The sequence below is a fragment of the Camellia sinensis genome, chromosome 6, assembly GCF_055761805.1.
Source record: "Camellia sinensis isolate YWXY chromosome 6, ASM5576180v1, whole genome shotgun sequence".
Lineage (NCBI taxonomy): Eukaryota > Viridiplantae > Streptophyta > Magnoliopsida > Ericales > Theaceae > Camellia > Camellia sinensis.
In genome coordinates this window covers 163,732,647-163,802,500 of record NC_138966.1, presented here as the reverse complement: position 1 = coordinate 163,802,500, position 69,854 = coordinate 163,732,647, and the positions used below count along the sequence as shown (strand labels likewise).

Genomic DNA, 69,854 nt, shown 5'->3' with positions numbered 1-69,854 from the left:
TGTTTTTTTTTTTTTGGTGTTTGTGGTTGTGGTTGGGGGTGGCTTACTTTCACACAAAGCATTAAAGAATTCAACGCTCTTTTATTCTTTTGTATTGCTGTAGAAGTAATAAATAGTAATGATTTTCTAATGTTGTCATTCTTCTGTTTTCAAGCCCAGTTTGCCATACATATGTTTCATGTAAAATTTCGCTTCCCCTATCTCTCCTAGTTCTTTGTAATTACCATCAGAATTTTTATGGAAGTGTGAGTTGTTCAGGGTGTGTTGGGGAACAATTTAGCCAAGTCTAGCTCTGTAGTAGTTATTCTATCTTTTTGCCTGGTGATTTGTAGTTTACGTTATTCATTGAAAAAAGAGGCAGATAGATAATATAGGTTATTGTTGTTTGCCCAATTTTCTTCTTCTAATGTCCACATGTTTGATTGTTCTGATTTTTTTATGCAGATTCTGCCTTGCTCACTGCTAATGCAGGAAGTAATCAGCATCAATCAACAGCAACGGAGGACATGAATTTTGAAGTAACCGAAGCAAAAGTGGACTGTAAACAAGGTACACTTTGTGAGCATTCTACAGTTGCTCTTCATAATAGCACTGCAGGAAGTAGTTTAAATGGTAATGACGAAACAACTATTACGAGATATGGTAAAGATGAGCCTGTGATTTCTCATAGAAGAGGCAGCAAGTATTCTAGATATCCTTACCCAGAGAGTGATGATGATGATGTGGGTGGGTTCTTGTACTTGGAAGGTGTGGAATATATCATGTGGTGTACATATGATGTGCACTTCTATGCATCTTATGCCCTTCTTATGCTGTTTCCCAAAATCGAACTCAGTATTCAGCGAGACTTTGCAAAAGCTGTTTTATGCGAGGATGGAAGGAAAGTGAAGTTTCTGGCGGAGGGGAATTGCGGAATTCGCAAGGTCAGAGGAGCTATTCCTCATGATTTGGGAACTCACGATCCATGGCATGAAATGAATGCATATAATATACATGATACGAGTAAATGGAAGGATCTGAACCCAAAGTTTGTGCTTCAAGTGTACAGGGATTTTGCTGCAACTGGGGACTTCACTTTTGGAGCTGAAGTGTGGCCTTCTGTCTGTGCCGCGATGGAGTACATGGATCAATTTGATAGGGACAATGACTGTCTTATTGAGAACGATGGATTTCCAGATCAAACATATGATACCTGGACAGTTCATGGTATAAGTGCGTACTGTGGTGGTTTGTGGCTTGCTGCACTTCAAGCTGCAGCTGCAATGGCCATTCAACTCGGTGACAGAGCCTTCGCTGAACGATGCAAAAGCAAATTTGTGAAGGCTAAATCGGTATTCGAAGCCAAACTATGGAATGGTTCATATTTTAACTATGACAGTGGGTCAAGCAGTAACAGTACATCCATCCAAGCTGATCAATTAGCAGGGCAGTGGTATACAGCTTCCTCGGGCTTGCCTGATCTGTTCAATGATTACAAGATCCAAAGCACTCTCCATAAAATCTACGATTTCAATGTTATGAAAATAAGAGGAGGAAGGATGGGTGCTGTAAATGGCATGCATTCCAATGGGAAGGTGGATGAAACTTGCATGCAGTCCCGTGAAATATGGACTGGAGTCACATATTCTGTGGCAGCCACCATGATACTTGCTGGGATGGAGGAACAGGCGTTTACCACAGCTGAGGGTATATTCATCGCAGGCTGGTCAGAGGAAGGATATGGGTAAGCATGCTAATCAATATGCACGTCATTTCCTTGAATTATTTTGAGTTGTCCTTGATGCAAATGTGCTGACAGATGCACACAGAAAATTACATATTTCTTGCAAATTATGCAATTCATGATCTTAGATCAATTGTCTCATTTATATATATATACAAACATATGCTGATATTATTTACTTTGTTTGCATTTCTGCCTTGCTGTAGGGCTGCAAACGAGTTGAGTTGCATATACATATTTATTATCGTTTGTTTATTGAGCTCAAGAATTACATGTTGCATAGTTTGATTATGAGTGCTCTCTCTCTCTGGAGTTCATGTCTTTGCTTTTTGACTGCTACTTTCAGGTACTCATTTCAGACTCCGGAGGCATGGTCTATTGATGGGCATTTCCGATCTCTAATATATATGAGGCCACTTGCAATTTGGGGGATGCAATGGGCACTTTCATTGCCCCAGGCTATTCTCGAGGCCCCTAAGATCAACATAATGGACAGAATCCCTCTCACTTCTCAGAGTCTAAGATCTTCCCACAGTGAGACCGGTGTCCGAAAGATTGCAAAGAAAGCGAAGTGCTTGGGCGATTCTGTCTTTAACTGTGCATGCTAACAACAATCACATGTAGGCTTTAATCTTTTTGTAAATTTTTTCTCATTGAACTCTTCTTTTTTTTTTTTTTTTCTTAGACCCTCTTAAAGAAGGAAAATGTTGAGGGAGGTCTGAGGATATCTTTCTTTTTAGAAATAGAAAATAAAAGTTCAGACTGTACTTAGTGGTTCTAATTTAGATTCATGACATCGATAGGCTTTTGTGTCATTTTGATGAAATATTGCACTATTCTTTCATTCTTTTGCTTGTACTGGGAAAAAAAAAAAACTGCGCTATGCACGAGATGTTGTCATGAATTTATTTGTTGTTTATCACTATAACAAAGAGTAGTACAATGCCGCAGTTTAATTTGTTACATCTTTATGCATTGTTTTATTACCGCCATGTTAGCTTTTAAAAAAAAACCCTCAAAATTGGAAATAAAAAAATTAATTCAAAATTTTATAATTTGAAGAATTTTGAAGCTGTATGGTAATAATACAAGTCAAAATTATTCAATTCTAATTCAATTGCTTTTACACCTTGTAACAGATTGTTGTGTTACAATCAACTGAAACATCAACTTTTCAAATGGCAAAAAGAGAATACTAACTCAAATCCACTGTTCCACCATAACAATATTCCAATCAAGCATTATATATATAATAAGGTGATGTTAAGAGGTACTGGATTAGATTAATTAGTCTGTCTAGGACTATTAGAACTAAGTAATTTATTTAAATTGTATATCTTATCTCATATTTGAATCGACTTAGGATTACGAGACATAATTGAAAATTCTATCAATTTTACAATTTAACTGATTAGTCCGAACTTCTTAATTTTCTATTTTGTATCCTAACCCCTTCCTGAGATTCAATAGTCTCCAATACAAGAGATACTATAGACTAATCCATTCATTACTTTATACTTGAGGGGTCATCTCGTAATGAATTAAAATTAAAAAAAATAAAATATTTCATTAGTTGTGTTATCTCTATGAATTGGAGTATCTTGATGATAATAGCAAAGTCCTATAAAGAGTGTTTCTTTTCTGAACACATTAAATTTAGAGATTATCTGTTTGGTAACTTAATGTGAGCATTCCTTTTATTTTCTTGTCTATTCAGCTTTAATGTCGACTACTTCAATCTCTGCCAACATGAACAATGTTCCAATGCAAACTTTAAGGACTGGAAAGAGAACATATTGATTGTTCTCGGCTGCATGGACATAGACTTGGCATTAAGAATGCCAAAACCGAATGCTCTCACTGCACAAAGTACTCCTGAGGAAACTGTGTACTTTGAAAAGTGGGATCGTTCTAACAGGTTAAGTCTTATGATCATGAAGCGTGGGATTCCAGAAGTTTTTCGAGGTGCAATAACAGAGGATGTTACCGTTGCCGGTGAATTTCTTTCAGAAATTCAAAAGCGTTTTGCTAAAAACGATAAGGCTGAAACAAGCACGCTTTTAGCAAGCTTGATTTCAATAAAGTATAAAGGCAAGGGTAATGTTCGCGAGTACATCATGGAAATGTCTCATCTGGCTTCAAAACTTAAGGCACTAAAGCTCGACTTATCTGATGATTTGCTCGTGCATTTAGTTCTCATCTCTCTTCCTGCACAATTTAACCAATTTAAGGTCAGTTATAACTGCCAGAAGGAGAAATGGACTCTCAATGAGCTCATTTCATTTTGTGTGCAAGAGGAAGAGAGATTGAAGCAAGAAAGGACTGAAAGTGCTCATCTGGCAAGCACCTCCAAGCATACGGGCAAAAGAACGCATAAGGGAAAGGAAGTTGCTATTCCTCAGGGTCCGGAACCAAAGAAACAGAAAGTGCAGGATGGTTGTTTCTTTTGTGGCAAGCCCGGACACAGAAAGAAGGATTGTGCCAAATATGTCGACTGGCGTGTAAAGAAAGGTACATTTCATGTTTTGGTCTGTTCTGAAATAAATTTAGCTTCAGTACCAAGAAACACTTGGTGGGTAGATTCTGGTGCTACTACTCACATATGTGTTTCTATGCAGGGTTGCCTGAACTACCGAAAGCCAACTGATGCTGAAAGATACATCTTTGTGGGTGATGGCAAGTCGATAGAAGTGCAGGCAATAGCGCACTTTAGATTATTACTGAAAACTGGTTATTATTTGGATTTATTAGACACTTTTGTTGTACCGTCCTTTAGACGGAATTTAATTCTGTTTCTGTATTGGACAAATTGGGATATTATTGTTCTTTTGGAAATATGAAGTTTAGTATGTCTATTAATTCCAATGTTGTTGGTACTGGTTTACTTAATGTGTTTGATAATCTATATTTGCTCGAAACTATTGCATCTTATAATGCAACCTTGCACGTGGAATCACGAGGTACAAAGCGTAAATTAACTAAGGAAAATTTCAGCCTCATTATGGCACAAACGCCTAGGTCACATCTCTAAATCTAGAGTTGAGCGCCTTGTGTCTGATGGAATTTCGGACTCTCTTGATTTTTCAGATTTTGATGTCTGTGTTGAGTGTATCAAGGGAAAACAGACCAAAATAAAGAAATATGGTGCCCATAGGACTACAGATGTCTTAGAATTAATTCATACGGACATTTGTGGCCCATTCCCTATGGCGTCTTGGAATGGTCAACATTATTTTATCACATTCATAGACGACTATTCCAGATATGGGTATCTATTTCTTATCCATGAGAAATCACAGTCTTTGGACGTATTCAAAAAATTTAAGGCCGAAGTTGAGTTACAACTCAACAAACGGATTAAAAGTGTCAGGTCTGACCGTGGTGGTGAATACTATGGCAGATATGATGGATCAGGTGAACAACGTCCAGGACCGTTTGCAAAATACCTGGAGGAATGTGGAATCGTCCCACAATACATCATGCCAGGATCACCTAGCATGAATGGTGTATCTGAGAGACGAAACCGGACTCTTAAGGATATGGTAAGAAGTATGATCAGTCATTCTACTTTACCAGAGTCCCTCTGGGGTGAGGCTCTAAAGACAGCAACTTATATCTTAAATCGGGTGCCAACTAAAGCAGCTGCAAAAACACCTTATGAGCTTTTGGTTGGGCGAAAGCCTAGTCTAAAACATTTGCATGTGTGGGGGTGTCCTGCTGAGGCGAGGCCTTATAAACCTCATGAACGAAAATTGGACTCTAAAACCATTAGCAGCTACTTTATTGGCTATGCCGAACGATCACGTGGTTACAAGTTTTATGATCCCACAAATAGGTCAATATTTGAGACGGGAATTGCAACATTTTTTTAGGATGTTGAGTTTGGGGGGAGAAATCCAGTTAGAGATATTGTCTTTGAGGAGGAAGCAGGAGTAATCCCACTTCCTACTACTACTTTTGACCAATCACAGGTTCCTATACCTGTCATTGCTCGAGAAGTAATTTCGGATCCTCGACCAAACAATGTTGTTCAAGATAATATAGTTCAAACCCCCATTCAAGATGAGGTAATTGTTCCTGAGGAACAAACTCTACAACCTCAACCTCAAGAATCTGTGCCATTAAGGCGATCCACCAGAGAAAGGAGATTTGCATTTTCAGATGATTATATAGTTGTATAATTTCTATTTCTATGAGGGGCAGAAATAGAAATTAAAACATATTGGTTAAAGTTGGTTTTCATTACCTTTCAGTTTTAAAACCAATAATAATAATGGTTAATTTATTAGTTTTTATTACCTTTCAGTTATGAAACTAATAATGGTTAATTTATTGGTTTTTATTACGTTTCAGTTATGAAACCAATAATGGTTAATTTATTGGTTTTCATTACCTTTCAGTTATGAAAACCAATTACAACCTTTAAAAGGTTATGGTCCCTATTCCTTCCCAAGGTGAAAGATAAGAACACTGTTTTGTTTTTCTAAATCCTCTCAAGGAGAAACATAAGGCACCAAAGGGGAAAGGATTAGAAGGCAATAACATAGTCAATATCAAGGTTTTATTGATAATCAGACGCTTCCGTTTAACCGTTCATCGATGGATTCAGGTATGTCATTTTAGTCTTGTTTTCTTGATGATATACATGGTAAATGATCCGAAACATGAAGTTATGAAATTTATGTTAACGAACCTCCTTCCTCTATCACTAAAACCATTCATCAAGTTTCTCTTCTTCCTCTCCCTCAACTGTTAAAAAGTATATTCAGTCATTATGTTTTGATCAATATTTGACCCCATCATCTTAAAGGTGAATGGTGACTTAGCATCCCTAAAGAACTTTCACCACTTTGACAAATGAAAGAGTATACTCATCTACCCATATAAAGACATAGCTTAAGTGTCACTTGCCTCTATACATTGTCAATGTTCCATCATATACTACAATCTTCCAATTGTTTATGTCAATCTCTTCACTAAACTTGTCACTAAATAGAGTAATCTTGCATTCAAAGAAAGGTCAAATAATATTCCTTGTTTTCTCTCAAATCCAATTTCACACCATCTTTCAAATTAATATGCTTGCCTAGATGACTCATAGCACATGCTCACTAGTCATTCCTCATCCTCATTCAAAGTAATGCAAATTCAAAATTATGCTTACATGAATAGTTAAATGGGATAGTTTTAAATTGAAATTTCATAATAATTATTGGAGTGTTAATAAGTACAAAAAGAATATTTTAATAAATTAGGTACTTAATCTAATACAAGTCATAATTAATTTTGGCTTCATTTTTTATTTTTATTTTTATTTTTATTATAGGCAAAGAGACAAATATTGGCTGGGACCAATGAGCTATGGTCCAAACAGTCCTCTAGGGATTGTTATGGTGTGGTTTGGAAATTGTATATTTCAGTTGTTCATTTGTAACATCCCAATTTGTTATTGCATGTGAAATCCTTCTGTTTTCATTTACATTCATTTTTCATTTTTCAGCAATTTCCATAATTGTCTAGATGAAATAAATAAATAAAAAGCACAGTTATCATTTTTTCTGTTGTTGATACATTAGAGGTTGTGTCTTGGGAGAGGGTAATAAAGTCATATTTTCCTATGTGCTTGACCAGTCAACTAACGTGTGAGGGCAAGTGAGGCAAGTGCAATGCTAATTTAAATTTCAAGAAAGCACTATCTAACTGTATTCAAATTGTAAATTTTTCTTTGCATCTTTTAAAAGTTTAAGAAAAATTAGTATATTTTTTTTCTTCAATGAGTGGTATATTTTTCTAAGCAAAAGACATAATCACTACAACATATAAGAGGTTTAGAGACCAAATATTTTAGTATCTAAAAGTGAAAATTTTGTTGCAAATGATATTTAGGGATCAATTTCTATCATCGTGAAGATAGTCGTTAAAAGGTCGTCCCAAAAAGTAAAAAATAAAGCTTTTAGCGACAAAATTTTAAAAATGTCACTAATAAATAGACTTTTAGGGATAAAATGATTTAGTCTCTAAAATGATTTATTTTTTAAGATAAAAAATTTGGACCCAAATAGATAATAATTCATCACTAATGTATAAATTTCGTTGCTAAAAATATAATAACGATATTTTTTGCAACAAAAATATTTGTTCCCTAAAAAATAATTTTGTCTCTAAATTTTAGTCTCCAAAACCTAATTTTTTATAGTGAATCCTGATTCAATATTTATTTAAAATCGACCAGATTGATTACATTGTTACTCCCTTTTAAATATTGTTAAAATATTATTTTATTTTTCTTAGATTTTAACTTATACTTTTAAATCTTTGACTTATAAAATTATAACAATTTCATCTTTTTAAAATAAATATTTATAAAAAAAATTATAATAAAAGAATCTAAATATGAGATAAAAAAAGTGCAAAAGTGAAAAAAACAAAGAGAATAAAAATAAAAGAGTAGGACAAATTTTACTTTTCTCTTATGGTTTGGGCCACGTGATTTCTGGATTGAAATACACTGTTAAATATTCTGTCAATCAAGGCAGCCATTTCATTCTATTCAGAAATTCAGAAGCATTCTTACAATTCTCTCTCTCACTCTCTCTTGATTTTAAGTTTTTAATCAAGAGTTTCTTAAAAAAATTTACGCTTTTCTTACTGGTAATCAAGTTCTGCACATTTGATTATCAGTGTCTTGGTTTTTTAGATTATATCAAAAGTATTCTAATCTACTATCGTCATTGCAGACGCCGGTAGACTTGATCTTTAGATCAGGCTTCATTGCATCCTGAAGGCGAATTTGCTATAACCCCCTGCACACTTTTTGGTAGGTGTAAATATTATCTTTAGGAAAGTGACTAAGAAATGCGCCTGAGGCATTATATATATCTATTCTACATAGACAAGTTCATTGCCAAGTTTTGAAGACCTGAAGACCACCAATTGACGAATGCAAGACGAATTGTTCCAACATAAATCGCATATGAAATAAAGTATAGGGGTTAAAGTGCACTTTGTTTTTTGAACAAATGACTACAATATTCGTAGTTCATACATTTAAGTTACTTATATACAAGAGTATTTTAGTCTTTTTTTATTAAATTATTAACGGTTTTAATGGTGCATTTCAATCCACAATCACAAGGAAGTTATGTGATCATTTCCAAATGTTAGGAGAGTAAACTGCATATGACCTAAACTAAGACCTAAACTAAGAGATAAAGTGAAGTCTGCCTATAAAATATTAGATAAACTTCACTTTATCCCATGTGATTTGGATCGTGTGCGGATTACCCCCTAACATTTAGAAATTTGAATTATGTGTAGTTTATCTCTTAACATCTGAAAATGACTGCATAATCTCCTATAGTTTATAGACTGAAACACACCATTAAATCCATTAACAATTTAATAAAAAAAAAACTAAAATGCACTTATATTTTCTGTCATTTATTTAAAAACCAAAATACACTTTAATTCTTATACTTTATTCCATATACCATATATCTCTTAAACTTTAAAAATAGACATATCTCCCGTCTCACACTAGTTATTAAATTAAATAAAATTTTTAACGGTGCAATTCATTTCATAAATTACGTGAAGTTATGTATCATTTACAAACGGGAGGTAGACCGGGGTAAAGTAAAGTTTGCCCAAAAATATTTACGGAGTGATTCTCTGAAACCTTGATTGTGCTGTCACATACCTTCCAAAACCCAATCTTCTTCTTCGTCTTCCCTAGCTTCCTTTCAAAACCCAGCCTCTGAAGATTCATTACTCCCCAAAAATAAAGGTAAAAACAATTACACAACCATCACTCTGTCACTATCTTATTTAATATATAGTTGCCCCACACTGTTCACATTCTGTCCTGTCTGTTTCTCTCATCAACCAATCTGTTATACTTACTCTTTTTCTCTTTCAAAACACAGAGAGGACTAAGAAAAAGAGGTTCTTTGGAGATCAACACAGACTAACACTTGGTACCCATTTCCATTTTACTTGATTCTTTTCTTTGTTTGGTTGCTGAGAATCTGTGGGAAATTAAAAATTGAAAGAAAATAACAACTGGGTTGTCTTTCTGAGTGACAATGAATTAACATTGCTCTGTTGTTAAGGTGAATGAGCATTGGAGGTTTGAATATCCAAACTTCTTCTGGGTTTTATGGGTTGCGGTTTTTCAAAATCATCGGATCTCAATTTTCTTTTCTTTTGTATTTTCCTCTGCTTTCTCGCCAGCCAAACCAAAATTTGTTATGTGGGTAATAATCTGTTTTGTGCTAATACTCTGTGGTTTTTGTGGGTTTAGTTTATTAATCATGGCGAGGAAGATGCTGATTGATGGGGAGCTGAGCAAGCCCAATGAAGAGGAGGCGCACTATGACTTTGATTTGTTTGTGATTGGAGCTGGAAGTGGTGGTGTTCGTGCATCTAGATTTGCAGCTCAGCTGTATGGAGCTAAGGTACCTTATCTATATATTGGAAAAATTGTAGGGGAAAAAACATGTATAGATGCAAACATTTTTTTCTCACATCAGTGACCTCATAGAAATTTTCTGTGTTTGTAGCACTGCCGAAATTGTAGAGGTCCTATTGGAATCCAATTTCCAGCCTAAGTTTGTAATTTTTCTTTTGAATCTGTGAGCAAGATTAGGCGGCCTATATGGCTTCATATCTAATCCAATTTAGTGTATCATTTGAAGTTTTATGTGAACAGCAACTGTTGATATGTTATTAATTTGAATTATTTCCCCCTGAACTGTAACTATAGACTAGTTTATTTATCCTTTTGTGTCTGCATTGAAGAGTTTCATCATAGTGATGAGAAAAGAAAAGAAAGATAAATGCAATAAATTTGTGCCTCCCTTATTGTGTTTTTGGGTGTAGTTGTGATGTCTCTGTTGAGTTACAAAATCTTTGTCAAAAGAAAAGGCTAATTTTAATGCACCCAGTGTATATGTATTGATCTTTGATGGAGTTTGAAAGAGGATTCAGTGTGGGGGAAAAATGTTTAAAGCTTCTTTCTGGGTAAACTTTTTTCAATTTGCTATGCAGTGGTGTTTAGCTGTTGTGTTGAACAAAATAGACAAACCTTGGTTTAACTATCACTCTTTTCAAATGGACCAGATCTCTTCTTTTGGTATTATTATTTGTTTTATACTTTCTAAGCCATGGAAAATCAAAATGGAGAGCATAATGGGTTGTATTAGGAAAGAAAAATAAAAACCTAGTACACTTAGCTTCATATGATGTTCCATTTGCTAATGCTTGATCCATAGATTTATTTCATCTTCTTTTAAATGAGAGAAAATTGTATGTGTGCCAAAGAAACAATAGATATCGATCTATTAAACTGTTTTCTCCTAATGTGAAATATAATATTGCTGATTGTGGTTTTAGTTTAATATGAATGATACCATTTCTTCGTTATTGCGAACTCTTTTGTTGGTTGGATTGTGTTGGTGTTTAACCGATATTTTTATTCATTGATTTGGAAGAAATTTTCATTTAATACTTACAAAATTTCAAAATTTTGTCGGAAGGTTGGGATTTGCGAGCTTCCATTTCATCCAATCAGCTCAGAAGTTATTGGAGGAGTTGGAGGAACGTAAGTTTGTCAAGGCTAGTCTATTTACTGGTGGCCTTTGGTATTTTAGTGTATCAGTCTTAACATTTGCATTATGGTTGCCAACTTAATCTGTTAAGATCTAGTTGTCTTAAAAGTTGTTGTTTAAAGCATTAAATATATTATCAGTTATTTTAATCAACAATACAAGTTTATTAAGTTATTTTTTGGGCTAGTAACAACACAAAGTTATTTTGAAATGCATAAAGTGACATTCAGTGATAGTTGAGGAGGTGTCCATGTAATTAACCCAATTATTTTTTATGAGGAAATTTATAAATTGAAAGGAACCAAGGTGGTGCCACTCTTATGGAAAGGAAAAATAAATAAATAAATAAAAATAAAACATACATCACATCTCCTCAAAAGATTCAACAAAATCCCAAAAAAGATTTTCACCCGAGAGCCAACTATACAAAATAGCCAAAATCTGCTTTTCAATTTTATTTATTTATTTATTTATATTTTAAAAGGAGTTTCAATCCATCCCACGCTCAAGTTTGTAAAATATTGAAATTGAAATCACACGTAATCTTGATGTTTCTCATGTGTTGTAGGTGCGTCATTCGTGGTTGTGTTCCTAAGAAGATTTTGGTTTATGGAGCAGCTTTTGGGCCAGAAATTGAGGTGAGATCATAGTTTATATCAGAATGATGTGACATACATCAGTGGATTGTTCAGCAAATATAGTTGCGATTATTTGCCTTTTGGTCCACGTTTCCTGTTTGAAATGGAAAAGTTAATTTTTTTGGATGAAGTGAAAGGGTTGGGAACTAAAAATAAACAAGACCCTTCTCTTTCGTAAGCTTCTGCAAGTTCCCCACTATCCCGTCAATATGGTCATATATATGAATATAATGTAAAAATAATTATGCATGTACAGTTTCTGATGTAGCACCTTGAAATTATCTAAATACTTATATATAGTACATTAGTGACTTAACAAAATCAATCTAACTTGTAAATTAACTGCATTCTATCATGTTGAGATTTCGTATTAACCCCAAATGTAACATCGAACAATATTTTTTTTTGGACATGTGAGGTTATTTATTTATTATTTATTTGCAAAGTAGTTATCATGGGTTTAATAATTACCAAGGATAGACATTTCATGCAAATGGTGCCCGAAGAGAAGATTAGGGTTTTGAGATTCATCTATTGCCAGTACATATTCAAGCAGCCCAAGATAGGATGCAGTGGATTTTCATTATAATCCATTGTATCTTCATTTTAAGAACATCTTTTCATGCTACCTCCATTAGTCCATTAAGGATGGCTGAAATGATTTTTATAACCTGTTAAGTTAGGTGGGTTATATGGGTTATGCTACCCCAACTGGTGTTTAGGGGGGACGTCAATGTGGTTAGGAAGGTTTCAGAGAAGCTTAATGGGAGTAGAATCAATAGGAGTATGAGAGATTTTGATGGGTTTATTAGAGGATGCGAGTTGGTGGATCTTTCTTTATTTAATGCAAGATTCATATGGTCTAATCTTAGGGAAAGTCGGGTATGTTGTAGACTGGATAGATTTTTATTTTCTTTGGGTTGGGAGGAGATTTTCCCCAATGTGAGACAGGAGGCACTTCCAAGATTGGTGTTCGATCATTGCCCCATCATGATTGAGAGTTGTCCTTTTAAGTGGGGTCCGGCCCCATTTAGGTTTGAGAATATGTGGTTGGAACATCATTTGTTCAAGGAGAACTTTGCGGAATGGTGGAATAGTGCTTGATGTCATGGGTGGGAGGGTTTTAGATACATGAGAAAGCTGAAGGTCATTAAAGAGCACGTGAAGCTTTGGAATAGGGAGGTGTTTGGGAATTTGGAATCATCAAAATTTCAAGTTATGAGTAGAATTGCGAAGATAGATACTTTGGAAATGCAGGGGAATGAGGTCGAGGAATTGAGGAGTGAGAGAAGGGAGCTAGGTGTGAAGTTAGAAGAGTTGACTCTTAGAGAGCAGATTTTTTGGGCACAAAAAGCAAAGGTGAGGTGGCTGAAGGAGGGGGATGTCAGTTCAAAGTTCTTTCATAGGATTGCAGATGAAAAAAGGAAGAAAAAGTTCATTAAGAGGTTGGAAGTAAGGCCAGGGGTAGTGGTGGACTCAGAGGAGCAAATAGTCCAAGGAATTTTTGATTTTTATTCAAAATTATTTTCGAAGGATGGGATAGTCAGGCCTGGGATAGAGGGACTTGAGTGGAAGCCTAGAGATCAGGAAAGTGCGACTTGGTTAGAAAGACCTTTTGAGGAATTGGAGATTAGGGATGCAGTTTGAGTGTGAGAGGGACAAGGCTTTAGGCCTGGATGGGTTTTCCATGGCTGTTTTTCAAGATTGTTGGGAGGTGGTGAAGGGGGATTTGGTGAGAATTTTTATGGAATTTTATGAGATAAGGGTGGTTAATTTATGTGCAAATGCCACATTTATCTGTTTGATTCCTAAGATGGATGGAGCCATCAGAATTGGAGATTTTAGACTAATTAGCTTGGTGACATTACTCTACAAGATTTTGGGGAAGGTTTTGTCAAAAAGGTTGAGGGCCTCTTTAGGGGATACAATTTCTCCGACTCAGGGGGCTTTTGTGAAAGGTAGACAGATTCTAAATGTGGTTTTGGTGGCAAATAAGGTGGTCGAGGAGTGTAAGAAGTCAGGAAAGAGAAGTCTTGTGTTTAAGGCAAATTTTGAGAAAGCGCACGATCATATAGACTGAAATTTTTTGGATTTTGTGATGGATAGAAAAGGGTATGGAGAGAGATGGAGGTCCTGGATTAGGGGATGTTTGGTGTCTTGCAATATGTCGATGATAGTCAATGGTAAACCTGGGCAGAGTTTTAAGGCATCTCGAGGGTTGAGACAGGGCGATCCTTTATCTCCTTTTCTCTTCATCATGGTAGCGGATGTGTTAGGAAGGATGGTGGATAGGGCTAAAGAGGTAGGTCTATTTGAAGGTGTAAAGGTCGGCAGAGACAAGGTTAGTGTGACACATTTGCAATTTGCAGACGACACTATTTTCTTCTCTGAGGGGGACGATAGCCAAATGGTTAATCTCTATTCGGTGGTAAGGCTTTTCGGGGTGCTTTCTGGTCTCAGGGTAAATTTAGAAAAGAGTAGGATAGCGGGTATTAATGCTGATTCAAGTTTGATTCAGAGAGTGGCTGAGTTACTTGGGTGTGGTATAGAGACATTTCCAATGAAGTATTTGGGGCTCTCGCTGGGAGGTAATCCAAGGGGTGAGGTGTTTTGGAATCCGGTTGTGGAAAAGATAAAAAAGAGGTTAGAAGGGTGGAGTAGGGCTTTACTATCCCGTGGAGATAGGTACACTTTGGTTAAGACAGTGCTAAGTGGAATTCCAATTTGTTTCATTTCTGTGTTCAAGATTCCAGTCAAGGTAGCAAAATTTATAGAAAAGTTAATGAGGGATTTTCTTTGGGAAGGGAAGGATGAAAGATGGAAGGATCATTTGGTGAAGTGGGAAACGTTGTCCTTATCTAAGGAGAAGGGTGGTTTGGCCATTGTTAATATAGTGGCTAGAAACACGGCTCTACTGTGCAAATGGTTATGGAGATTCCTCGCTGAGTGTGATTCATTATGGCATGCGGTTATTAAAAGTAAATATGGGACTTAGGTTAATGGTAGCGACTCTCAAGTGGCCACGAGAGGCAACGGGCGTGCTCCTTGGAAGTCCATTTCTCAGATTTATCCCATTTGGTCTAGATTCATTTCTGTGAGGGTGGGTAATGGGGATAAGGTCAAATTTTGGGAGGATGTTTGGGTCGGTTCTTCATCCTTGGTGGAAGCCTATCCACTCTTGTATAGCGTTTCTCAGTCTCCTTACGTTTTTGTTGCGTCTGTGGCGGGTTCTTTGGTGGCTCCTTTTTCTTGGAATTTTAACTTCCGCCGGAATTTTCATGATAGAGAAGTTTCGGAATTGGTATCTCTTTTGTCAAGACTCGAAAATGTTTCTTTGTCTCCAATCTTGGAGGATAGGTTGGTTTGGAATATTCATTTGTCGGGTTCTTTTACTTGTAAATCCTTTCTTGATAAAATCATTGATTCTTCTCATATACCTTAATTTCTATTTCATAAAAAGATTTGGAAGGCATGTGCTCCTCTTAAGGTGAAAGTGTTCATGTGGATCTTGGTTCATGGGGGCACTTTGACAAATGATTCATTGCAAAAGAGGAGACCCTTGCGGTATCTTAATCCTCAATGGTGCATTATGTGTTGTAAAAGTGGAGAATCTCTGGATCATCTCTTTTTGCATTGCTCGGTGGCTAGGCGGTTGTGGCATATGGTGTTTGGATTGGGTAGTGTGATGTGGGTGGCCCCAAAAGGATGTGCTCAAATGCTATTATTTGATTTTCATATTTTTGGAAGGTCAAAGAGGGCTAAGGTGCTTTGGAGTGGTGTTGTCTTTGCAATTTTCTGGGTCATTTGGTTGGAAGGAAATGCGCGTGTTTTCGAAGGAGTTACTTGGGATATAGACTATTTATGGGATAGAGTGAGATACTTAGCGTCTTTTTGGGCCTCAGCGAGCTCAGTATTCTGAGGGATTCCGCTTTTTTTAATTGCTACCGATTGGTTGTCAGTTTGTACTGTGCAGTAGTAGTTGTTTGTCTTTTTGTATTTTCTTGTCTCTTTTCGGTTTTTTTTTCCATCTTTCTTGTAGAGGATGCCTTATCCTCTTTTTTCTTGGCCTCGAGTCTTAATATATCTTTGTTTGTTGCTGATAAAAAAAAAACTGTTGTTTTGGTTCACAGAATAATGCTATTTTTGTACAAGAATGTTTTAAATTATAGATTTATGTGAATTGGTTTGATGTAACTATTGTTTTGGTTTTGTAGGATGCCAGAAATTATGGGTGGGAATTGAATGAGAAAGTTGATTTCAATTGGAAAAAGCTTTTGCGTAAGAAGGTCAGTGTTAAATTTTGTGTTTTGCGGCATTTGCAGTCATGCATATTGTAGATTTTCATTCATATTTCGTGTAGTTTGCTTGGTAGCACTAGCACCATTCTGTATTCATCAATCTTTCACAATACTAAGAGGAAATATAATAGATACCACGACAGAAAACTCGATCTGATTCTTATACTGTAAACATGTAGGTACTGTTAGCAAATAGTGGTTTGTTGGACTAGTAATCAGTGATTTATAGGTTATTCTTGTGATGAAAAGTATTAAATCCTGCAGAACTTATCCGTAAACTTGCTTTGAGAAACAAGATGGAGAAATCAATGCTAGACAAGGCCCCTCATCAAATGTAGCTTTAAGCCTAATTGTTATCTGGCCACAAAAACTGAGGAGAAAACTGGACTAACATTGTCTACCCGGCCTTTTTAGCTTGATTGCTTAATAGTTGAAATTTTGACATTAGCTTTTAATTTCACATGAAGGTTTTCTTTGTTTGAACACATTATTGGTTACTTTATTTGTTGAGGGTTAGTAAGATAATTTTTTGTTTTCTCCATTTCATTAGCATTTTAGGTTTTAATTTCACATGAAGGGTTTCTTTGTTTGAACACATTATTGGTTACTTTATTTGTTGAGGGTTAGTAAGATAATATTTTGTTTTCTTCATTTTTATTTTTGTGAATATTGCAGACAGAAGAAATAATCAGATTAAATGGAATCTACAAGCGGTTACTTTCAAATGCTGGGGTTAAATTATATGAAGGAGAGGGAAAGATAGTTGGTCCAAATGAAGTTGAGGTGACGCAACTAGATGGTACTAAAATATGCTATTCAGCTAAACACATACTCATTGCAACTGGCAGCAGGGCTCATCGACCAGCTATTCCAGGGCAGGTAAACCTTCTGATTTTTATTATGACATTAATGGAAAGTGACATAACATGATAATCGTATTCTGGATATAGGTGGTTCATCTTTCTAGCTTGGCTGTTCTTTAATGTGCACTTTTTGCCGGGAACACCACTACAAACATTTTTAACTGATAAATTACTTGAAAAGAGTGAAACCATCCACTATAACTTCCATGGTGTTATATAATTATCTTGTATATTTTTTCTCCGATCTTTATCTAACTACTTATTTTGTTTTGTTATTTTTTGATTGGCATTATAGGAGTTAGCTATAACCTCTGATGAAGCATTGAGCTTGGAAGAGTTACCTAAGCGTGCTGTCATACTTGGGGGAGGGTTTGTCTATATTATCTGTTTGCTGTGTTGATTTTTCTTGGCATGCTTATGAATTTTAAATGACATATTTTTCTCTTGTTTTTAGGTACATTGCTGTTGAATTTGCTTCAATATGGAAGGGTATGGGTTCTACAGTGGATCTATGTTTCAGAAGGGAACTTCCATTAAGGTTATACATGAGTTCTAATTCCAATTCAATTTTTACCTTGGTATTCCATTTAAGTGTTCTAAAATTATTGTCCACTGTGAAAAGCCTAAGAGTAATGAATTTTCCAACATATCCATGCATATGGTACAAGTTGTGAATTAAAGACGAGATAGAAGCCCACAGGCCCACAAGGTCCACAACTGAGGGGAAAAAGGAATATTAAATTAGTCAATGGGTGTCAATGTGCTATGCTTGAAAATCGTGTATTTGGAAACTGGAGTGTACTTTTGGGATAAGTTCCGTTACTGATGGGAATCGAGAGGGGTGGTGGGGAGGTGGTGACTGGTGGGGATGGTGGAGGTGGGGAGGTGGTGGCAAGTGGGTGCACATATATATATATATATTTTGTAGTTTTGTCCTTAAGAGTAATTGTGCTCAAGGGTAAAATTGTAACAAAAAAGTTTTAAATTTGGTGGTTGTACTTGGAAGAATTGCTTGTGCAAATGGCAACTCCCCTAGTATTTTGGATTTTGTTCAGACCAAAAATTGTTGTAAACACCCGATAGTTACCATGGCAAGATTTTATTGACAATTTGACATGGTAAAGAATGGGGTGAATTTTGCTCTAGTAATTATGCTACTGATGGTGGACTGCCTCAAGAGTATGACCTGTAGGATATATGTTATTGAGTAGAATACTCACGTCTATGTCTATTAATTGTTAAGAAAAAGGTAGCCCATCTGTTGTTTAGCTTGCAAGTATAATAGAATGTAAGTTACAGATCAGTTTGCTATGATATAGATAACTTTGCTTCCCAATTAATATCATGATAATCCATTTTACTACTTTTGAAAACTGCTATAGCCAGGACTTTCTTGGTCAATACCAATTTTTATTTTTGTTGATTAATGCATTTGTGTTCTTGAGACTGCTTCCTTTGCAATCGTTTAATGTAGAGGTTTTGATGATGAAATGAGAGCAGTAGTTGCAAGAAATCTGGAAGGCAGGCAAATTAATTTGCATCCCAGGACAAATCTGACAGAGGTATTATAATCTATGTTAGGATTGTTTTATTCTCAAGTTGGTGATTATTGATATCCCATGACATTTCTTTCTGGTTTTCCCTCTTATTTTTTATTTATTTATTTATTTATTTTTGTGTGTGTGTGTATGTTTTCTCTTATATTGTGTTTGATTTACAACCTAGTTCTAATGATAACTTTGGTTATTTAGTTGGTTAAAACAGAAGAGGGGATAAAAGTTCTCACAGACCATGGCGAAGAAATAATGGCTGATGTTGTACTCTTTGCAACTGGTAATTCTGAACTCTATTCTATTTACATGCATATAGAAATAATGAACTTACGTACTATTCATTTACATTTTAAGCTTGCATGATGGATGAAAGGTGCATTGATTGCTTTTTATTTGAATATTCTGTCAAATTGGTTTTTATATCAGAGTATGGTTGTGCTGGCAGCTGGTGGCACACATTTCTTTTCTTTTTCTAATGCAATAACCTTAGACTATTTATAAAACCAACCACATTGTTACACATAAAATCATAATTAGAGGTTGTGTATGCATTCATGATTCTCTATTTTGAGGTCAAATTGTGAGAAGATATCCAGTCCTGGGGCTCAATAAATTTCCCATCAGAAGCCCACAGTTAGTTATAATTCCTTACAGAGCCGAATAACCCTTGAGCACACATCTTCTTTTATACTCAGATCCATCCATAGAACTTATTTAACATTAATGTTCCATTTTTTTATATATCAACCAATCAAACATAATTGGTTTTGGACTGGACCAGTCCAAAAACGAAGATTACCAAACAGGCCCTCAATGAAACTATCAACTCTTTAACAGTTTCATTGAGGGCCTGTTTGGTAATCTTCGTTTTTGGACTGTTAAAATTTTCACTTCACCTACCACCACTACCACCTCACCTACTCCACTAAACCTAACCCACTACACCACTACCACCTCCACTTCACATACTCCACCTACTCCCAAACACACTCCTATATAATAGGAATCCTTGTAATTGTAATACACACAATAAACATATCAATCAATAATACATATATTTTTTCATGGTATCAGAGCAGGGTTAAAGAACCTGATCATTCTGCTTCACCGGCGGGCGGCAGCCTCGCCTTGGCCGCCCGCCGGACCTCTACACATACCTTCACTCCTCTGCCAGAAAGTCATAGCTGAACTCTTCTCTGACCTCCTCACCACCACATCTGTCGCTGCCTCATCTGCATCTCTCAGATCTACCATCTCCTTCATCTCCGGAACCAAAACCACTAATCCGCTGCTGTCTTCTCCTCCTCTCTCCTGTTTGTTGAGTTTGGTTTTGATTTTTTGGTACTTCTGTGCAGATTCTTAGATCTGTTCACTGTGTCAATATGAGAATGAAAATAAAAATTTATTGTTTTGGTTTAAAATCGGCCTCGGTTTGGGTTTCACACCACCGGCCAAGGCAACTTTCATCACCACCACCGTCTCTCTTCCTTTACCCTCAGTCCGCCGCCCTCGCAGCTTCGCCGCCACTTAACAGTGGCAATGGATGTTGCTGCTTGAGGGAATCATCAACATGGTGGTCAAGGTTTTGATGGATTTGTTGAATACTACGTTCGTTGTAGAGAATTGAACAGACTATAAAGACGAAGAAGATCAGTGCTGCTAAGAGAGGGAAATGGGTTCTCTTCTTGTGCCATCTCTGCATCATTCTACAGAGACACAGGGGGATTGAGGAGAGTTGTGACTTTTTCTTTTTTCGGCAAATGGGTTTTTGACAACACTTCACACCCACTCTCTCTCCTCACTTTGCATCCACCGCCCAAAATTGTTTTTTTATTATAAAGCTTCTTGGTGCACTCATTGTTCCCACTTTTGTTATTTTATATATATATATATATATATCTTTTTATTATCTTATATTAAAAAAAAAAATAAAATAAAAAAAAAAAAAAAAAACATCATCTCTCCTCCGATTGCTTTCAAACTCCATTATTTTTATTTATTTTCTCCAAACCACTTTCCTTATTTTCCCCATCTTTCATTTTTTGATTTCAATTATATTTTTATTATTTCTTTCTTTCTTTTTATTTCACATTATTTTTCATCTTTTTCCAATTCCATTCATACCATATAGCTTTGCACACCAAACCATATTTTATTCATCTCAGGGATCAACCCCGATCACAATTTTACACACACAAAAAAAAAAAAAAAAAAAAAAAAAAAAAAAAAAACACACACACACAACAACGGCTTTGTTTTCTTTTCTGCAGACGGCCACACCCCGCCATCCCTTCTCTACTCTGCCGCCGGTCTCTTCTTTTTGCCTCCGTCCTGGGCGGTCCTTGACGGTGTTGCCTCCGTGTTTCCCACTCCACTGGGCACGATCACTCCCCTCTGCTCCTCCACTGCAGCATATGGCGGACCTCCAAATCGGAACATCACGGTGGCCTTCCGCTTCAGCTCCTTATTTTCCGCCTTCAGCACACTTATCTCTGCTCGCGCATCCTTATACATGCGCTGGAGCAGAGCCAGTTGGCCGTTTAAATGCTGCATCTCATTTGTCCTACTCTGCAGCTGGTGCGACAAGTTTGTGACTGCCGTCATCGTCTCCACACAGGACTTCAAAGTATACTGATTGGCTTCAATGTCAGTTTGCACTGCCATTTTTTGCTCCACAGACCGCATAGGAAAGTTCAACGGAGCAAACCCTGGGGCGCTTGGTTGAGGTTCACTGGCCCCCGCACCAGTTATCTCTCTTGTTGACTCGTTAAGGTCTGGAAAGAGAGTGAGCAGACCACGGGAAGACGAAGCCATTTTCTGGACAACAGAGTGTTACAGAGTGTCTCTCTCAGAAATCTCTCTCAGAAAACAGAGTGTTACCGAGTATCTCTCTCAGAAATCTCTCTCAGAAAACGAAGAGTTTTTTCAGAGTTTTTCTAGCAGTTTTTTGTCTCCGGCTCACCTTTTGATGGCTCGACGCTTTCTGTCAGGCACGCTTTTTGATGAAGTGGGCGCGCCTTTTGAGGGCGCGACTTTTGAGGGCTCACTATATATATCCATATATATATATATTTGGGCAGCCTATATACACCATCATACAGTGTATTTTTTAAGGGTCCGACAAGACTCTGTAAACTGTCCCGACATTGATTCCGGTTAGCTCCTTCAAGGGTCCGACAAGACTCTGTAAACTGTCCCGACATTGATTCCGGTTAGCTCCTTCATGGGTCCGACAAGACTCTGTAAACTGTCCCGACATTGATTCCGGTTAGTTTCTACAAGGGTCCGACAAGACTCTGTAAACTGTCCCGACATTGATTCCGGTTAGTTTCTACAAGGGTCCAGCAAGACTCCGTAAACTGTCACAACAACTGTCACAACATTGTCTGCTACAACGGTCCGACATGACCCCATAAACTGTCCTCTACACCGTTATGACACTACCATACAGTGTCCTCTACAACGTTATGACACCCCCATACAGTGTCCTCTACAACGTTATGACACCACCATCCAGTGTCTTCACCAATGGTCTGACACGACCATACAGTGTCACCTATCCTCTTTTATTTTTATGTATTTTCTTGTTTTGTAACTCTCTCCAAACTCAAGTTGGTTAGTTCCTATCCCCCTTGAGTTTGCGGGGGGCTGTTAAAATTTTCACTTCACCTACCACCACTACCACCTCACCTACTCCACTAAACCTAACCCACTACACCACTACCACCTCCACTTCACCTACTCCACCTACTCCCAAACACACTCCTATATAATAGGAATCCTTGTAATTGTAATACACACAATAAACATATCAATCAATAATACATATATTTTTTCATGGACTGGTCCAGTCCAAAACCAATTATGTTTGATTGGTTGATATATAAAAAAATGGAACATTAATGTTAAATAAGTTCTATGGATGGATCTGAGTATAAAAGAAGATGTGTGCTCAAGGGTTATTCGGCTCTGTAAGGAATTATAACTAACTGTGGGCTTCTGATGGGAAATTTATTGAGCCCCAGGACTGGATATCTTCTCACAATTTGACCTCAAAATAGAGAATCATGAATGCATACACAACCTCTAATTATGATTTTATGTGTAACAATGTGGTTGGTTTTATAAATAGTCTAAGGTTATTGCATTAGAAAAAGAAAAGAAATGTGTGCCACCAGCTGCCAGCACAACCATAATCTGATATAAAAACCAATTTGACGGAATATTCAAATAAAAAGCAATCAATGCACCTTTCATCCATCATGCAAGCTTAAAATGTAAATGAATAGTACGTAAGTTCATTATTTCTATATGCATGTAAATAGAACAGAGGCCCTCAATGAAACTATCAACTCTTTAACATATGTCTTGTGCGTTGATCTTCATTGCATTTTCATTTTAGTTTTTGGTTTTTCTTAATCATTGGTTCAATGGTTAAGACTTAGCCTAATAACCTTAAGGTTATGAGTTCAAGTCTTGGGGCCACCATTTTGTGCATTATGTCAAAGGTTAGATGTATACACAATCTTTCTCCTTCCAAACACACATTAATGTGTACTAATTGGGCGTTGTTTTTTTATATTCAACTTTAAGTAGGTATTACATTCCATATATGTTCATTGAGCCTCACTTAATCTGATTTGATTCTAAAGTTTCTCTTTGATCTTCTACGTTAGTTTTTTTCTGTACTTTAGTTTCATCAATTAGACTCATTGATGAATAACACACACATGGAACCACATCTTGAAAATGTCTAGTCAATTCATTCATTACCAAGGCAGAATGATGGAAATTTTATGTTGACCCCTAATGTTAGCTCATAGCTTCTGGAATCTGTTTTTTTTTTTTTTTTTTTTTTTTTTTTTTGCAGTCATTGCCTTTGATTGAGCAGGAAATTTCAACAGTTTGTATGAATTGCTTGGTACCTGTGGTCGAATTTTCTTTATGGAGTCTGACTAGAATTTATTTGCAGTTGGTTTATTAATATTATGTTATATTCATCTCCTAGAAAACAGCATACTGATATTTTTATTATCTTAGTTTTTAACCGCACATCATGTTTGGTTTCTTCCATATAGGTGTGTGTGTACATTAGTACTAACATTCTATAAATTTAGTGAGCAAGCATTTTAGTTGTTGAGGTTTTTATTGTAATCTTTGGGATAATAAAGTATTTTCATTGATTATAGGTCGGCTTCCTAACACAAAGAGGTTGAATTTGGAAGCTGTAGGTGTTGAGCTTGACGAGATGGGAGCCGTAAAGGTTAATATATTTTTCTTGGTCTTTTCTTGCATTTGTTGTTCTTTGATGTGATGATATGTGTATGACAGTGTTTAAAAAATTATGAACAAGAGTGATATTGTATTTATGAGGGTTTTTTTTTTGGTTAGTTTTTAAGTGCTACATGTATCAGAGATGGTTGAGTTTATTTTGGGGTTTTTTCACAGCATTTGCTCACTACTAGTTCTCCCTTGTTTGGTTAACAATGTTTTCACCTCAATCTATTATTTCGTGGTATATTTGATGTTGGTGATTCAAAATTGTTTTGCTTGTGAAAAAAATGTTTGTACCATGAGAAGTTAAGGTTCCCCACCCCTTTCATCCTGTCTTTCAGGTGGATGAGTTCTCTCGCACAAACGTTCCTAGCATATGGGCTGTTGGTGATGTCACAAATAGATTGAATCTTACTCCCGTGGCCTTAATGGAAGGCACCTGCTTTTCAGTATGTGCTCAATCTGTACCCTGATTAGTTATCATCATTGAATTCTCATTTTTTTTTGTTATTAATTCATCATTCAATTCTTTGCTTTGCCTGCAGAAAACTGTTTTTGGTGGGCAGCCTACCAAACCTGACTACAGCAATGTACCTTGTGCCGTATTCTGGTAAAGTTTCTTCTGTTCTAGCAAATGCTTCATTTTTCTTCCCTTATATAATTCACCTGAGAGTATCCGTCAGTATAATGGAAGTGCTAAAATTGTTCTTGGTGCAGTTTTAAAGTTTTTATTTGTGAGAGGGTGATTTATGATCTGGAGTTGGGCCGAGGTAGCGACCGAGCAGGTTGAGAGCCCAGCAGTGCATTGGGCCGAGATGATCGACTGTTCACCCAGAGAAGGGCTGCCAGAACTTGGGCCGAGTGCGTCCCGCCCCAGACCGTAAAGAAGCAGCTCAGTAAGGCAGTGCTCGGTCGGACCAGGATGCTCGGTCCGAGGTTAGCCGAAGCCAGACAAGCCGAGTGACCGGCGCCCGGAAAGGCGCGGTCGGCTGAGGTTACCGTTTGACCGGCATGAAAGCTGACCACGGGGTGCTTCGGGCTAGGCTTTGCCGAGATGCCGCCTAGCCCGGTCCCCCCTTGGACTTTGCCAGGGAAGTGCTTGGATATGAAGCACGGCACGGCGCAGCAACGCATAGGGCAGCTCGGCTGCCGAGCTCCAGCTGTGATGACAGGCAGTTGAGATTAGGTAATGATTGGCATGGTTTATGCTGACAGATGGGATAGCGGAGCCACGTGTCAGGAGCTGACTGAGAGTGGATATGGGGCGCAGAGGGTATATACGCATGTCTGCGCCCCCCATACGGGACACACGAAAATCTCTGTAAGGAATTCTTACACTCAAACACTCTCTCCCTTCTCTCTATCCATCCTAAGGTGTGTGCTAACTTGACCGTCGGAGGGTTTTTCCGGCCACACACCGCCGGGTAGCTCACCGTTGCTTGCTCGCAGGTGATCGGACATAAACGGAGCACGGAAGAAAGGAGTACGGGCTTGCCGGAATATTTGCTCCCCGTACAATTGGCGCCGTCTGTGGGAAGCTTGACAGACAAAACCTTGTCTTCCAGGTTCATCTGATCGCCGTCCATGGCGAACAACGACGAGTTTCTGTTGTCCGCCATCGACGGAGCCACCCCGGAGTATACCCGAAGGAGAGAGGGACCTCCTGCTGTCCACCCAATGGCTGACTTGGGAACACCCACTGGCGGACAGTCAGGAGATGCGCGGGACAAGCGCGGACGAAGTCATGGACATTCACGGAGTCCAGACGGTCACCGGCGGAGAAGAGACTCGCACGCCAGGCGACGGGAAAGCAAGTTGAGGGATCAAGATGCTGTCATCCGGCGAATGGCGGCGGAGATGGAAGATCTCAAGCGGCATGTCAAAGGGAAGGGTGTAGTTGGAGTGGGAGACCACAATGAGCGCACCCCATCCCGCCGTTCAGGCGGTCAGAGTCAGCGACGTACTCAGTCAATATCCATTACCAGAAGTTACCAGGTTGGTGATTCCGACGTGGGTGCAGGGAAGTCTAGCGCGCAAGACAGCACCTACAAACCCTCACGTCCGGAGACGACGTCGAGGTACTCTTACTCCGCTCAGTCAGAGGATTTACGGGCGGTCTTAAAGGAGCGGGCCCGCCGGCGTGAAGCCCAGAGAATACCAGCTTTCCAGCGACTATCTTACGGGGTTCACGCCAGCGAGGAGGTCGGAATGCCTCCGCCCCGCCAAGCAGTGCCACTCCTTGAAGATATGGACTTGGCCAGGCTGAGTGCCACTCCTTTTTCCCTGGAAATTGAAACAACACCACTTCCGGCAGGCTTCCACCAGCCTAAGTTCACACTTTATGACGGAAAAACCGATCCATACATGCATGTGAGCCACTTCCGACAGGTTATGGCCGGACATAGGCGCAATGACGGACTTATGTGCCTAATCTTCCCGTCAAGTTTGGGCGAGCTAGGCTTAAAGTGGTTCGAGCGGTTGCCTGAAGGGAGCATACAAAGGTGGCATCAGTTGGCCGAGGCGTTTGTTACACGCTTCAAAACCAACACAAAAACACCAAAGGAAGTCGATCACTTGCTAAGTGTCAAGATGGAACCGAGCGACACATTGAAGGTATACAACTCGAGGTACTGGGAAACCTTCAACGAGATCTTGGACTGCCCGGTCAACCTTGCAATCACGCAATACAAGCGTGGTCTCCCGGTCGGACATAGACTGCGGGACTCGCTTACCATGCACCAGCCGACCTCCATGGGCCAGTTCATGCAGCGCATCAATGAGCACATCTGAGTAGAGGATGACGCATCGGCTTCTACCATGAAGGCCACTCCGGTAGCAGCAGACAAGAAGACAGCAGGCAAAGTGCACGCAGTTGGGCAAGAGCCCAGCCGTTCAAGTGACCGAGCAGAAGAATCGGACCGTGGTTCGAACCGTAAAAACCGGGGCAGAGGACGTCGGAATGACCGGGATGACTACCCCCGAGATGACGTAGCAGACGCAAACAGAAGGATGAAGGCAAGGACCGGCATCACCACAGTCTTCAAGATTCCAATTTATCGCATACTTAGTGAAATCCGAGACGAGGAGTATGCCCGGTTTCCTGCTAAGTTGGCGATGGACAGAAGGGCTATAATCCTCGGTATCGCTGCACATTCCACCGGGAGAGGGGTCACCGAACAGAGGATTGTTTTCCATTGCGCCAGCACTTAGAAGAGCTGGTCGCGGCCGGGCATCTAGACCTTTACATTGATGGCGGCGTGAAGCCGAATCAGGCTCCGGTCGATCCCAGGGGACAGGATGACCGAGACGCACCACCACAGGGAGTTATTAATGTCATCCACGGCATTGTGGAACTGGAGCGTGTTTGCGAACTCCGGGGCATGATCAAGAAGGCAGAACATATGAGGGAAGTTTTGTCGGTACAGCCCGCCATCAAAAGGGGGAAGACTGAAGAAAAAGACGTGATTAGTTTCACCTCAAGGGATCTTGAGCGCATCCAGACGCCGCACAACGATGCCCTAGTGGTAACACTACGCGTCAAGGACTTTGATGTTAAGCGGATCTTGATCGATCAGGGAAGCTCGGTCGAGATCATGTACTATGATGCGTTCAAGCAGCTCAAACTCCGTGAGACAGACTTGGCTCCGGCTACTTCGCCACTGGTTGGATTCAACTCGCAACCGGAGTGGCTTTTGGGAAAGATAATCCTGCCGGTCAAAGCGGGATCCGTGGTCAAGCAAGTTGAGTTTTGGGTGCTGCAAGTGCCTTCGACGTACAACCTTACCCTTGGAAGGGGATGGCTACACGCCATGCAAGCTGTAGCATCGACTTATCACCAGGTGATGAGATTCCCCTCGGCCATGGGGGCAATCGAGGAGATTTGGGGCGATCAGGTCATGTCCAAGCAGTGCTTCGTGGCGGTCAACGGAAGCCGGGCTGCCAAAGGATTCGTTCAAATGATCGAGGGACCGGAGGACCAGGGTGTCTTGGATGATGTGGGCACCAAGGCCGAGGATAAGGCTGTTGAAGAATTGGTTGAAGTGCGGATTGATACCGAGCAGCCGGACAAGTTCTTCTTGCTCGGTTCAAGTCTCACGGCCATAGAGAGGACCGAGATGATTGAGTTTTTGATGGCGAATATCGAAGTCTTTGCATGGTCGCCTTACGACATGCCTGGCCTCGACCCAAGTTTTATCTGCCATCACCTCAATGTCTTCCCTGGAGCAAAGCCAGTCATCCAGCGAACAAGGAGATCGGCGCTGCATCACGCCGAGGTAGTTGCAGAGGAGGTAAAGAACCTGCTTGAGGCACGAGCAATTCAAGAAGTGCACTCTCCTCGGTGGATTTCCAACACAGTAGTGGTGCCTAAGAAGAACGGAAAGTGGCGAGTTTGTGTTGACTATAAGACAGTCAACCGAGCTTGTCCCAAAGACAGCTTCCCTTTGCCGCGCATTGACCAGCTAGTGGATTTGACGGCTGGACACAATCGGCTCAGTTTCCTGGATGCGTACTGCGGCTATCACCAGATTGCCATGCATGGGCCTGACCGAGAGATCACCTCTTTCACGACCCCAAGGGGACTCTTCTGCTATCGAGTTATGCCCTTTGGTTTGAAAAACGCCGGGGCAACATTTCAGAGGATGGTGACCAAAATGTTTGCTCCTTTGCTTGGTCGGACAATGGAAGCTTATATCGATGATATGGTGGTAAAAAGCCGACATGAGGCAAACCATTTGTCCGACTTAGCCGAGATGTTTGCCATTCTAAAGAAGCACAAGCTGCGCTTGAACGCCTCAAAGTGTGCCTTTGGCGTGGGATCCGGAAAATTTTTAGTATTCCTAGTCACGAACCGAGGCATTGAAGCAGACCCTACTCAGATCAGAGCCGTGCAAGCGTTGAAGCAGCCCAGCTCGGCTAAGGACGTGCAGCATCTGGCCGGTATGGCCGCCGCGCTTAATCGATTTATAAGCCGGTCATCAGATCGCTGCCGCCCTTTCTTTCAAGCATTGAAGTCAAAGTTCTCATGGGACGACGAATGTGACCGAGCTTTGGCCGAGCTCAAGGAATAGCTATCTTCTCCGCCACTGTTGGTTACACCAGAGCAGGGTGAGGAACTCTACCTTTACCTTGCCGTCTCCCAGCACGCAGTCAGTGCGGTGCTGGTCCGGGCTGAAGGAATCAAGCACCTCCCAATTTTTTATGTCAGCAAAACTTTGTTACCGGCAGAGTCGAGATACTTGCCGTTGGAGAAGCTTGCTTTAGCCTTGATGATGGCTTCAAGAAAATTGGCGCACTATTTCCACGCCCATACCATTGTCGTATTGACTGAGTTTCCCCTCAAGGCCTTGTTTGAACGGGCGGACTTTTCAGGCCGAATTCTTAAGTGGGCGGTCGAGTTGGGACAGTTTGATGTCAAGTTCCAGCCGCGCACTGCTATAAAAGCCCAGACCTTGGCAGATTTTGTCGCCGAGTTCTCACCTGGCATTCATCCGGTATGCCCGGTCGACATTACCGAGGCAGATGATGAGATGCACGCAATGCCAACCGAGGTACAATCAGTTGAAGGAGGTAGCACCACGGAGTTAGCGCGCACCATCGAAGTTCCCTCAGTTTGCACGGTCATACCACCCGGTGATGCGATGACGGAGTTGTGTATCACCAACCCATCCACTCTGTCCGGTCCCGCATCACCAAGGGGGGAAGAAATTGAACCACACCGCTCAGAACCTGATGATTCGCCTACGGACTTGGGCATTCCGAACCAACTTGCTAAGTCCGGTGCCGAATCATCAAGGGGGGAAGGAATGGATCCACACAGCTCAGAATCTGCGGCCGGCTTCACACCGCAACCTAATGATTCGCCCACGGACTTGAGCATTACAGAACAACTTGCTGAGTCCGGTGTCGAATCACCAAGGGGCACTGAATTTCAACCGGTCAACACCGAACTAGACACCGCACAGCCGAGCAATTGTGATCCCATTGCCCTTCGCAACTCTCAGGACCCATCCGACTGCTGGAAGCTTTTTGTGGGGGACATGTGGAAGCTTTTTGTTGATGGAGCGTCCAACCGCCATGGTGCCGGCCTAGGTATTGTTCTTATATCCCCGGATGGCCTAACCATTGAACATTCTATCACGCTTGGCTTCCCGGCATCTAACAACGAGGCTGAGTACGAGGCACTTCTCGCCGGGCTCAAGAGCGCAATTCAAATGAAGGCTGCCGAGCTCCTGGTGTACAGTGATTCCCAGCTTATGGTTAACCAAGTTTCTGGGATTTACGAAGCAAAGGACGAAAGGATGGCGAAGTACCAGGCTCTGGTCAGGGCACATATCAAGCAGTTTGAGGCAATTAGAGTCCAACAGATTGGCCGGGAAGAAAACAGCCGAGCTGATGAACTGGCCGGTCTCGCGTCTATGGTGGATAATACTTTTCCAAACCCTCTTTTGATTGACTTTCTTCCGCGGCCAAGCATTGAACACGCCGGGCAGACAGATGTACTCTGCGCCGTGCTCGGTCCCTCTTGGATGGACCCCTTGATCTTGTTCCTCAGAGACCGGACTCTTCCAACTGACAAGAAAGAAGCTCACAAAATCCGGGTGAAGTCAGAGCGGTTTTGGCTCTCTTCATCCGGCGCGTTATATAAGAAGTCCTTCACTGGTCCTTATTTAAAGTGCGTGCACCCGAATAGTGTGGAGGCCCTCTTGTACGAAATTCATGAGGGCATTTGTGGCAGCCACATAGGATGCAGGTCCTTGGCCTACCGTGCTATTTCGCAGGGTTACTGGTGGCCGTGCATGCAGGCCGATGCACAAAAATATGTCCGCAAGTGCGAAAAATGCCAGAAATTCGCCCATCAGATCCACCAGCCTGCCAGGGAACTTCTTCCCTTTACCAGTCCTTGGCCCTTCGCCATGTGGGGGCTAGATATAGTGGGACCATTGCCAACCGCACCGGGCAACCGGAAATTCTTCATCGCGGCCACAGATTACTTCACAAAGTGGGTTGAAGCTGAGCCCTAGGCAACCATCAAAGAGAAAGACGTGAAGCGGTTTGTCTGGCAGAACGTGGTTACGCGGTTTGGCGTCCCCAAGATTTTGATCTCTGACAATGGCACCCAGTTTGACGGTCGCCTATTCAGAGGATTTTGTGAAGATTTGAAGATAGAATTCTACAACTCCACCCCGGCTTACCCGCAGTCCAATGGTCAAGCCGAAGCATCGAACAAGACTATACTGGATGGGTTGAAGAAACGGCTGGAAAAGGCCAAGGGCAAATGGGCTGAGGAATTACCTAGCGTCCTTTGGGCATACAGAACAACCCCGCGACGTTCCACCGGGGAAACTCCATTTGCTTTGGCTTACGGCATGGAGGCGGTCATACCCTTGGAAGTTGAAATGCCCACCCTCAGAAGCGAGAGTTTTGAGCCCGAGCTGAACACCGAGGCTATTGCCTTGGAGCTGGACCTAGTGGACGAGCGTCGGGAGAAGGCCCTCATCCATGTGGCCGCCTACCAACAGGAGCTCTCAAAGAAGTATAACAAGACGGTGCACCCCAGACCGTTCAAAGTTGGTGATTGGGTTTTGAGGAAGATTATGGGCAACACCCTGGTGCCAGGAGAAGGCAAACTAGGGGCAAATTGGGAAGGACCCTATAAGATCACTGGTCTGGCGGGCAAGGGGGCTTACCACTTGGAGGATTTAGAGGGAAGAGCAATACCCCGGCCATGGAATGCGGCCAACTTGAAATTGTATTATTTTTAAGCTTCTGCTTTCTTTTCTTGTGCAAAGAAATTTTTTGGCTTGCACCACAGCATGTAATTCTTTTTGTCAATTTATAGAAGTAATTTTGCTTTAGCACTTGGACTGTTGTTTTAATGTTACGAACCGAGATGATGTACTCCGGTTGGAAGAGTTGGTGTCTTGTTCAACTTAGGATTCCCAACCGAGATGATGTACTCCGGTTGGAAGAGTTGGTGTCTTGTCCAACTTCGCATTCCCAACCGAGATGATGTACTCCGGTTGGAAGAGTTGGTGTCTTGTCCAACTTCGCATTCCCAACCGAGATGATGTACTCCGGTTGGAAGAGTTGATGTCTTGTTCAACTTAGGATTCCCAACCGAGATGATGTACTCCGGTTGGAAGAGTTGGTGTCTTGTCCAACTTCGCATTCCCAACCGAGATGATGTACTCCGGTTGGAAGAGTTGTTGTCTTGTCCAACTTAGGATTCCCAACCGAGAGGATGTACTCCGGTTGGAAGTGTTGATTTGTTCAACTTTGTTACAACCGAGATGGGTATTTCGGTTCATGAATTTGTTTTGTTATGCTGAAGTGCTTCGACCGTGTTATGGATTCCGGTCGACAAAGTGTTGTTCAAACGATGAGTTATACCGAGATATTTTGCTAAAGATGGAATTGATTACTACCGTGCAAACACTTAGAAAAATTTGAGTTTCTCATTTAAAAGAAAATCATTACAAAAGGTGGGGACAGAGCCCGGTTACATCAAAAGAGTTGGAAGCAAAAACACAAAAACAAGGAAAAAGAGAACTAAACTAGGGGGGAGAGATTGGTGAACTCGTCCTCGCCAGCATCAAGGTTGATGGTAGGACTGACGTCTTGGGCACCGGGCTCAGCATTGCCGGGCTGCTCTTGCACCTCGGCCTCCTCTGCCTCAGAATCTGTGTCATCCTCTCCATCTTCAAGTCCTTCCTCGGCCTCCGCTTGCAGAGCGCTGAATACGTCGTTTGCGTAAGGCACAAGGTAGACCGGTAGCGAAGCTGGAGGAGGGTTGGCAAATACGTCGGTGTCGGAGCCTTGGCCGAGGTGTTCGTAGGCAGACTTCCAGCCTGCTTTGAAGTAGATGTCTTGCGTTGCAAAGACTTGCTTCTTGTAGCTCTCCTCGGCCTCATTAAAGCCGGCGGTGTTTGCAGCCCGGCAAGCTTTCTTCTTTGACTTCTTCAGGGTATCCACCTCGGTCTGGAGCTCATTTTGTTTTTTCTCGGCTGCATCCAGCTGGCCGAGCAGTCTGTTATTGTCGGAGTTGGCCATCTCAAGAGAAGACTTAGCCCGGCCGAGCTCGGCTTGAAGGCTTTCAACTCGGCTGGCTGTGTCGTTGGCTTTCTGCCTAAGTCTGTGGATACGCTCCAAGACCAGGTGTTGTTTTTGAATGGCCTGCAAAAACAAAAGCAACGTTGATTAGATAGGAGACCGAGCAAAAACGGAACCGAGCAAACACTTGGAAATTTTCAAAGGAACATCGACTTACCCTGGCCATAGACTTCACTGACGATTTGACCAACCGAGTGTCGGGGACGTGGTCAGTGCCGACCACGTCGCTCGGTAGTAGCAGCGCTTTGGACAGATCGAAGGCGAGCAGATGTTCTTTGTCAGCCTTGATCGAAGCCGTCGCCGGGATATCTTGACCCCGGTGCTTCAAATGTGGGCGCCAGGCCGGCACTGGGTCGGGGGCGTCTGTTGGGTGCTCGGTGGTAAGCTCGGTGACTAGCTCGGCGGACGGGTCTGCCCGAGCTCTTTTGCCGGCACGTCGAGCAGAGGGTTCTCGGCTGGATTGCCCGGCGGATTGAGTGGCAAGGGCGACCACAGCTCCACTGGATTGACCGGCGGCTAGCGACCGAGTTACTACGCTCGGCACCTCGGCGGATGTGGCGGTGAGCAGGTTCTTGATTCTGCTGCGCTTGGCCATTTCTTGTTCCTCGGTCAGGCGAATCAGGGGAACGTCAGGAAGGGAAGGATCTGGGGGCGGCGAAGGAGCGCGGAGGAAGTCAGTTACTCTACTCCGGCGCGGAGCAGAATACCTGTATGTCGGTGTGTAGCCAAGTAATTCGTTGCAATCCCGGCGAGGATACCGAAGCACGGTCCGAATTGCTTCGACGTTGGGAAATTGATAGTTGGCTTGCAAGGCTTGGATTGCTGCAAAGGAAACAAGAAAACCGGTTAGTTACAAGGTGGAACGTTAATCAAACCGAGCAAGTTTGAGTGGCTTACATGAATAACCGAAGCCCTTGTTTATAAACCAGCCCGGGACCTCGGCTGTTTCGTAATTGCCCGACACCCAGAAAAAATCATCGTCGTGAAGATCTTTATCCGGGGTGCCGGTCACAATTTTTTCCTTGCCCGGTCTGATCTTCAAGTAATAAGCCAAACCGTCCCCGGTGTGGCCCATGGTATATTGCCTCAATATCTCGGCGAGACCCAAGTTGGTGCCTAGACGATTGTTCAATTCGTGAACGCCGTTGATTATTCTATAGGTATTGGTTGACACTTGTGTGGGTGCCAGCCCGGTGCGGCGAAGGAACTCGGTTATAAGAGGGTTGAGCGGGAAACGGAGGCCCCCTTCGACAATAGAGAGCACGGTGAAGGGGCATTGGTCAAGTCTGCCCCAAGGTGTGGTCTCCTCTTCAGCCAGTTCGAGATGAACATCGGCCGGGATGCCGTAATCCTCTCTGAAAGCAGCAAGCGCGGCCGGAGTGTCCACTAGGAAGCGGAATTTCCCCATTTGTGGCCGGCTTAGTGTATCCTGGCTGAGGGGTTTGGCACTGGTTATTGGATGCTACTCGGTCCTGAGAACCTCAGGAATGACAGTGGTCCCCTTGGACTCTGCAGGAAAAGGATGGCAAGTGTTAAGTGTTAGCGCGGTCGCGCAAAAGGAGCTGGATTTTAGCTCGGTCATTTAGAGTACCAAACCACCTCGGTTGTCTAATTTTATCTAAGGAGCCCGGTCGCCCAAGCAGACCAGATGTTAGCCCGGTTGAACGACCAAATCCTTTTGTTATCTCGGTTTTTGCTGGGGTCGAGACAAACTTGTTATTTGCTCGGTTGGACTGGTTTTTTGGATCAAAAGAGGACCAGGAGCCCGGTTCACCCCAGTTTTTCAGTGTTTTTCATGAAGATGAAGAACACCAAGAACAATGGGAGGTTAGGTGCGAATTCTACGACCTATGCCCTAATAGCTATGTTTTTGTGCCCTAATGTGTGCAATATGAAAGAAAATAGCAACGAAGTGAGGGTGGAATGACTTACCAGTGAAGGGCAGGACCTAATCCTTCAAGCACGAAGAATGGCAGCAAGTCTGGATGAAGATGCAAGAGCTCTGAGGTCGAATATTGAAGTGGCAGTAGGAAGATTTGGAGTTTGAGAAGGGCATGTATGTATAGGCGAAGGAGACCGCCCAAATTCAAATTCTGGCAAAAACGACAGGTTGGCTGCCCGATGACCAATGGCAGCCCGCCACGTGTCCCCATTTATGGCTACGACAGGACTGAAGCGACGGGTTGCAAATACGAAGAGCCAACCGAGCTACTTTCGACGAAGAGGATGTCAGCCGAGGAATATAACCGGGCAAGTTTGCAGACAATTATGTTAACTAGCCCGGTCGAGGTTCGGCGTCTTGAAGACCGGAGAAATGTTATCTCGGTCGAAGTGAGTAATCCCAGTCACGCTTTCGCGGACGGAATTAGGGGGCAATTGAGAGGGTGATTTATGATCTGGAGTTGGGCCGAGGTAGCGACCGAGCAGGTTGAGAGCCCAGCAGTGCATTGGGCCGAGATGATCGACTGTTCGCCCAGAGAAGGGCTGCCAGAACTTGGGCCGGGCAGAACTTGGGCCGAGTGCGTCCCGCCCCAGACCGTAAAGAAGCAGCTCAGTAAGGCAGTGCTCGGTCGGACAAGGATGCTCGGTCCGAGGTTAGCCGAAGCCAGACAAGCCGAGTGACCGGCGCCCGGAAAGGCGCGGTCGGCCGAGGTTACCGTTTGACCGGCATGAAAGCTGACCACGGGGTGCTTCGGGCTAGGCTTTGCCGAGATGTCGCCTAGCCCGGTCCCCCCTTGGACTTTGCCAGGGAAGTGCTTGGGTATGAAGCACGGCACGGCGCAGCAACGCATAGGGCAGCTCGGCTGCCGAGCTCCAGCTGTGATGACAGGCAGTTGAGATTAGGTGATGATTGGCATGGTTTATGCTGACAGATGGGATAGCGGAGCCACGTGTCAAGAGCTGACTGGGAGTGGATATGGGGCGCAGAGGGTATATACGCATGTCTGCGCCCCCCATACGGGACACACGAAAATCTCTGTAAGGAATTCTTACACTCAAACACTCTCTCCCTTCTCTCTATCCATCCTAAGGTGTGTGCTAACTTGACCGTCGGAGGGTTTTTCCGGCCACACACCGCCGGGTAGCTCACCGTTACTTGCTCGCAGGTGATCGGACATAAACGGAGCACGGAAGAAAGGAGTACGGGCTTGCCCGAATATTTGCTCCCCGTACAATTTGTATTCAGAGCTTGATAGAAATAAGTTGTTCCAGTAGTTTCATTTTTCTAATGAACTAATTCTGTTTATCTTTTTATTGAAATTTGCTTGTGATATAAGATTAGCTTGTTGCTGGAAATTGTGTTCATGCATATAATATGATAGTGGTGTTGGTGGTAGATAGTGGCATGTATAGAATATGATAGTGGTGTTGGTGGTAGATAGTGGTATGTATAGAATATGATAGTGGTGTTGGTTGTAGATAGTGGCATGTATAGAATATGATAGTGGTGTTGGTGGTAGATAGTGGCATGTATATAATATGATAGTGGTAAATAGTGGTAATATATAATATGTAAGTGGCATATAATCGGTTATGATGATGTTTGTAATATCTCCTATATAAGGAGTGTCATTTGGTCTTGTAAGATAAGAAATTTTGAATATAACAGAAATATATTCCTTCTTCCTCATATTTTCGGAGTTCTTCTTCTTCATATTTTCTAAGTTGGTATCAGAGCAACAAAAAACACAGCAGCCCTAAAACCGTCATAGCCATGTCGGAAGTCACGTCCGGAACCACTTCAACCCCTGCCGCTGCCATTCCGGTGAAAACGTCCAACTCTCACTCTGTCCAAATCACCACCATCCGCCTAAATGGTGATAATTTTCTCCGTTGGTCACAATCTGTCCGGATGTATATCCGTGGGCAAGGAAAGATCGGTTACATCACTGGTGACAAGAAGGCTCCTGCTGTTAATGATCCGCTGTTCGACAATTGGGACGCTGAAAACTCCATGGTTATGACATGGTTGGTCAATTCCATGGAGGAGGATATAAGCTCTAATTACATGTGCTATACTACTGCACAAGAATTGTGGGATAATGTTAGTCAGATGTATTCTGACCTAGGAAATCAATCTCAAGTTTTCGAATTAACTTTGAAGTTGGGAGAGATTCGTCAAGGAGATGATTCTGTCACCAAATATTTCAATTCGTTGAAAAGGTTGTGGCAGGATCTTGACATCTTCAACACATACGAATGGAAATCGGTTGACGACTGCAACCACCACAAGAAAACTGTGGAAGACAGCCGTATTTACAAGTTTCTTGCCGGCCTCAACATTGAGTTCGATGAAGTGCGAGGAAGAATTATTGGCAGACCTCCTCTCCCATCCATTGGCGAAGTATTTGCCGAAGTCAGAAGGGAAGAGAGCCGAAGGAGCGTCATGCTTAAGAAAAAAGGTAATGGTGAATCAATTGAAATTTCTGCTTTAATTAGCGATGCTGCGGCCAACAAGGCTGCAAATTACCAGCGCAGGTTTGATGATAAGCCACGGGTCTGGTGTGATTTTTGCAACAAGCCTCGCCATACACGCGAAACGTGTTAGAAGATTCTTGTTTAGGGGGAGAAGTACTACAAAATGATCTAAATCCTGAGCTTCAGGTTTATACTAGGAAACGATTTCATCTGAGGAATAATGACCCGAATGTCCATCCTAATGACCCGAATGTCCACCCGAGTTCTGGCATCGAAATTTTAGGTAATCCTATTCCTTCTATTTCCGACCTTGATGTACCTATAGCAATTAGGAAAGGTGTCCGAAATTGCATTAAACATCCTATTGCAAATTACCTCTCCTATCAAAGACTGTCTAAAAACCATAGAGCTTTCACATCTAGGATTTCACACTTGTTTGTTCCAAGGAATATACAGGAATCATTGGATGATCCGAATTGGAAATTAGCAGTCATGGAGGAGATGAATGCTTTAAGGAGAAGTGGTACTTGGGAGATAGTTGATCTACCCAAAGACAAGAAAACAGTTGGGTGTAAATGGGTGTTTACGATAAAATGTAACGCAGATGGAAGCGTTGAGAGATACAAGGCGAGACTGGTAGCTAAAGGCTTCACTCAAACTTATGGGATCGACTATCAGGAGACGTTTACTCCTGTTGCTAAAATAAATTCCATCAGAGTACTGTTATCTCTTGCAGTAAATTCAGATTGGCCTCTACATCAACTTGACATTAAAAATGCATTTCTCAATGGTGATCTTGAAGAGGAGGTGTTCATGAGCCTACCGCCGGGATTTGAGCAGAGACTTGGAAGTGACAGAGTATGCAGATTGAACAAGTCATTATACGGACTCAAACAATCACCAAGAGCGTGGTTTGAACGCTTTGGGAAGGCAGTTATCAGTTGTGGCTTCTCGCAGAGTCAAGCAGATCACACAATATTTTATAAACATTCAAAAAACAGTAAAATTGCAATTTTGATTGTTTATGTTGATGACATCATTTTAACTGGTAATGATGAAGCAGAGTTAGCAGCCCTCAAAGAGAAACTCGCAAAAGAATTTCACATTAAGGATCTGGGAGCCCTCAAGTATTTCCTCGGAATGGAATTTGCAAGATCCAAGGAAGGTATATTCGTTAATCAGAGAAAATATGTTCTTGATCTCCTTGGAGAAACAGGTATGCTTGGTTGTAAGATGGCGGAGACTCCGATCGAGCCTAACTTGAAGTTACAAGCTGCTAAGGCTGAAGAAGTCAAAGAGAGAGAACAATATCAGCGACTTGTAGGGAAATTGATTTACTTGTCTCATACGCGGCCTGATATTGCCTTTGCAGTCAGCATGGTAAGTCAGTTCATGCACTCACCAGGGGCAGAGCATTTTGAGGCCGTTTATAAGATCTTAAGATATTTGAAAGGAACTTCAGGGAGAGGCTTACTATTCAAGAAACATGGACATCTTCAAGTTGAAGTATACACAGATGCAGACTGGGCAGGAAGTGTTACAGACAGGAGATCAACATCCGGATACTGCTCCTTTGTAGGTGGGAACCTAGTTACATGGCGGAGTAAAAAACAGAATGTGGTAGCTAGAAGTAGTGCAGAAGCAGAGTTCAGAGCTGTTGCCCATGGAATCTGTGAAGTAATGTGGATTAAAAGAATTCTTGAAGAATTAAAGCTTTCTCACCCGACACCTATGAAGGTCTATTGTGACAACAAAGCAGCTATATCTATAGCTCATAATCCAGTTCTACATGATCGCACAAAACATATAGAAGTGGATAAACATTTCATCAAGGAGAAAATCAATGCTGGCATAATCTGTATGACCTACCTTCCAACAGGTGAGCAATTAGCTGATGTGCTAACGAAGGGACTACACAAGAAGCAATTTGATAAGCTGACTAGCAAGCTGGCTATGGAAGATATCTTCAAACCAGCTTGAGGGGGAGTGCTGGAAATTGTGTTCATGCATATAATATGATAGTGGTGTTGGTGGTAGATAGTGGCATGTATAGAATATGATAGTGGTGTTGGTGGTAGATAGTGGTATGTATAGAATATGATAGTGGTGTTGGTTGTAGATAGTGGCATGTATAGAATATGATAGTGGTGTTGGTGGTAGATAGTGGCATGTATATAATATGATAGTGGTAAATAGTGGTAATATATAATATGTAAGTGGCATATAATGGGTTATGATGATGTTTGTAATATCTCCTATATAAGGAGTGTCATTTGGTCTTGTAAGATAAGAAATTTTGAATATAACAGAAATATATTCCTTCTTCCTCATATTTTCGGAGTTCTTCTTCTTCATATTTTCTAAGTCTTGTGTTTTTTGTTGTTTTACAGCATTCCACCTCTTTGTGTTGTTGGATTAAGTGAAGAAGAGGCTATTGAGCAAGCAAAGGGTGATATTTCGATTTTTACATCGACATTCAATCCTATGAAGAACACCGTCTCAGGGTATGTGATTGGACATCTAATTTAGGAGACAACTTTATAAGCTTAGAGGGAAACAAATTACCTGCTTGGTGTAGGAATTTGTTGTAATGCCATGGCTTGCAAGGCTAGGGATTTAGAATTTCGTCTTTTGACGATTCTAATGGTTCAATACTTTGAAGTCATTGGATTTTTTCTAGAAAACATGATTATCTGTGGAATTCCATTTGACGCTATTATGTATACAGACGGCAAGAGAAGACAGTTATGAAGCTTGTTGTTGATTCTGAGACGGATAAAGTTATTGGAGCATCCATGTGTGGGCCAGATGCACCAGAGATTATGCAGGTATCATTGTCTCTATATCATGTTTCATTAAGTTCTTAACTTTCAGCTACGTACAGGTTTGAATTCTTCAGTCACTTGGAACTGGATAATTCATATTTTGTTGCGATCCTGAATGGATCATTGCATTGGTGGGAACTTCAGCACTACAAAAATGAAATCCATCAAAGTTCCACCATGATACCTTCGTGCAGAATCTGTGACAACATCACACTACTGCCTCCATTGCCAAAAATAAAAATAAAAAAGGGAAAGTGACTCCTTTGCTTCAGTCCTCTTGAATGAATGGCATCCATTAACAACCATAAAAAAGTTTGCTTTATAATTGCCACCTGTTCTGTTCACTGGTAATATCTAGAACCAGATGAAATTGGTTTATTTGCTATTTTATGTGCTATAAAGGGGATTGCCTGAGCCTGAGTGCTGCTTAATTATATATTTTGGTTGATGTCTATATGTGCAGAGCTTCTGATATTGTCTGAAATATCCTTTACAGGGCATTGCAGTTGCACTCAAGTGTGGAGCGACCAAGGCACAATTTGATAGCACGGTAAGTTGGAATTCACTCTTCAAAACTTACACTACAAACTGAAATCTGACAACACATACTTATTCTGACCAATGTTCCTGTGCTACCCTCATGTTTTTTGTCTGGCATCTGAATTTATGTTTGTTGAGCTGTGGAGAGATTCCTGTAAGAATATTTTGCGGGGATTGTTTACTGTTAGCCCTATCTAGATTGTTGCTTTATTAACCTTCTGATTGTTTCAACTTTCATTGATATCTGTTATTAAAGGTGTTTTTTTTTTTTTTTTTTTTGGGGTGACAGGTGGGAATACACCCTTCTGCTGCAGAGGAATTTGTCACTCTGCGCACAGCAACGAGGCGTATTGCTAAACCGAAGACAAATCTTTAAATATGAAGTGCTTATAGAAAAATTCAACCATTAGTTGGAAGAGGCATTCTTAGACAGGTAATTTGTTTCATATTAAGCTGAAAATAGGAAATTGGAGACGAGAATTTGAGATGGGTCCCTGTAATAAAAGATTTGATACTGTCATGAAAATTGTGTTTGGTTTCAATTTTTTAAATTCAGTTTTCTGAAAATTGAATTTTTTGTTTTTCATGTGTTTTTTGTTTAGTGAATATTTTAAAATTTTAAGCATTTTTTTTAAAACTTTTTTAGATGCATCTTAGTTAAATGTATTACAAAGTAAAATATTTGTGAAAAAATATTTTAAAAAATTAATAAATACACAAAAATATGAAAAATATACTGAATTTCTGCGTTTTTTTTTTTTTTTTTTTTTTGTACTTTTGGTATTTAGTGAATTTTTTAAGGAAAAATTGGCCATAAGCCCTTCACACTAACAACTTCCTTCTAAAAGTCCAAGTTTTAAATCTTTAATGCATAAAGTCCCTCTGGTTAATGTATTTAATGCATAAAGTCCATATTCTAATAAGACTACAATTTTGTGGGCTATTTTACCCTTCTTCTAGTATACATTTTTTTTATATGCTACAACTCATATGAAACTCTGGACAATGATTCGGTTACCGGGAATGATTTGTAAGAAATAATAGAGAAATCTTCGAGATGGCGAAGATCGATTTTTGCTTTTTTCGTTTAACAGCAATTTATTTGAAATTCTTGCATTTCGTGATCGATTTTAAGGTATTAAACAGGTTCAAATATGTTCCATTTAAAACATTATTTTTTCATTAGTTTGCTTCTTCACGAAGACACTAATGGGCGGGAGATTGACTTCTTGCCGATGATTGATGAGTGTGAGGGGCTTGTGGTTCTTGTATAGCATGGCTTGGGTTCAAGTTCTGACATTTCAATCATTGTTCGGGTTAGAGTTAGAGTTAGATATTCGTTCAATCACTATTTGATTCTTAATAATTTGTTTAATCACTATTAGATTAATTTTACTTAGATTGCTTTGATAATATATGTCAAAGTTTTATTTGTTGATACTCCGTTTAAATGACAGTAAAATTTTACTCTGGTTTACTATAATAATATGTAATCTGTCATTTTTTTGCTAATGCTCTGTTTTAAATTAACAATAAAGTTTAAATTTTGTTCTGAATCAGAGTAAAGTTTACTATGATTCAACATAAAATTTTATTCTGAAATTTTACTCTGGTTAAAAACATGTTGATTTGCTTAACGATACAAAATTTTATTTTGAATCATAGTAAACTTTACTCTGATTCAGAATATAATTTTACTCTGGTTAAAAATATATTGATTTGCTTAACGATATAAAATTTTACTTTGAATCATAATAAATTTTACTCTAAATCATAGTAAACTTAATTCTGATTCAGAGTAAATTTAACTCTGAATCAGAGTAAACTTTACTATAATTGAGTAAAGTTTACTCTGAAATACACTGTGAGAATGACTTAATAGGAGAATTGATAGATATGAGGATAATATAGTAAAAGAAATAAGTTTTAAAATATTAAGGGGTTTTGAAAGTACCTATATAATTCATGTCCTTTTAAAAGACAAATTTGACAGTGAGGGGTTCATCATCAAATCCCCAATTTTTTAAAGATTTTTTTTAGAAAAAATATACTTTTTAAGTGTATTTATGTTAAGGCATCGTTTGGCAAATGCCCCTTTTAGCCAAAAAGTCAAAAAGTTACTAAAAAAATCAAAAAGTCAACAATTCATACCAAAAAGTCAAAGATTTCATTCTCTCTACTTTTTGCACATTTTTTCGTAAAAAGTTAAAAAGTCATCCGAAATATACTAATTTTTTTTACATCACATTTTAGCCAAAAAGTTAAAATGTTACTAAAAAAGTCTGTTCTCAAACGAGGCTTAAGTGTGTCTAAAAGTTAAAAAAACTGCTTAAAATATTAAAAAAAATTCAGTAAAAACAAAAAAATACGAAAAATAAGAATGTAAAATTTTTTGAATAGTGTTTTCAAAAAACTAGAAACAAACATCAGTGCTTGAGTCAGTTGTTTGCTGAGCAGCTGATAATGTTGTTCACTTTGGGATATAACTAGATGTAGATGGGCTACTCAAAACTATTTTCTCAAATTTAAAATTGGTAACCATGTAAAATGAGGAAACGAAAAACAAATTGGAAGTATGTGAGAAGCATTTGGTCGAAAAAAGTCACCCTCTTTTCCAATTTCATAGTCTTTTTTAATCTTAAGTTTTAGTTGGGGAGAAAAAAACCTAAAATCAGTTTCCATGCTCTTCCTCTTCCCATGCCAATGAAGCTCCAAACAAAGTCTAAAAAAAAATTCTGAATTACAGAGTCGTGATCACACAATTGTCTCTAGATCTAATTGTGTGGTACATAAGTGATAATGGGCACAAGAAATGGGGACAGGGGATCTAGTCTCTGTTATAACAGCTTGAATAACCATGTTTCTTCCGTAAAACTCCCAAACTAAAATCTCAGTGATTACTCTGTAATCTTTTCTATCCCAATTGGCAAATTTCTATACGCACTGTGTAATACTATTGTGTGATTACATACAGTAACAAGTAAATAGAAATGACTGTAACTACATACATGAATATGTACATGTACCTAAACCATTGCTTTTCCTTCACATACATCGCAGATTGTAAATCGAAGGCCGTCACAGTAGGGGCACTTTGCTCCATCGTCTATCCATTCCAAAAACTGCACTCAAACATAAGATCAAAATCTCAAATAATGGCATGGCAGAGTTAGAAAAGGAAAATTAAGAAAAAACGTAAACATCCTCTGACCTGTGGTTCAATGTTTGGTTCACCTGTTCCGTCACATTCTGCAAGAGCCATTAATGTCAGATGGTCTTAAAGACAAACGAAGCACTATTGTGAGGCCATGGATGTATAGCCAAACTTCTACCAAGCTAGCCTATATGTGTGGGAGATATCCATTTTTATTTTTAAGAAAGGTACTGTTAGGAAATCCTCTGTTTTTTCTAAATTAAGGTAGTACTCCATTCTTCATATGCTAAAGAAAAGAGAGAGAAAAGAGAAGAAAGTTGACATTTTTCCTCTAATTGATGAAAAATAGGGAAAAGGCTTATAGATTTTTAAATATTATTTTATAGGTCAACACATGGGTTCAAGAATTTCTAAAGGTCAATGTTTCCACAAATCTCTTGTTTATTTTCACCACTCTTCTCGCATATCTGAAATGCTAAAAGCACATTAATCGATCATTCTAAATCCAATAAGAGTAAACTCATATTCAACATTGGTACTATTTACATGTATAACTAATAGACTGAGGCCTCGTTTGGAAACAAGCTATATTAATAACTTTTTGGCTTTTTGGATAAAACATAAGATAAAAAAAAATTAGTATGTTTGGAATGACTTTTTGATTTTTTATAAAAAGATATGTAAAAAGTAGAGAGAAAAGAGAATCTTTGACTTTTTTGTATAGGTTATAGGCTTTTTAATTTTTTTAGTAACTTTTTGACTTTTAGACTAAAACTATAATATCCCAAACAAGGCCTGAGTCACTTAATATCATAGCATATACAAAAACACAAACAATAATAAGGTGGAAATGAAAGAGGAAAAAGAACTATGGGTAACAAAAACTACCAATAGATGAATTGCAAGAAACTAAAAATGTAACAGGGTAATTAGCATATTGGAAGAGATAAGTACCTGCACATAATACACGACCCACCCCTTGACAAGAAAGGCACCTTGTTGTGGAATCCTTGCTTTTGTCAGCACCAACTTGTTTGTTCCTGCCAGTAAGCCTAGAAGGGTCTTCCCATCGGTTCTCCCCAAGAAGAAAGACTCGCTCATGAGATACCTCAATTTCTGTAACAGCTTCTTCCACAACTGTACGCTGAATTTCTGAAATCTCCGTTATAGAAGCAACTACAGCTCCATTTGTAACCTCCTAAATAACAACAGAACCAACATACTCGTGAACTTTGTAACCACATAACTTAAAAAATTGAGCAATTTTGCATTGGAAATTCAGGGTTTCCAATGAATAACAAGCCTCATCAGCTCCATCAACACAGGATATAATCACTCCAGGAGGGTAAAAACACATTGCATGATGAATCAGTGAGTGTCGTCATAGCTATTAGTTGAAATAATGAGCCTCTCAAAGCCAAAAGCATGCATTTTGAGTTACTTTTTAAAGCTTGCACATTGTTAGATACTGTAGATATAGGCAGAGAAATCATCACTAGTATAATTGATCTAGTTTTGTTGGGTTAGACCATTAGAGCTATACGCTGCTTCATGCGCTTTGCAGACGGTAGTTTTATAAAAACAAGAGGTGATTATGTGTGCACTCAAATGTCCCACAATGAAATAACGTAAACTTCACAATGGCACCACATGGAGCGTAGTTGTGAAATTGAAAAACAAACTGACTGAGTATGTCGAATTTTGACACTGGCAAAAGCAAAAACACCTCAAAAGTAAGATTCTCTAACGCATAGAAAAGCAATGGGCACAAACCTTTGGAAGATCAGTCCTGTCATTCCCTTTTGGATCTGCATTCACCGCCAAGACAGAACCCCCAATTTGTTGTTCGATATATAACCTCTCTTGGAGTTCAGCAGTCATAATTCCATCTTCAGGGGCACCTAATGTGGCCTGTCAAGCAACGTTATGTGATGACTGTAAAGGAAAGATAGTTGTCTAAGAGAAAGAGGGAATATTTAGATGATCAGATCATCTTTACATTGGCTGTTTGATTAAAGAAAAGACGACATTATTCTTCATCCTGATGATTCTTGGGAGCTCACTGCATGTAGAATGAAACCCAGAACTTACTTGCCAAGTTTTTACAGCACGCTCCGTCCCACTTGAGAAACTGGAATATTCCATATCTTCTTCACCAGAATAAAAACCTAATTTGTGCAATGCTTCCTTTAAAAGCAATAGAAAGTTAAGCCCACTTAACCAAATCAAACCAAACATAAGTCAGTTTTGTGTCCTACTTGGGATTGGCTACAAAGTATCATTTTTTCAAGGGCTATATGCTTAGTTAAACTAAATAAATTCATATAATTTTTTGCAGCATATATATATACGCGCACAAACATACATATAGAAAGCATATTCAATCAATCAAACACTAATGTTAATTTGATAGAAGAGAAATGGATATTGCAAGTAAGCAGACCTGAATCGCTCGAACATCTTCGTCTTCTGATCCCTTCCTCAACGTCGTCCTCTTAACCTCCTTCCCCTCTCCAATAACTTCCTTCACCACCTCCAACACCATCGGCACCGCACTCGACCCGCTCTCCGCAATCCAATTCACATTCTTCCCCACCTCCCCCTCCTTCACTCCCTGCAACAGCGCCGCAACCTTTTTCACCACCTCCAACACCGAAACCCCTTTGAATTCGCCCTGGTGGCTCTCCAATTCCCGAATTCGGAGCTTTAGGGCAGAGATTTCACGAATTAGGGATTCCCGCTCAGCGTGCCACAGAGACTCCTGGCGGAGCCACCGCTGCTCCTCCCGCAACCACCGCTGCTCCTCGCGGAGCCACCGGGCCTCTTCTCGCTGGTAATTGGAGTTGTTGGAGGGGGGGAGAGAGAAGCAAATGAGAGACCTAGAGAGAGAATGTGGGAAAGGTTTGGAGATTGGGAATGGAGAGAGATTGAGGTCTGGAGGAGGAGGTTGAGGTCTGGGGAAGAGAGGGTGGTTGAAACTGAGAGGTAGAGAGGAGGAAGACATAGATGCACAGAGAGAAGCTGCAGGTGTGAGACTGAAGATTTTTTATCTGGTATTTTTTGTGTTTCCCAGTTGAAATTTAAACCACACAATAGGTATATATAGGTGGCGGGAAGATAAAGTACGCCGAGTGGGCTGAGCTAAAGTGAGCCGTTACTGATTAGCTAAATTGGAGAAGAGTTTAAAGTCAATAAAAAATTAACAATTTTTTCTTTGTATTATTCACAAAAGAGTTATAATAATAAAAAAAAGGGAAAATTTTTAAGATTTTCAAAAAAATAAAAATAAAATAAAAATTCATTATTTGATCCATAATAACGTGACGTGATATATGTCAATTTTTGATTTGTTACATACTCAAAATTGTGTGTGGCTTATCTTTCTTGCAACATTACTGTAGAAAAATTTAGGGGTTCAATTTGTAGGTCACTAGCACTATTCTAAAAAAAAAAAAATGGAGAGAAAAAATCTTTTTTACTTTTTAAAAAACTCAAAATTATATATAATAATATTAATTAAGAAAAAGCTCCACAAGTCATTGTTTAAATGATAATATCAAAGTTATAATTTCACATGTTATTTTGATAACATTGGTAAAAAGCCAGCTTTTTAACTTTTTTTAGTCAAAAAGAATCCAGTTTTTGCCAAAAAAGTCAAAAATCTAAAAAGTCAACTTTTTACTAACTTTTTAAAACACCACAATGTCAAAGTATTAAATTTTTACAATGTTGTTCTACTGCTAAAATGTCATTGTGGTACATTCATATTATCATTTATTTTTATCCATGGTATGTTTTACATCTAGACTATTGGATCGAGACTTTCTTAGATAAATTAAGTTAGCACAAAAGACATTATCAAATTTCGTGTTAAATTATTTGATAAAAAATTTGATAATACCATTTTTATTTTGACATGCCGCCGCTGTAGAAGTTTATTAGTGAATGTGATATAATTTGGCAAAAGCATCCCACCAATGTCCTTGAGGTGCAATGACAAAGTTTCACAAGAATTATTAAGCACCACATGACTCATATCATGTGCTACACACAAACTACTAAATAATTTTTCATTGGGTTTCCTGTATTTTTAGCTTGATTGTGAAAGATCATTCAAAGGTTATTAAAGATAGGATTTAATTTATTTTTTTTTAAATTGTTATTAGACAACCACAAAAGAGGAGTAATTTAAAGATGCAATCCACCGAATGTCCATTACATGTTCTAAGAAATTATAAAAATAAAAATAAAAAATTTATGTTTTGATTGTGCAATTTTGCTTCTGACCACCTTAGAATATAAGGATGTTTTCTTTCATTTGAAAAAGATGGGTGTAATCAATAGATAGCAAAAATCAATTTTTATTTATTTTTCATTTTTATTTTTTTCACTCACCAACAGATGGGAGGCTCAAAATATGCCCCCACCTCGCTGCCATGCCATCCCCAAATGCTCACACATGAATACTATTGATGAGCATCGGTGAAGTTTGAAATTCTTTGTTTTCATTATTCAGAATTTTAAATACAAAATAGCAAATAATTTTTTTTTTCTAATATCAAGCCACCAAATATACAGAATAACCTTAGCACCCCACTGGTTTTCCTGGCCACCCAAGTTACTAGTACCCCCAGTTCATCATTAAAAAAAAAAAATATAAATAATATAAAATTGAAGAGCTTCAAGTTCACTTAAGGAATTCTTGCTAGCTATCTGATTCCCCATTCATCGAGCCAACAACACCTAAGAAAGTACGCAACTGGTTTGACAAGATAAGCCTACACAAATCATGGAAGAAACAGAAAGAGGGTTCACAATTACACCAATGAAAGAAGCAAGAAGGGAAAAAACGCATCTCCAAAAACCGAGTACAACTTAAGCATAAGATTTGATGGCAACCTGGAATGCTCCTGGTAGTTCACGGTTGAAAAATATTTCCCGGTAAAATCTTAGTCGAGCTTGACATTAGAATACAAAAGAGTGTCCCTTGTGAGTGGCATGCTCATAAGAAAGTAGATCTGCATGGAAACAGAAAATACACCAACAATAGTTACATATATAGTGAACAAGTAATTTTTTAGGCAAACCAAAGTTTCATTTAAATCTTATATCCGTGATGTTTAACAACTCCCAAGCCCGGGTAGAGATAGAGGGTTGTGTCTTAGGTAGCCAACAACTAACACGTAAAAAACCGCTCGGATCCCTTATGAATTGAATCCTACTTTGAATCAGTCGAGTGGAGAAGAATGATTCATGTAACTGACCCCATATAATAGGACTTAAGATTTGTTTTGTTTTGGTTTGGTTTGGTTTATCTGTGATGCGCATCAAAAAACCCATCCAAATATTGTGAACTCCGTTAAAAGAATTTGTGAATGCTTCAATTTTAAATGTAATTATCAAACATAGGAGAGGTCATTCTTAGTCTTCGTGGGAAAATAAAATTAAAAAGATTCAGCCACCACAGGTTTGACAGCAATACATTCTAAATGAAGAGAACAATGAGAAGCATAACATCAAAGATAAAAGGGAACATGGAGTCTCTTGCATTAAAATCATTAGGCACGCTAACAAGAAAAACAGGCTTCCCTAGTATCCTCCTCCTATCGCTGGCCAAAATGAAAGTAGTAACAAAAACAGAAAACTAAGAATTGAATTGATATGTTATGGATGTTGAATTTTATTACTTTCCAAGTTGATGTTAAATTGTTAATAAGAATTACTTTTATATTGATTTCCTTCTACTCATTAGATGACTAAGATTGCAACTAAAATTAGGAAACCATATATACAACTAAAGCTAAATCCTAACAAAGAAGTGCAATATTCGAACTTCAATCATGAGACTCAAACCTACATATTGTTATAAATTTTAAAAGACTATGCTAATTTATGAAGATTCCCAATTTTTTTAGTGAGAGAGAGGATCATGAACATGAATTGATGTCAATTTTTTATTTTTTGCAGGCAGCTATTAATTCACAAGCTGTAACAGATTTAATGGCAGCTGCAGAACTGTAAGGGACCATAACAACATATACAGGGATCATGTCAGATGCTACAGCTGTCCAACCTACTACAACTGATTCATTGGTCTGTAACCATAATGGAGCTTAGTAATAATGTCATGTAATGCTATCACTTTTAAAAACCATATGTACAAGTTGAAGGCATCACAATGACAAGAGGAAAACAATTAAAGAAGGTTTCCACAACTGATGAGAAAGACACCATAATCTACAATTAAAATGCGTTCATTTTTCTCTTAATAAAATAATAGTCTGGGGCAGTATAGTCGTATACTCAACATTTATTGCCCTGTTTTTTACACTGGAGTACACCTATTCTATCTATCCTTAGAAGTGGGGAAAGTGAAAACCTACATGGCCAAACTGTCACCCAATATTCTTAAATGTTTTCATGAAACTAAGTTTTGCTTGAAGCTTGGGGTGTGATGTTGGCATTTGGAAAGTTTTATTAAAAGTTTATCCACTTTGAAATACTCTAATATCCTAATTTTAAAAATGTACTTTTCAGGAGATAAAACAATATTAATTGTTGACTTCTATTTTCATTCAAAACATGCATTGCCAAGTATTCTTATTTATTTATTTATTTTTTGATAAATGCCAAGAATTCTTATTTTTGCAACTTGATTGAAGGAAAAACAAAGTTGAAGAGCTTTGATAAGCAACTCACCCCTAAGAGAGTGGCAATTACAAGAATGATTCCTGTTATCCAAGCAAGGGTCCATCTAACCAACACTATTTCTGCAATAGTGGTTGAATTTGATGAGCCAGTTGTTTCCTCCAGCCAACGTGCAGAGGGCCGAGAAGTAATCATAACATTCAACACTGTTTCTGACTCTGGAAGAGGTGTTCTATTACATAGGATGACTCCTACAATTTGTCCTGCTCAACCAATACATGAAGTTGGTTTAAGATTGGGACGTGATGCATAGAATTATCATACAAACAATGAACTAAAGAAACTAATAACAATTTAAGAGAGTGCAAAAACAAAAATATTGGCTACAGACTCCAAATAAAACACTGATCATTTATCAAAGAAAATTACGCACAATAAATCTATTTTCAAGTGGTAATGCCAGTTAAAAGTCTTTATGTTAAAGACATAGCTAACAAACAGTTAACACACAAAAAAGCAAATATATATGTTTATATATAGGGTAAATTACAAATACACCCTTTGAGATTTACTTAAAATACGAATTGCCCCCTGTGGTTTGGAAATTACAAATACCTCCCTATCAGAATTTTTTATTTAACAGAATTAATTGAAAAAGTGAAATTTCTAATTGTTCACCTATACAATAATAAAATTATCTGAATTATTAATTGAAATAAAATTTTAACATTATTAAAAACTGTTGATTAACTTGATGATTTATTAATAAAATGACCTATTTGTTATAAAATTAGAAACCTTAGGGGGCATAGTGTAATTTCTAGAACCACAGGGGATAATTTGTAATTTAAGTAACCCTCAGGGAGTGTGTTTGTAATTTACCCTTATATATATAGCCTTAACTATCACTAAAAAGTTTCATTGGTTGAAACATTGCAGTAGGAAGAGAAGTGGAGCATCTCAAGTGACAAGAAGAAAATTGACCTCTGTACACTGCCTGCAAAGAGTCAAATATCTTCGAAATTGAAGTAAAGAATAATTCCTGCCCTTGCTCAGCAGCAGCTTCAGTTCCGTACTCCTCTTGCAAAACCTGCAAACATATTTAATATATTGATAAATAAAGCAGCATTACTGATTACTGTGAATATTATGCATGCATATATTTAACACTCCAGAGTACTTCTCCAGGTCTGATTTGTAGGCAAGAAATGTACTTTGAATGCTAAATAAACAGTACATTAATGTTTCCTCCGTAGGCCTTCATTCCAATCATGCACAAATTCATTTTGAAAGATTTGAAGCTACTTGAGTATAATTCCAAATCACGAATAAAAAGGCAATAGAAAAATGGACCACCTTAATGCCATCAAAACTTCCTGTAATTAATTCTGATGGATTTCGCATACTTCCAGACAAATCTTGATGCATTTCCATTGCCCTTCGAATATTGCCGATGAGAGACACAAGACTCGTGATGAATTCTCTTTCTGCTTTCTGCATATTCAAACAAAATTCTTCCAATAAAATCTAAGTAAATGGAAAATGAAGTTAATGGTTGGCATATCTATACTGACAAATAAATCTACAAATATATGATTAATTAGCAACACAAAAAATAATGAACACCTTTGACATATGAAGATTTAGACGGGCACCACTCGCCAAGGGGATAGTCAACTCTCCATTCATGGGCTTCAAGGCATTAGCAACATATGTTCCACCTAACCAGGATGCCTAGAGACAAATATTTGTCATATATTAACAGACTTTAAAATAGCATGGAAATGAGATATGAGAGGTAGTAGCAAGATTCATGACTAACAAAATCATTGAGTTCCTTGTCAGTTAATTCCACGTCAGAACCAAAACTTAATGGCTCATTCAAGGAGACCACAGAGACTTCATCTTCATCTGCAAAAATAGTAGATCAAAATATCAAAATTCACATGCAAAAAGGACATATACTTTAACTAGTGTGATTAGCACAGTACACAATTGTATCCAAGCACCTGGGAGTTGAATATCAGCTTTATTTGATTCCATAAGAACCCTGTTCCTAAGGGCACTACCAAACCAAGCATTAGCTGATTGCACCATGACTTGAGAATCTGCATGTCCTAAAATATTTCATAAACTTTTCAACTGCATACGGAAACATTACAAATTGAATCTTATGATGCATTTCAGATTCAAGTTCAGGTACCTTCAGCTCCTCTGACATCTAGCATAAAAACAGAACGAGGCCTATCAAATGGATTAGGCATGAGAACCTCATTCAACTGCAAAAAACAATATTATTACTGATTGATTAGATAAAAGAGTTACAATAGTCGAGATGAGAGAATACCAGCAGGTTATTTCACATCTGATACGATTATGCTTACCCTAGATGAACCAGCAGCTGAAAGCGTAGCAGGTGGTGCAAAACCAAGCAAGACAGACACAGCAGCACCAACTTCCGGGAGTAAGATTGAATCAGTCTACATATAAAGATAATTAGGCAGTCAGACCACAATGGAGATAGTAATGTTAAATCAGTGCTCACTACCAGAGGATAAAACGCATACGAGAGTTATGACCCAACGAAGGGCCTCTCTAGTTGGCCATGTTGTTAGAGAGTAGGGTGACCAAGCAGAGATACATTAGTTCGACAGAGTGGTACTCTGGTCATGCCTTGGGATGCCATATGGGAACAAAGCATGGGAGATAATGACTTGGCGAAAGCTCATTTGATCAAGCCAAGGGAGTGTCCAGCTATGGTGCTACCGAGCATGGGTGGTCAAGCGAAAGTGCCCTAGCTTGGCTAAGTAGTGCTTTGGACCACACCTTGGGATTCCCATCCTTTAACTCGTCCACTTGGTGCATTGGCATGCAGCCAAGGGGCCAAGCGCATTAGTGGTCACAGTTTACGTGCCCCTGCTTAGGCTCAGGAGATGACTCCGATAATCAATTTAGGACAAGGCATGGCACCCTTGAGGGCTTGCTACATGGGGTTATAGTCCTTAGTTTGAGGATGATATGGTACCTGCGGGGCCAACAGTGCCACCACGTAGCAAGGGTCATCCAAGTACCCAGACTAAGCAACCTCTTTCATTCAATTGCTAAGAAACTGCACAAAAATTCAATTTCAAGTCCTACATTTTTATGTTGTCAATATTTCCAAGACACAAAATTGGGTCAATGGGACCATCATAGAGCCAACAAACTAAAACAGGTTCATCTTCGGTGGCAATTTTCCTATATTTCTTGTTTCTTTTTCCTTTTAATTTCAAATACAAAAAAAAATAAAAATAAAAATAATTCTAGTATCCAAATTTAACTCTCTTTTTTTTGGCTGCATTTTCTCAACAATTGAACGGAGGGCAATAAAAAAAAAATGAGAGAGTGAAATAGAGAATTTGATGATTGAAGATGAAAAGAATTCGATGGGAACCAATGGTAGATTGTAGAGTGATGGAATAGATACTATCACTGGCATTATTCTCGGGATAAGTAATGCCTAGGATATTTATTAGAGAATTCGATTGGCTAGTTCAACATGCAACTTAAAGAAGCAAGTCATGATTTTACCAAAATATTAAATTCTGGCAACGAAGCGAAGAGTGATAAAATAGAGCCCATAAAAAGTTCTTTCATACTATATACTATAGGTTCAAGTAGCAAAAATCAACCTATTACCTCTCCCAAATCTTGTTGTAAGTAGGAGCCTTTTGCACTAGATACAACCTTTTTAAATTGAGTACAAAGATTTTATGATAACCATGGGTTAACTTAAAGAGGCTCTACGACATCATGAAATATTTTGAAATCCCTTCACATGCTTCACTGATCCAAGTACATGGAGTTCAATTGACAAAGCCATTTTAGAAATTACTACTAATTTATATATAAATATACATATTGGTAACTAAAAGTTTAGGTGAGAGGAGGCTACCTCAGTCCAGAGCCAGGGTAAGCTATAGGTCTCACCGACGACTTACATTAAACTTATAGATCGCCCACCAAGGAAGACTGTTGGCAGCGAGAATCGAATTGAATCTAAGCCTTGAAGGCGAAAAGTCTGATCCTGACCAATTCAACCAACCTCCGTTGGCACTACTAAATATTGTTGATGCTAGAAAAAGATCTTCCATAGGCCCGTATAGTGCAATAGCTAATGGATTCTACTTTGGAATTCAATGTGGTCACAACAACTATAAGCTAGACTAAATTTTACCAAAATACAATAATGGGCTGGTCACCATTGGCCTGAAGCAAAGTTCCAACCTTGAGGGTAAGGTTGAAGCCAGAAGTAGTAGACAATTAGGTGGACGTAAAAATTTCAAGTAATAATATGATATTACATAAAAATTGTTAAATCATAATAAATAAAATCTGAAATTATATAGATAAAACGCCACTGCATATTGTTGGTCCATGTGCAATATGTGGACAATGAAACTTCAATGGAAGAGGGAAAATCAATCTCTCCTAAAACTATTGATTTGTGGAGCACTCCAAATCGGATCGAAAAAAGAATCAGCCAATGAGGTGCGCTCTCCGCACACATGGTTAAATTGCCGCCAAACAGAAAACCCTAAATTGTCCAGTTATGATCAAGAAAATTCGTGTTTTTGTCACCCAAAAGCTGTACTGAATGAGTTAGTTAAGACTAAAGACCCAAACTAAGAGAAAACAGATCAATACGCAATACAATTTGGTATCGAAGCGATTGAATTGGAATAGGAGTCTATAGAAGTTATACCTCAGAGACAGAATCCGACGAGGGAGGCCGAAAATACTGATGAATTGAGCTATCGAGAAAGAAGACCGAGCCAGTGCCATCGGCCTAGATCAAAATCAAGCAATTCAATAACACGATTATCAGATCCACATCCACACCACGAATTTATAGATAGAAACAGTTATATATATGTATATATATATAGAGAGAGAGAGAGAGACCGTCGCTTGTAAGGAGAGAAACGATAAAATTGAGAGAAGGAAGAAACTGTAATGAAAATCCATTAGAGAGAGAGAGAGAGAGAGAGAGAGAGGGAGAGAATTTGGAGTTGTGCTGATTCTGTGATCTGTGTAGGAGAATTGGGGAAGATGGGAAGGGAGGTCGAGGAGAAGAAATCAAACAGATTAAACGACGTAGTTTTAAAATGAAACGACGACGTTTTACAACCCGTTCTCTCCTCTAAGATTGAAATGGGCCTGAAATGGGGCGGATTTTGGGTGCTGGAGTTGAGAGATATGGGCCTGTAAACAAATCAGCGGCTCGTTAATAACCATTTTATCACGATTTTGTTTAAGCCCATTGTCGGATTGATAACCTCATTCTAATTTGTCTTTGCTTAAATAGCATGCATATGATGGAGCAAAGCTGAAGTTTCACCACTAAAAATCAATCCTTGAAAATGTTTTTCTCAAATGTTTTATTAAAATTTTTACCACACTCGTTTGATCTTATATTCATGTAATTGTTTGGTAAAAATTTTAATAAAATATTTAGGATCTTTATCCTTTCTTTTTTCATTTTGTCTTTTATAACATTTAATTTAGGGCAAATTACATATACACCCCTCGAGGTTTGGCTAAATTACAGATGTCCCCTGAGGTTTGAGAAATTACGAATTCCCCCCTGAATGCTATATTTGCATAAGAAATTAGAGGGTAATTTGTTATGAAATATAAACCTCAGGGGGCAAATTGTTATAAAAATACAAACCTCAGGGGGCGGGATGTAATTTCCGAAACCTCAGGGGATATCTGTAATTTAGCCAAACCTCGAGGGGTGTATATGTAATTTTCCCTTTAATTTAACATAAATAAAGGAAATTCTAATATATATCCCTTTAAAAGGGATATATCATATGTACATGTAATTATTCTATTTTCTTTTTTAGTTATGATGAATTTTTTCTTTAGTTATAATATTATTTTAGTTACAACTCATGAATTCTTTAGTTATACCTCATGTTATATTTAGTTATGACATTTTTTTTTATTATAAAGTACATATGATACACACATTTTAAAAATTATGCGTCATAATGTTTCCTAATAAATAATTCGGATTAAAATTAAGCTAGTAAAACAATAAGAAATAAATTGACATAAACCACCATACTTGAATTAACGGTATAATATGTCAAAAAATCAATCACTTCAGTTTTTTTTTTTTAAATAAAAAAAAAAAAAATTAAATGTCTAGATCAGTTTGCATGTATTTCAATTAATTCTAAGATTTTAAAATTAAAGATTGGATAAACCTCCAATAACTCTTGAGGGAGTCTTTACTGTTTGGCCAACTTCAAAATTCAATCACTTTAATTTATAATAATTGCAAAATTATTATCAATACATTTCGCAGGTATGATTGAATCCCAAGAAAGCCATAAACAGCCCGACGAGCACGCGTATCAGTATGTAGTTTGGTAGGTACATATGAACGTCAAGCAGTCAACTATCATGCCATGTATATATCTATATATATATTAGCAACAATAATAATAATAAAAATAAAGTTGGCATGATGTGGGGTTAATGTCTGTCTATGTATTATCTCCATCAACAGACATTTATACTTTTTTGCCATTTTATATAGTCTCCTTCTTCTTCCAGCTTTACCACATTTGACTTGTGAATAACCCATTTGTCTTACCATAATTTGATCCTGCTAATTCAATCTTTAAAGCTTTAAAGGGGCGTTGAAGAATAAAATAAATGACAAGAAAACTTGCATATATAACAAAATTGGACAATTATTTGAGCCCAATTTATGTACAATTCACCCCCTTTTTGTTTTTTTGTGGGTGTGGACACATTTGAGTTCTTAGTTTGAATAGGGTTTTAAATCATTCACTACTTACAACGGCTTTATTAGTCAATTAAATTAGACTCAGTTAGTGTATAAATCACTTTTGCAAAAAGAATCACGAACATAAAATCTAAGAGGCATATATATAATTTGAGGAAAAAATTAAATATTTTTAAAATAACTTTAAATTGAAATATAATTTTAGATATTGCAACTATCACTACCAAAGCCACCATTACTTTCCAACCATCATCACCACCACCACAATACATACTATAAAAGTCACCGCCTTTATATAAAAGGCATATATACTCACCACCCTTGCAACTATTATGTAGCGATTCTAATTTTTCATAATTTATTATTTATTATTATTATTACTTTATTTTATTTTTGACTTTATTAATTGTGTGGAAATATGAGAATTTAATGTGATATTTAATTAATTTAATATGTTAGTTAATTATATATAATTAATCTAAATATTTATATTTATATACTTTGATATATATAGAAAAAATAAATATTTATATAAATTTTATATAAGATATTTATATTTATATATATTGTATTTGTAAAATAAAATTTATTATCAATTAGGTTAAAAGCAAAGGTTCTTGTCACTAAGAAAAGAAAAGAAAAAAGAAAGAAAGAAAAAGACGGTTTTGTGGTCTGCTGCGGCAAGAGAGAGAGAAAAAGAGAGAGAGAGAGACTGGTGATTTATCATCAAGCGATTAATCCAAAAGAGAGCAGCGAAGTCGAGACAGAGAGAGAGAGAGAGCGGCGTGAGAGAGAAGAGGAAAGGATAAAAAAATTAAGGTTTTGTTTTGGTGGTTTTATTAATTTTTTAAGTAATTTTTTGATCTTTAAAAAAATATTATGAGTACAAAATTCACCTCTCTTTATTTATGTTTAATTCGTTATTTTTATTTATTTATTTATATTTATTTCATATTGGTTTGATTTTGTATTTGTATTTGTATGTAGATGATGAATTGATTTCATTATTTAGTTAGATGTGTAAGTAAGGTTTAGGGTTTTTATATGTATTTATTTTATAATTGTAATTACACTCATGGATATATGAAATTAAAATAAATTAGAAACCTATAGATAAATTCCTTACACTCTATCATGACTCCATGGATTGTTATTTTATTTGAGTGTTGGTGAGAAAGAGTGTATAAAAGAAAGTGAGGATTATGAGATTTATTTGAATACCTTAAACTTGGCATTGTTATGTTTATTCTCATGAGTGAGATGTTTTGTATATGCATATTGTTGTCCCGTTCTCAAGAGTAGACGAGCGATTTGGTTTATGCGCGTACGTATATGCTAACCATTCAGGGAGTGTAGGTCAAATTCGGAACGATATCCCCGTGCAAGTTTAGCTTCGAAGCGGTGTTAGGTATACAGGAGACACGAGATATATGTGTAGGTTGAAAGTGAAGGGCCGAAGTTGTGGAATTAAGGTACAAAGAATTAAATATGAACTTAAATGTATAGTTTGAATTGTAATGATTTGTACATTTTGAAACAAATAATAATTGACCTTAATAAATTACGAAATTTGGGCAGATGCATGTGTACGTAATTCTAGACAATTTTTGTGTTTTAACTTTGGACTAAAAAGATCGATTAGAACTTGTAATCGGATGATCTTAGTTATAGTAGTTTTTATTCATTTTAGCAATGCAGATTTTAGAGACTATCTTAACTCACAAAACGAGTTCATTTTTATTGATTTCATGTGAACTGAAATAAAATATTATTCTGAACACTTTTTGTGTTTTAAACTTTTCCGAAAAAAATCATTTTAAGGCAGTTTCTTTTCGTTTTCAGTTCTAGATTTTTTTGATCGAATTTCGTTTAGGTTCTTCTATTAAGTTTTTCTCTCAACCTGTTCAGTTTCTACTAAATTTTTTCTTGAACTTAGGGTTGATATTAGTTTATGTATTTATTATTATTTTTTTTATGACCTTAGTATTATTATAAGTTGGCATTGTGGGTTATTTTCCAACTTTACATTATTTAAGTTATTTTGACTAATTATTATACTTTAATGTTGGAAGTATTTGATAGTTATGAAATTATGGTGGATGGTTTGGTTGGCGTTTTGTTAGTTTTTTTTTTTTTTAAATTTGTTATTATCTTAGGAGTATGGAAATTTACTTAAACCTTATGGGACGAGAACGTTTAGATTTTGTTTTACCTCTAGGATTTGGATGATGGAATATTAATTGAGGTTTAGTTTTAATTTAATATTTAATTGTCCAAATTTTGGAGTGTGACAGAATGGTATCAGAGTCGACTCTTTGGAGTACCGAGTGTGAGGCCCTGGCATCTCTCTGTGCATGTGGGCGGGCTTGTGAGTTAGTTGGTAGGCTATTGTACGGGGACGTGCAGCCTTAAAAGGGTAGATTGTAAGGTCCCAGTGTCCTACATCGGGAATAGAGAGGGAGTTCCTGAGTTATAAATGTAAAAACCTGGATCCTTATATAGCATTGAAGCCTTTTCTCGAGTGGTGAAATTCTTAATAGAACTCCCCAGTTAAACATGTTTAGGCTGGAGTAATTCTGGGAGGGGTGACCTACTGGGAAGAACAAATCCGTGCGAACGTGACCCAAAACGGACAATATCGATGATATGCAAAAGGTTGAAACGTTACATACTACCACTCCTGTCACTACTACTACTCAACCATCAATACCATCACTATTAGTGCCTCTTCACCGCCACCATTACACTGACGCCACCATTGCCACAGTCACTAGGGCATCATGCTGGAAAACTTCAAAGGAGAAGGTATTTAAAAAAAAAAAGAAAAGAAAAGAAAAAGTATGGTACACTAAAACAAATGGAGTGTAGGTTAAATCAATTATTTTGCTCGCTGAATAAAGTTATTTGTTTATTAATTTTTCCTTTAAAAAAAGTCAAATTATTAACAAGGAGGTTGGGGGCGTTAACATCAGTGGTATTGTCAAATAATATAAATGGATGACATAGCTAGATCTCCAAAAATCTTTGCTTCATTGCCTTAACATGGAAAATCTATTTTAGAAGAAGAAAAAAAGGGGCAACAGACAAATGAAGTCTTAGTCATCCATTGTAGCTTCGTACGAAAGGTTCATCCATTGTAGCTTCGTATGAAAGGTTTATATGAATATGCATGCGTTGCCAAACGTCATACATTTATTTAAATTTTATGGTTTGATCAAATAGGTCAAAAGAGTTCTTTCTTTGTCACTCAAATCAATCACAATTAGCCTTCATATCCAAACATGGAGGCGTGAAATGCGCTCATGTGTTTCTCTCCCAAATTTGTTTTTGTTTTTTCAGTTTACTTGTGCCACTCAAAGTTGAATTTTTTAAGACATACCCTAATTTTAGAATTAATTAATTAATAGCCATTACAATTTCAAGGGCTAGCTAGTTGCTTCTTGTATTACTGCAATTGATACAATCAGATTTTGTGAACTTGTAAGTGATCCGAGATTGGTTTATATAATTTTGAGCCTCCCATCTATTGTCAATTTATTTTGGATTAAATCTCTTCAAATTATAGCATGATTTCTCGGTCTTAGGTGGTCTTGTGAGTTAATTTTTTGTCCCGAGTATTTTCACATGTAATTGGACTAATCGCACTCAAGATTTTAAATATCGGTGGATAGGTATTAAGTTTTTGCTAGTTTGATATTAATACAACACAATATATTGATTGGAATAAAAATCACATGAGTATCATTCGATTCCTGATACGTATTAGTTCGTAATTGATTCATGAGATGATTCATTATTAGTAAGGTTGCTAGAGAACTTTAAAATATATATATATATATATATATATATTTTTAAATACTCATTACACGACAAAAGCAATAATTCATATTATCAAAATGATGGTTTTTTTTTTTTTTTTTTTTTTTTTTTGTTGAAGAAATGAATAAAGAAGGTTATTTCTAGTATATGTTGATATGTGTAACCATTTCAAATGCCATGATAAGGTCACTGAATAGAATTTAATTTTTTTGAGTATCATAGGAAGATATCATCAAGTTTAAAACCATGTGATGATATATATGTATGACATATACATACATTTTTTTCAAAGCAGGGGACTTTAGTGCCAACACAGTTTCACCTTTGCTTTTCAAATATGAAAATTGTTTTTTTTTTTTTTTATAAATTTTATTTTATTTTATTTTATACAAATGTGTTCATTAGAATAATATGACTATTTTTTCTTATAATTAAAAACGTCATTTTAATGAACACTCTGCTTTTAAATGATAAATTTCATTACAACTACAACTATATACAATTTCTATGTGTCAATTACTCTTCAAATAATTCATAGGATCGGAACACTAGCACGAGCACATGTTTCTTATATCAATTTGGTGAAAACTAGAAAGAATATTGAGCACCAAAATGACAACGTACATAAATCTCTTCCTCAAACAAACCAGTGGGGCTGTTCTTAAAAAAAAAAACAAAACAAAAAACAAACCAGTGGGGACCCACCCATGCACCCAATTATGCAGACAAGCCCTTAAATTTTCAAAATTCAGAGATGAAGTGATAGAAATGGAAAAGCTTTACACTTTATTTCTATTTACTTATTTATTTTTTAATTTGAACATGATAAAAGGCAATCAGACTGACACTACATCAACTCCGAACAACATTAGAGATATAAAATTTTCTATTAAATAATTAAATGTCTTGTATGAATGTAAGGTTCACAATTTAGTCATTCATTTAGTAGTAAATTTAAAATTTATAATGTGTGAGTGAATTTCCGATCACATTGTCAACTCAGTATTCAGCTGGAGAGCACTGGCAGAATAAATGGCACCTGTCTGATCTGTAACAGAAAGAGAAGATTCCGGCGGTGGTTCGTCCACCCGGGGACACTCCGACGATCAAGTCAGTATATCTCTCAAAGATCATCAATAGTGCTAAACTCACTGTTCAGAATATAAATTGCGTACCTTAGACCCATCGGGAGTGCCTTTCTTTTATAGTTAACTCAATCCTCAATCCTTGTCCCAACAGAAACCTAGCTTTAATGGACTTTAGCTCAGTGTTTATCCAGGACTCTTCTATAGATAGAGATAAACTCCCTAAGAGCTTTATCTTTATCCAGGCTGAGTTCCCTCATCATTCTAGGACTCTTGTGCCTTATTCACTTATCTCGGATTATGATATTTTTAGAGATAACCTCGGCCTTGCCGAGATAATCTCAGCGTCATGACCAAGACATGTGGCACCTTGGCTAACACGTCGGCGTCACTTTGGCCACGTGTTGGTACTCAGAAAATATATCCCCACAATTGCCCCCTAGGTTCTATTACCTCGGCATTCTGAGGTGATGAAACCTATACCAGAACTTCCTGCCAATACATCGGTTTAAAGTCTCTCAACTGAGATCATCATATAGGCCGACATGTCTCTTTAAGGGTTAAAGATTCCAAAATCTCCTTTATGCGTATGAGCTGTCATTCAAAATAACTCAACTGTTTCAGCCACGTGCCTTCCTTTTACTGGATCGTACTCCGTACGCGCTTGTAAGTCGTCCCGCGCCTGCATGCGCCGTCTGACAAATCCGTTTTTCTAGGCTCATCAATTCCTTTTTGCCGCTTTTTCACGTTTTTGGACAAAACCAATATCCCTTCTCTTCGTCTCTTCACTTTACATCGTTTCTGAAGCTCTCTCTCTCTCTAGCTTTCCCACATCCTACATTGTTTCAAGCTTTCAAGCTCTGCTATCACCATTGTTTATCTTCCTCCAGCGAGGCTCTTGCTAATCTTTCTTCGCTGCTGCCGTTCGTCTGACTTCGGCGAACTCAACACCGGTTTCTTTCCTTTGGTGAGTTACTGTTTTCTTCCCGATTTTAGTTCTAGTCGCTTTTCAAGAAGTTTTTCTTCATTATTTGCCATTGCCGTCTTACTCAAGTATTTGATTTATGAATCATGCATCTGAATGTGCTTATTTCATGATTTTGCTCTTGCCCATGTCTTGAATACACGTACTGCCTACAACTTTTCTGCACTTTTGCCACTGTTCTTGTCCTTATACCCTTTGTACTTACAATGTTCTTGATAGTCCATCTTTGTTCTTGATTTTGAAGCGCATTCTTGCTTTTCTATTTTCCAGATTCGTGCCTTCAATCTTCGTTTTCATAGATCTAGGTTTGGGATTTGTTTGTAGAACCCACAAATTCTTAGGAAAAATCGAAAATGATCCCCACAATTTCTTACCCCACAAATTTTTAGGTTTTTGTTGAGGTCCCAATAACCCTTTTAAAACACCTTTATTCTGAAACTCAGTTCCTCTTAATTAGGCCGATATCATGGGTATGTAGAAACATAGGATAGACACCCCGACCAAGTTAAATCACTTTAGGCGTGAGTTTGACATCCCTGCCGTCGTCCATCTGAGGTTGGCTGGGGAGGATGACTCTATCATGCCCACACCCGATTCCATGCCCCTCCCTGTTGTAGCTTTCATCGAGTGCGGACTTCGGCTCCCACTTAATATCCTTTTTTGTGAGATCATTCACTATTTTAAGTTGAACCCAATGCAGCTTGCCATCAACTCCTACCGAGTCATCAATGACATAATAGCCTTAGCCAAACAAGAAAATGCTAGGATTACCTTGGTCGATATCCAATATTGCTACACCATGTATGGCCTTAAAAAAGATACAGGCTATGTTTACTACCTTAAGCCAAGGTCCACGGAGTACAAAATTGTTGCCAACCTCCCTGACTCTAACAAGGGAGCTGGGGATGACTATTTCATTACCTCGGGGAACTGGGAGTTTGCTCCAGACGAGGACCTTCATCTCTACTCTCTTCCTTGATCAGTTTTTGTAGAGGGCAATGGTAAGAGCCCTGTGTTCATACTAACTTGTTTTTAAAGTCTTCAATACTTTGTTCGCTCTAATGTCTGTTTTTCTTGCAGCTCTTCCTAAGTCACCAAAGGGCTTCCGCCAGTCTTTCTTTCCCAGTAAAGACTTGAAGAAGTTACTGGATCTGCCAGTTCACAAACGGAAGGCCCCTCTTTTACTCAATTTCATTCTTACCTACAAGTCAGCTTTTCCCGACGTCCCCAAGAAGAAGAAGAAAAGCCTTTCTCCGTCTTCCGCTACAACTCCTCAGGCTGCCTCCACATCTCGGCCAGATCAAGGATCAACTTCTGACCCAGTAGATCAGCGATCAACTTCGGCTCCATATTTGATCCCAATATCCCAGCGCCGTCGACGACGCCAAACAGTTTTTGCTGCTGAAATGGGCCTCCAAAAAGCAGTTGCCAAAGACCTCTTAGCTAGCATCCCTACCGACGTTGACGTTCAGCCAGCACAAGCCCAGCCTCAGCCAAGGCAAAAGCAAAAAAGAATTAAGAAGGCCCAGCCAAAGGCAAAGGTGACTCAGGTTGATACTGAGGATACCTTGCCAATCTCCAAATTGGCTGAGAGCGATAAGTCCTATTCTGCCGCCGAGAAGAGGCCTGCCGAGGGTCCACCATCCAAGTCTACCTGATCAAAGAGGTCGAGGTCATCTGCTACATCCACCTCGGGGTCTTTGAAGCACAATGCCCCCTAGGCCCCCCAAATCACACTGGAGGATAAGCCAGTTAGGGCTAGCGACAGTGCCGACGATATTAATGTCGCCGTCGCCCTCAATACCGCTCTGCTCATTCCCGACGATCTCGACCGAAATGCCGAGATGAGCGAATATGAGAACTATGCTCTAATGCTCCAGCACTCTGTGCAGGCAAGTCTTTTTATTGGGTGATTTTTCTTTCTTTCTCTTCATTTTATACTTATAATATTTTCTAATAACTTCTGTTCACTTTCAGGCCATCCAGCATGCTCATTCTTTCGCAGTGCAAGCCTTTGAGAATCGGCAGGAGCTGGCCGACAAGAAGAGAGAGGCTGCTAGTCTGTACAAGGCTAATAAAAACTTGTAATCAAAGATGAAGACTTTGGAGGATCAAGCTGAGGTTGGTATCAAAGCTCAGAATGATGTCGAAGAAAGGGCGGATTCCGCTGAGGCCATCAAGAAGGTTCTTGAAGTCGAAAAGAGAGAGGCCGAGGAAAAGACGGCCCAGGCCCAAAAAGAACTGCAAGAAGCCTTGGCCATGAAGGACGCCGAGCTCAAGGCAGCTGATGAGAAGGGCTACAATGAGGGGGTGGCCGATGTCACAGCTTTCTATGAAAAGCAAGTGAAGCAGGCATGCAACAAGGGTTTCACCCTGGGTTGGATGTCTCTTCTAAAAAAGCTTGAAGTCCCCGAGGACTCGCCCCTCAGGAACGCCAATGTCATTCCTCTTCTATTCCCTCCGACTCCAACTCAATCCGTTGACGAATCTGAGCCTGAGGAGGAGACCTTGGTGAGAAAATCAAAGGAGGCTGCTGGGACCAAGTCCCCTTCTCTGAATGAGCAAGTCCTGGAATTGACTCAAGATGAGGAGGGTGAGGAAGTCCGCAAGGATGCCACTCCTGAGAAGCCGTTATCGGACGTGCCTCTTGCTGAAAGGAAGCTCGATCTAACCCTTCAAGAAATTGACGTCGAGCTTGCGGCTGAGAAGGCCGTTGAGATGTCTTCTCAGCAGTCCTCCAAGGTCCAAACCCAGCCTGCTAATGATGCTGAAGAGTCTTAATTTCATGTTTTTCTCTTTCTTCTATGCTCTGTACTTTTGTTTTTCTTTTGAAACAGTGTAAGCTCTTCATATCGTCGAAGTGCCTTATAAATACAACGTCTTTGTTTTGAATGTTTGTATGTTTGCCTTTTTTTTACTATCCTTGTATGATTCCATACTTAGAATATTTTTCATATCTTGAATATATACTTTAATCTTTGTGCAACCTTCTCGGGGTGACACACCTCAGTTATACAAACTGATGATTTACCTCGGCAAGTACCCAAGTACCTTTCTTAGCATAACCTTGGTTTCAGCTTGTAAATTTTTCATAAAATTTCAACAAGTATTTAACCTTAGTCTAACTTCAACTTGTAAACTTTCTAGGTTTCAACAAGTGTTAAACATAATCTCAGTTTAACTTCAACTTGTAAACTTTTCTCAAGTTTCAACAAGTGTTAAACATAATCTCAGTTTAACTTCAACTTGTAAACTTTTTAAATTTCAACAAGTGTTAAACATAATCTCGGTTTATCTTCAACTTGTAAACTTTTCTCAAGTTTCAACAAGTGTTAAACATGATCTCGGTTTAACTTCAACTTGTAAACTTTTTAAGTTTCAACAAGTGCTAAATAGAATCTCGGTTTAACTTCAACTTGTAAACTTTTCTCAAGTTTCAACAAGTGTTAAACATGATCTTGGTTTAACTTCAACTTGTAAACTTTTTAAGTTTCAAGAAGTGTTAAACATAATCTCGGTTTAACTTCAACTGGTAAACTTTTCTCAAGTTTCAACAAGTGTTAGAACCGCTTTCCTAAGTTCCGCTTGGGTTCTCATTACGCATGTATTCTAGAAACATCGACAAGTATCTTATCAGTCATAAATGTAGAAGAATTCTGCTAAAATTTTATTCATTACGTCGGCAAAAAACAAGGAAAATCTAATGATAGAAAATTTTCAGATTACAAGTATTCCAGCATCTTGGCAACTCTTTGTTCTCATTATTTTCAAGCCAATATGCCCCATTGCCCAATATCGAAGTGATTTTGTAGGGTCCTTCCCAATTTAGGCCAAGCTTGCCCTACTTGGGATCCTTCTTATTGCCGACGACTTTTCTCAAGACTAGGTCGCCGACTTGGAACTCCCTTGGGTTAACCATTTTATTGTAAGCTCTGGCAAGCTGCTGCTGGTATGCTGCTAGCTGAATTGCAGCTCTCTCATTTCTTTCTTCTAGTAGATCCAGGTCTCGGGCTAAGAGTACATCATTAGTCCCGTTCTCTACTGCCTGGGTTCTGATCCCTGGTATGTCGACCTTCAGTGGAATGACAACTTCTGTGCCATAGGCCATGGCAAAGGGGGATTCTCCTGTTGATCTTCTCGGCGTAGTCCGATATGCCCAAAGTACACTTGGCAGTTCATCCACCCATTTTCCCTTTGCTGCTGGCAACCTCTTCTTAATCCCATCCAAGATGACTTTGTTAGATGCTTCTGCTTGTCCATTGCCCTAAGAAAAACTCGGGGTAGAAAAGTAATTCTTGATTTTGAACTTTGTACAGAAGCTCTTGATTAGCTTACTGTCAAATTGTGTTCCATTGTCAGCAACTATTGCTCTCGGAATCCCAAATCTGGTGATGTTGTTCCTCCATATGAAGTTCTTCACATCCACATCTCGGATCTTGGCTAGGGCTCAGCTTTTATCCACTTGGTAAAGTAATCTGTTGCTACTAGCAGGTACTTCCTTTGTCCAGTTACTTGGGGCAGTTGCCCAACGAGATCCATGCCCTATTGGGCAAACGGCCAAGGACTGGATACTGGGTTCAGGTCTGCTGCTGGTTGGTGTATCAGAGGTGCAAACTTTTGGCACTTTTCATACTTTTTCACATAGGCTTTTGTATCTCTCTACATGTAGGGCCACCAATACCCCTGTGTAATGGCCCTATGGGCAAGTGATCTGCCCCCAGCGTGGCTTCCACAAACTCCTTCATGTATTTCATATAAAAAATCTTTAACTTGTGAGGGATGTACACACTTTAAAAGGGGTCCAGTGAAGGATCTTCTGTAAAGATGTCCTTCTGCTGTTAGACTGAATCTTGCCGACTTCAATCTGATCTTGTGTGCCTCCTTGTGGTTATCTGGCAGCTTTCCTTATTTCAGGAATGCAATAATTGCATTCATCTAACTTGGTCCCATGTCCACACACATTGCTTCACGCTCTGTGGTTAGTGGTTCAATGCTCGGGCCCGACAAGTAGTCGACCATTATCATCCTTGCTTTTCCAGGTTGTATTGCACTAGCCAGGTTGGCCAATGCATCAGCATGATTGTTATCGTCTCGGCTAACCTGATGTAGTTGGCAATTCTAAAACAAGGCCACTAGCCTGTTGACGTCTTTTGCGTAGGCCGACATCCTTTCATCACGGGCTGCAAACTTGCCCGTTGTTTGGTTGATTATGAGCTAGGAGTCGTAGAAGACTATTACTTCATCTGCTTCAGCTGCTACTGCTAGCTTCAGTCTTGCAATCAATGATTCATACTCTGCTTCATTGTTTGAGGCCTTGAACCCTAAACGAATGGACTGTTCCACTATCTGTCCATCTGGAGATACCAGTACTACTCCTATCCCTGCTCCTTGTCGGTTTAAGCTCCCATCGACAAACAGTTGAAAGGAGTCGCCGATGTAAATGCTGCAGGGTCTGAGTTTTTCCTTTTTCCTTTGTTCTATTGCATTCGGTTGAGCTTCTCCTTGCTTGCTTGGACATCGTTCACCTCGGCTCAATGGAGCCCGATGTATGATGGATTCTGGTGTGAACTCGGCCAAAAATTGGCCATTGATTGTCGTTCTGGGTCTGTACTCCAAGTCATATTGTCCCATGGCCACTGCCCATTTGGCTATTCTTCCTGTCAGGTCTTTTTGTTGCAGCAAGGACTTTAAGGGGTATTCAGTTAGCACCACAATTTTATGGGCCTGGAAGTAATGGTTCAATTTCTTTGAAGCCATTACTAAAGCCAATGCCAATTTCTCTAAGGGTAGATACCTTGTTTCTGCATCGGCCAGGGTTTTGCTTACATAGTAAACAGTCATTTGCTCCCCTTTTTCTTCTCAGATTACCACAGCGCTTATTGCGTGTTCTGAGACTGCTAGTACAAAAATAACTCCTCCCCAGGTTCTGGATTTGAAAAAACTGGAGCTGTGGTCAAATACTTCTTCAAGTCGGCCAGGGCGACCTCGCATTCTTCTGTCCATAAAAAATCTGTGGCTTTCTTCACTAAGTTGAAGAAAGGTTTGCACTTGTCTGAGCTTCTGCTTATGAACCTATTCAGGGCTGCGGCCCTTCCAGTCAACATTTGTTCCTGTTTTGCCGACGTTGGGCTCTTCAATTCCAGGATGGCCTTAATCTGATCTGGGCTGGCCTCGATGCCCCTTCTAGTCACCAGGAATCCCAAAAACTTACTAGATCCCACTCCAAATGCACACTTCGCTGCATTGAGTCGGAGCTGATATGTTTTAAGGATGTTAAAGACTATTTTCAGGTCGGCCAGATGACCTTTAGGTTCCTTGGTCTTCACGACCATGTCATCGATGTAAACTTCCACCGTTCCGCCAATCAGGTGTTTGAACATCTTGGTTACCAGTCTTTGGTAAGTTGCTCTTTTGTTTTGCAACCAAAAAGGCATCACTCTGTAGCAGTACAGACCTTTTGGGGTGATAAACGCAGTCTTCTCCTCATCTGGGGGATGCATGGCTAT

General features: G+C 39.0%; 5 protein-coding genes across 17 annotated transcripts in view; 3 read left to right on the top strand and 2 right to left on the bottom strand.

Moving 5' to 3' along the window:
* Positions 1-2,567, top strand: part of LOC114296073 (Beta-glucosidase, GBA2 type family protein) — a 14,125-nt gene extending 11,558 nt beyond the window's left edge. For all 4 annotated transcript variants that reach the window (XM_082875259.1, XM_082875261.1, XM_082875260.1 and 1 more), the window contains 2 exons: positions 445-1,723; positions 2,070-2,567. In XM_082875259.1, the coding sequence (XP_082731385.1) occupies positions 445-1,723; positions 2,070-2,331 (1,541 nt within the window). In that variant the 3' untranslated portion in view covers positions 2,332-2,567. The remainder of the gene's footprint in view (positions 1-444; positions 1,724-2,069) is intronic.
* Positions 2,568-2,706: 139 nt separating this feature from the next.
* On the top strand, positions 2,707-4,588 carry LOC145793009 (uncharacterized). The gene is made up of 2 exons (XM_082875263.1): positions 2,707-4,234; positions 4,342-4,588. The coding sequence occupies exons 1-2, from the start codon at positions 3,538-3,540 to the stop codon at positions 4,368-4,370; spliced, it is 726 nt and encodes a 241-aa protein (XP_082731389.1). The 5' UTR covers positions 2,707-3,537; the 3' UTR covers positions 4,371-4,588.
* Positions 4,589-9,297: 4,709 nt separating this feature from the next.
* Positions 9,298-41,419, top strand: LOC114296055 (glutathione-disulfide reductase). Of its 4 annotated transcripts, XM_028240349.2 has the most exons (18): positions 9,316-9,509; positions 9,649-9,699; positions 10,026-10,179; positions 11,260-11,324; positions 11,900-11,969; positions 16,184-16,255; positions 16,943-17,146; positions 17,426-17,499; positions 17,585-17,668; positions 18,605-18,692; positions 18,882-18,963; positions 23,873-23,946; positions 24,299-24,406; positions 24,503-24,567; positions 39,878-39,991; positions 40,216-40,315; positions 40,809-40,862; positions 41,142-41,419. In XM_028240349.2, exons 3-18 carry the CDS (start codon positions 10,036-10,038, stop codon positions 41,226-41,228), a joined length of 1,485 nt encoding a protein of 494 aa, XP_028096150.2. In that variant the 5' UTR covers positions 9,316-9,509; positions 9,649-9,699; positions 10,026-10,035; the 3' UTR covers positions 41,229-41,419. The 4 variants fall into 4 exon arrangements, with proteins under 4 accessions (XP_082731384.1, XP_028096150.2, XP_028096151.2 ...); XM_082875258.1 differs by lacking the exon at positions 9,649-9,699 and having other exon boundaries at positions 9,298-9,509; XM_028240350.2 differs by lacking the exon at positions 9,316-9,509 and having other exon boundaries at positions 9,649-9,834.
* A 2,154-nt stretch (positions 41,420-43,573) lies between these two features.
* Positions 43,574-47,163, bottom strand: LOC114282181 (protein disulfide isomerase pTAC5, chloroplastic). Of its 4 annotated transcripts, none has more exons than XM_028224823.2 (6): positions 46,450-47,163; positions 46,098-46,193; positions 45,780-45,917; positions 44,961-45,204; positions 44,064-44,101; positions 43,574-43,974 (listed from the first exon to the last, which is right to left on the bottom strand). In XM_028224823.2, exons 1-6 carry the CDS (start codon positions 47,008-47,010, stop codon positions 43,879-43,881), a joined length of 1,173 nt encoding a protein of 390 aa, XP_028080624.2. In that variant the 5' UTR covers positions 47,011-47,163; the 3' UTR covers positions 43,574-43,878. The 4 variants fall into 4 exon arrangements, with proteins under 4 accessions (XP_028080624.2, XP_028080625.2, XP_082731383.1 ...); XM_028224824.2 differs by having other exon boundaries at positions 44,961-45,150; XM_082875257.1 differs by lacking the exon at positions 46,098-46,193 and having other exon boundaries at positions 44,961-45,150; positions 46,450-47,085.
* A 1,326-nt stretch (positions 47,164-48,489) lies between these two features.
* Positions 48,490-56,035, bottom strand: PMP (putative type 1 membrane protein). 4 transcript variants are annotated; one of them, XR_003641076.2, is made up of 12 exons: positions 55,599-56,035; positions 55,399-55,482; positions 53,039-53,134; positions 52,858-52,933; positions 52,664-52,771; positions 52,477-52,565; positions 52,281-52,388; positions 52,011-52,148; positions 51,639-51,744; positions 50,706-50,917; positions 48,906-49,024; positions 48,490-48,784 (listed from the first exon to the last, which is right to left on the bottom strand). XR_003641076.2 is itself a non-coding variant. In XM_028240342.2 (11 exons), the coding sequence occupies exons 1-11, from the start codon at positions 55,659-55,661 to the stop codon at positions 48,956-48,958; spliced, it is 1,149 nt and encodes a 382-aa protein (XP_028096143.2). In that variant the 5' UTR covers positions 55,662-55,969; the 3' UTR covers positions 48,490-48,955. The 4 variants fall into 4 exon arrangements, 2 of the variants coding, with proteins under 2 accessions (XP_028096143.2, XP_028096144.2); XR_014333431.1 differs by having other exon boundaries at positions 52,664-52,762; positions 55,599-55,976; XM_028240342.2 differs by having other exon boundaries at positions 48,490-49,024; positions 55,599-55,969.
* Between the last annotated feature and the right edge of the window lie 13,819 nt (positions 56,036-69,854).

Coding starts and splice junctions, on each gene's coding strand:
- LOC145793009 (XM_082875263.1), top strand. CDS start 3,538: ATGGACATAGACTTGGCATTAAGAATGCCAAAACCGAATGCTCTCACT. Junction 4,235..4,341: donor CGACTGGCGTGTAAAGAAAG/GTACATTTCATG, acceptor GTTTCTATGCAG/GGTTGCCTGAACTACCGAAA.
- LOC114296055 (XM_082875258.1), top strand. CDS start 10,036: ATGGCGAGGAAGATGCTGATTGATGGGGAGCTGAGCAAGCCCAATGAA. Junction 16,256..16,942: donor AAAAGCTTTTGCGTAAGAAG/GTCAGTGTTAAA, acceptor TGAATATTGCAG/ACAGAAGAAATAATCAGATT. Junction 18,964..23,872: donor TGTTGTACTCTTTGCAACTG/GTAATTCTGAAC, acceptor CATTGATTATAG/GTCGGCTTCCTAACACAAAG.
- LOC114282181 (XM_028224823.2), bottom strand. CDS start 47,010: ATGTCTTCCTCCTCTCTACCTCTCAGTTTCAACCACCCTCTCTTCCCC. Junction 46,194..46,449: donor AAGATGTTCGAGCGATTCAG/GTCTGCTTACTT, acceptor TTGCTTTTAAAG/GAAGCATTGCACAAATTAGG. Junction 45,918..46,097: donor GTGCTGTAAAAACTTGGCAA/GTAAGTTCTGGG, acceptor GTTGCTTGACAG/GCCACATTAGGTGCCCCTGA.
- PMP (XM_028240342.2), bottom strand. CDS start 55,661: ATGGATTTTCATTACAGTTTCTTCCTTCTCTCAATTTTATCGTTTCTC. Junction 52,772..52,857: donor AGATGTCAGAGGAGCTGAAG/GTACCTGAACTT, acceptor GAAATATTTTAG/GACATGCAGATTCTCAAGTC. Junction 50,918..51,638: donor TTTGCAGGCAGTGTACAGAG/GTCAATTTTCTT, acceptor TTGGTTGAGCAG/GACAAATTGTAGGAGTCATC.